The 71,757-nt window shown below is 43.2% G+C and overlaps 1 protein-coding gene across 1 annotated transcript; it reads left to right on the top strand.

The window, feature by feature from the left end:
• Positions 1-503: 503 nt before the first annotated feature.
• SUGT1 (SGT1 homolog, MIS12 kinetochore complex assembly cochaperone) lies at positions 504-35,360 on the top strand. Its single transcript, XM_070943395.1, has 13 exons — positions 504-578; positions 712-757; positions 4,005-4,095; positions 6,738-6,807; positions 9,822-9,892; positions 12,746-12,799; positions 17,015-17,037; positions 17,985-18,004; positions 23,663-23,759; positions 24,640-24,747; positions 31,373-31,460; positions 33,937-34,124; positions 34,833-35,360. Exons 1-13 carry the CDS (start codon positions 553-555, stop codon positions 34,932-34,934), a joined length of 984 nt encoding a protein of 327 aa, XP_070799496.1. The 5' UTR covers positions 504-552; the 3' UTR covers positions 34,935-35,360.
• Positions 35,361-71,757: the final 36,397 nt, after the last annotated feature.

The raw sequence follows: 71,757 nt of genomic DNA on the forward strand, positions 1-71,757 counted from the left end.
TATCTATCTCTTTCTCTCTCTCTTTCTCCCTCTCTCCCTACCCCACCCACCCACCCACTCATCCATTCCACTCCTCCGGGACAAAGTCCATCTGTGGGGCTTGCTGAAGAGTCACCCCGCTGCCCATCATCCGCATCCTCCTTCTCCTTCTGGAAGGCCTGCTCAAGGCCCCCCCCCCACCCTCCCCGCTTCCCCAAAGCCAAGGGAGAAGCAGAGGCAGGAGCGCAAACCAGCATCCCCAACGCCAGAGTCCTTAGCACGGGGGGGGGGGGGCGGGGGGGAGGGAGCCTCCAACCTTGGCAACTTGTGGACTTCAACTCCCAGAATTCCTCAGCCCCAGTTTTGCCTCTTTGCCGGCTGAGGAATTCTGGGAGTTGAAGTCCACAAGTTGCCAAGGGTTGGGAGAGCTCTGCCCTAGCAAGAGAAGAGATGGGCGTGGCCACTCCCTCCCTCCCTCCCTCCTTCCCGGGCTTCCTCGCGCCGCGCGGTGGGCGTTCCTCGGCGTGGCCACGCCCTCCTGGCGACGCTCCTCAGCCGCCATTTCGCGGCGGCATGGCGGCGGCGGCCTCCTCAGCGGGGTGAGCGGGCGCCCTTTTTTTTTCTTCCCCCCCTCCTTCCTTCCTTTCTTTCCTCCCTCCCTTCCCTTCCCTTCTTCTCCTCCTCCTCCTCCGCCGCCGCCTTCTCTAACGCTTCTTTTCCCCCCCCCCGCAGCCTCTCCGAGACCGACATCGAGCGGGACTCCGTGGCCGCAGTGCAGGTAAGCCGCTTCTGGCCTCGGTTTTGGGGGGCGCTTGGCTCCCCCCCACCCCCGGGGAAGGATGGGAAAGGAAGGAAGGAGCAGCCGTGGGAGGAAGGGGAAAAAAAGGCCCGAGGTTTTATTTTTGGGGGGTGGGTGGGTGGGAGGGGAAAGAATGCATTCCTGGGATCACTGTGTGGTCTCCTTTCCCAGACATGCGCAGTAGAGGCTAAGCCTGCCGAGAGGACCCTTGGAAGAGACCGATTCTTATTATATATTATTGTCGTTATGTTATTATTATATAGTTATAATATATTATATAAATATAGTTAATATATTTATTAATTATTTATTATCTTATTATTATTATTATTATTATTATTATTATTATTATTATTGGTTAATCTTTAGTGAGATTTATTTATTTATTTATTTATTTATTTATTTATTTATTTATTTATTTATTTTTCATATTTGTATACCGCCCTACTCCCGAAGGACTCAGGGCGGTGAACAGCCATAATAAATACAAATACATAGATTCACAGCCTATGAGGCTGGTTAATAGCTCAGCAGCTCGAGTCCTAACCTATTATTATTATTATTATTATTATTATTATTATTATTATTATTATTATCTCTTTCATTAATTAAATATGAAACCCAACTGATCATTTAAAAATGTGTCACAAATACCATTGACTGGTGCTAATAGTTGCCAAGGGTTGCTGTCAGTGTCCTAGGTATCAACAGGACGCTTTATTAATATTTATTATTTATTTATTATTTATTATTTCTTCTCCTCCTCCTCCTTATTACTATTATTATTATTTACTTTATTCATTAAACATGAAACTCAAGTCAACTGATCATTTAAAAATGTGTCACAAATATTATTAACTGGCACTGATGGTTGATACGGGTTGCTGCCAGCATCCTAGGTATCAAAAAAGTATTTTCTTAAAATTCTTAAAATTATTAAAAATTACAAAGGAAATATTAAATCCATTTTTTTAAAAAAAATTGATTTATATGCCGCCCTTTTCCGGAGACTCAGGGCGGCTTACAATGCGTTAAGCAATAAATCCATTTTCCATCCAGAGGTTTAAATTCTCTTCGCTTGCCCTGTTTAACAGCTGCGTCATTTGTCGTCGTTTCTGCTCGTGTCCAGGTAGTCCTCGATTTAGGACCACAATTGAGCCCCAAAATTTATGTTGCTAAGTGAGATATTGGTTAAGTGTGTTTTGCCCCATTTTACGACTTTCCCGGCCACATTGGTTAAGCGAATCATGGCAGTTGTTAAATTAGTCACGTGGTCATTAAATGAATCTGGCTTCCCCAATTGACTTTGCTTGTCACAAAAAGCAATCACATGACGCCTGGACACAGCAACGGTCATAAGTTTGATTGACCAAACTAAGTAATAATTTTAATTAGCAATTTTATGATGTTTGTGTGTCTATATTTTTCTTGACTGTACACCGCCTTGAGTCCTACGGGAGAAAGGCGGTATAGAAATATAATAAATAAATAAATAAATAAATAAATAAATAAATAAGTATGAATCAGTTGCCAAGCGTCTGAATTTTGATCAGGTGACCACGGGGATGCTGCAATGGTCATAAGTGTGGAAAAATGGTCATAAGTCAATTTTTCCAGTGATGTTGCAGCTTTGAATGGTCACTAAATAAACTGTTGTAAATCGAGGACTACTATATAAAAGAGGCATTTTACTAACTCAAATTTTTAAGTGTCTCAAGACTTGAGTTTAGGGTGCCATTAAAATGTACAACTTTGCATCTTAGCAAAGCTGTGCTGTGTTGTGAGACGTACTGTTGCTTGGAGAGTTGCAGGTTGTGCTGTAACGCAAAGGAGTTTTTTGGGGGAGGGGAAGGAATTGTGATAGAAATGGGTAAATTCAGTATATGCAGCAGATCCGATGCATTGAAGCTTGATTTTTCTGCTACCTTACGCAAAAGAAAACCCATTTTATCGGGTGCGATATTAACAGTTCAGCTTCTGGAGAACTGCTTCTGCACTTCAGATTAACACCAAGATGAAGCAGAATTTACATACATTGTAATAACTGAAGACATATAACAACTGATGGGCTTTACTGATCTCTCCAACATTTAAAAATCCCTACAGCCTTGACTAAATTGAATTATGATTATGATTAATTATAATTATAAATTATAATTATAAATTATGATTTTATTGTACTTGTGTCTTAACTTTTGTTCTCCGCCCTGAGTCCTTCGGGAGAATGGCGGCATATAAATTACATGTAATAAATAAATAAATAAATAAATAAATAAATAAATAAATAAATCAGAATAGAGCTGGAAGGGACCTCGGAGATCATCTAGTCCAGCTCCCTGCTCAAGCAGGAGACTCTATACCTGTGATGGTGAACTTATGGCACGCGTGCCCAAAGTGGCACACGAAGCCATGTCTCCTGGCACGTGTGGCCTTGCCTGTTTGTCTTCTGGGTTTTTGGCACACATGCGCGCATAAAGTTCAGCTGTCTTTCGCATACGCGGCAGTGCCAAAAACCAGTATGTGCATGTGCACCGGCCAGCTGATTGTCGGGTGCGCATGCATGCCAGAACCCGGAGGTTCGGCTTTTCCGGAGTGCAATCCCTTCGCGCGTGCGGCAGTGCCGAAAAGCGCCCTGCGCGTGCATGCAGCCAGCTGATCGTCGGGAGTAAATGTGCGCTACAACCCAGAAATTCGGCTTTTCTGGAGCGTGGCCCTGACGAGCGTGCACGACATTTCCGCACAATTTCGCCATCACTGCTCTATACCATTCCAGACAAGGGGTTGTCCAATCTCTTCTTAAGAACTTCTGCTGATGGAGCACCCACAACTTCTGGTGGCAAGCTGTTCCACTGGTTAATTGTTGTCACTGTTAGGAAGTTTCTCTTTAATTCCAGGTTGCTTCTCTCCTCGCTTAGTTTCTACCCATTGTTTCTTGTCTTGCCTTCTGGTGCTTTGGAGAATAAATTGACCCCCTCTTCTTTGTGGCAGCCCCTCAAATACTGGAATGCTCTTGACGGGCTCCGAGGGTGGTTTCCCCCCCCTTTTCCTGCCTTACAGATAGCTCTCCTCCCAGCTCGGAAACGTTGCTTCTGGGGGTAGTTTCTTTGCAAGTAGCATTTTGCTAATCAGTTCTGTGTGATTTGTCAAGCAAGAGATTTCACTGCGGGCTGTGTAAGGTTTTTGCAGGAAAGTTGTCAAGTTCATGTTTTTGTATTTGTCCTTGTAGACGCTGACAGCAGCCTTGGAACAGAAGCCGGAGCACGCAGAATATTACCGCCAAAGAGCTTATGCTTACATCCTTCTACGGAATTACCAAGGTAGCATTTGCTTGCCAGGTTTTTTCCTCTTAGTGAAAATTTTACATACATGCACAAGTGTGTGTATATATATATATATATATATATTTGTATATGTGTATGCATGTGTGTGTGTCGATAGATAGAAGTATATGTATATGTATGTGTGTAAATATATGTGTGTGTGTAGTCCTCCACTTACAGCAGTTCATTTAGTGTCCGTTCAAAGTTACAACAGCACTAAAAAAGGGACTTATGACAGGAGTGAAATCCAGCAGGTTCTGACAGGTTCTGGAGAACCAGTAGCGGACTTTTTGAGCAGTTCGGAGAACCGGTAGTGGAAATTTTGAGCAGTTCGGAGAACCGGCAAATGCCACCTCTGGCTGCCACCAGAGTGGGGTGGGAATGGGGATTTTGCAGTATCCTGCCACGCCCACCAAGCCACATCACGCCCACCAAGCCACGCCCACAGAACCGGTAGTAAAAATATTTGAATTATGACTTATGACCGTTTTTCACACTTACATCCATTGCAACATTCCCAGGGTCATGTGTTCAAAATTCAGACGCATGGCAAGTGGCTCATCTTTGTGACAGTTTCAGGGTGACGCGATCCCCTTTTATGGCCTTCTGACCAGCAAAATCAATGGGGAAGCCAGATTCACTTAACAACGAGGTTACTAACTGATCAAGAAAGGTCGTAAAACGGGACAGAACTCACTTAACAAAATGTCTCGCATAACGACAGAAATTTCGGGCTCAGTTGTGGTCCTTGAGGACTACCAATATTGCTTTTTTAAAAAAATGTTGCTGCATAGGTTAAATTCTTATCTTTCTCTTGTACTACATCATTTACATTTTTCTCAGAAATTATCCTTTCCGCTAAATTCTTAGGCCGCTATTTTGAAATAATTGTGGAGAAGTCCCTTGATGGTGCAGGAAAACTTTCAGGTTCTGGATTTGATGCATTAGATTTATCGTACAGTTGCAATTTGCATTATGGGTGCCGTTTGTGTACAATTACACAAACAAGAGAGATACATTATGTCCTTTTGACACCAATATGTTATATAAATGCTATAATTTGTGTTGTGTGAGGACTTTTGAGTTCAAAGCACTTTTACTGGCAACAAACCGAAAGCAACAAGTTTCAGGCAAGGTCTGAGCCACAGCGCGGGAAACGGCAAACTCAAACAAACTGTAGAGCCCAACCCCCTTGTAGCTAGGCAACCAGAGGGCTTCTGCATACCAATGCTGGAAGAAATGACCTTGGGGAGATAAGCAAAGCCCAGACCGGAGTTGCAAAACTGCAATGAAAAATTCCCCACTGACCCCTCCCCCCCCTTTACTATGGCAGCAAGCAGTGTAATTTCAGTCCTGCACATTTAAGATATCAGTTTGTCCTTCATTGATTTATGTAAACTTTTTTTCCCCTAATGCATGAAGATGAGCCTAGATTTTCCAGCATGACAAAATTCTCTTTGATGTGTTCAACTAAGGCAGAGGTGTCAAACTCAAGGCATGCGGGCCACATGCGGCCCGCGATGTGGTTGGATCCAGCCCACAGGGCTGTCTTGGAAAATGTAAGGGGCTGGCCTGTGTCGCTTCTGTTGTGACCCAGGTCCAAGTAGTTAGTATTAAATACAAACAGTTTGAAAACAAACAGACTTGATTAGAACAGCTGAGAATTAACTCATTCTCAGCGTAGTCCAAACTAATTCAAAACAAATTCTTCATAACACAATTCTTCAGCCTTATCCCCAACCTTGGTCTAATTAGGCAACTTGCCAAAGGCTTTTCTTGGCAAAAGTTCAGAAGCAGAAGACGCCGACAAGAAATAAATGTAGCAAGACAAGAAACAAATCTCTCAACGGTTGTTTTCTGGCAAAGAGCCCAAGAGCCGTTGCTGGTCTTTTAAGCCTTATGGGAGGGGCCAATCATCTCCTGGCCTTACTCCTGAGTCGTCCTCTCTGCTTTAGCTGCTCCTGCCTTCTGGCAACTCTTCTCATATATGCACTAGGAACAGGCTCCTCCTGTTCCTCTGCCTCTCTACTGTCACCCTCTGGAGGCTCCGGAGTCTGCACATCACTCCCCGATGGCCCTGGCCCCATCTCTGCCTCCGACGCAGAGCCCTCATCCGGCCTTCCCCAGCCTCCAGGACTGGCCCATGTTCTTCCTCAGCCTCATCGCTGTCCAGCTCTGCAAACAGCTGGCGGACCACAACAGCTTCGGCCCGGTCTACCCAATGCAAAAGAAACATGCCAGCAGTTTGGAGAGTGGGGTCAAGCTGGCCACGCCCGGCCAGTTGGCCACGCCCAGCCGGCCCCCCAGAGGTCAACCACAGCCCTGATGCGGCCCTCAATGAAATTGAGTTTGACACCCCTGAACCAAGATTTGGACTAGAAGCAGACGCTCACGGAAATCCACTCTGTGATTTAGGACTCTCTCCTTTCTTTCATCCCAGACTACCTCAGAAAGCGGTGATCGTGTGGAAAATGGGAGGGGAGTGGGCTATGCATCCTGCCTTAAGCCTGGAAAATAAAAATGGGTATAGATGTAATAAAATAATTAGTAGAGGCAAGGTAGAGATTCTGGCGTTTTGCATCTGTGTAATCAGTCATTTAAGAAATGCAACCTTTATTTTTTATTCTTTTTTTTTGCAGATGCAGTTGCTGATGCAAAGAAGGCTTTAGCACTCGAGCCTAATAATGCTGTAGCCTTTCTCAGGCAAGGGTAAGTGCCATTTTTTTCCCCTCTGGTCACATGCAATTGTGTTTATTTATTAATTTTTATTTATTTTATTAGTCATATTTCTATATCGCCCACTCTCCGAGGACTCTGGGCGGTTTACAACAATCAACAGTATACTAAATAGCATATTGCCCCCAACAATCTGGGTCCTCCAGATTGTTTAATTGTTTAATTCTCCTATTTAGTGAGGATAATGACTTTGTTTCGCGAGTTTGCTTGTGCGCATATAAATCACCTTCGTTCCTGCAGGATGCGTCGCCAGCTAATTTTTCCAAATCCTATCCTGTACGATAAGCGGCAGTTGGTTTAGGGTTTTTTTTTTTTAATGACCTTTCTGGCCACAGTTGTTAAGTGAACCACTGCAGCTGTTGAGTTCCATTACAGTGAGCCCAAAATACATGTTGCTAAGTGAAACGTTTGTGAAGTGACTCTTGCCCCATTCTACGACCTTTCAAGCCACGGCTGTTCAGTGAATCACCGTAGGGTGACATATAGAGGTAGTCCTCAGCTTATGACCATAAGTGAGCCCCAAATGTATGTCGTTAAGTGAGACATTTGTTAAGTGAGTTTTGCCCAATTTTACCACCTTCCTTACAGTTATTACGTGAATCACAGCAGTTGTTAAATTAGTACCTTGGTTGTTAAGTTGAAACCGCCTTCTCCATTGACTTTGCTTGTCAGATGGTCACAAAAGGGAATCACATGACCCCGGGACACAGCAAAGGTCATAAGTATGAGTCTGTTGCCAAGCATCTGAATTTCTGTCACATGACCATAGGGATGTTGCAAAGGTTGTAACGATGAAAATTGGACATAAGTCAATTTTTTTTTCAAAACCGTTGTAACTTTGGAACGGTTGCTAAATGAACTGTTGTAAGTTGAGGACTACCTTTAGAGGTTCCCATTCAATGGAATTTGGATGTACCCGAATTTGGATTTTGCCCCAAGTAATGGATAGGGTTCAATTTTGGGGGGAAGGCAGTGGCCGATGATATATGTGGGTCTTTCACTCGTGTACAGGAATATCGTGGTGGCATCTTTCATTGGCATCCTTCAGTCTCCAGAGACTGTGGTATCGTGCTCTGGAAAGAGGTCCTAAAACAGCATCTGGTGTGACTAAAAAGGGCAATTCGAGAGTGGCCATCCCTTCCACACTGAGGGCAGATACATTCCGTCCCCTGCCCAGCCCCCAGATTTCGCTCGTTCCGGGACTGCCTCTTTGCCTCAAGTGTCTCTTCGAATTGGAGGAGGCCATGGTGCGTCTTTAGCCTCCAAGCTGAACGATCGGAGGTCAAGGTTTCCCACTTGTTAATATCCATTCTCAAGGCCTTTAGGTCCCTCTTGCAGATATCCTTATATCGCAGCTGTGGTCTCCCTCTGAGGCGCTTTCCCTGCACTAGTTCTCCACACAGGAGATCTTCCGGAATCCGACCATCAGCCATTCTCACGACATGCCCCAGCCAGTGTAGACGTCGCTGTTTCAATAGTGTATATATGCTAGAAATTCCAGCACGTTCCAAGACTGCGCTATTTGGAACTTTGTCCTGCCAGGTGATGCCAAGAATACGTCGGAGACAGCGCATATGAGCCTAAGAATTCATGATTATTGTAGATCGACAGGTAGTTTTCGACTTACAGCAGTTCATTTAGTGACATTTCAAAATTATGACGGCCACTGAAAAAAGTGACTTGGGACCGTTTATCACACTTATGACCATTGCAGCATCCCCGTGGCCACGTGATCAAAATTCGGACGCATGGCGACTGACTCGTATTTATGACCGTGGCACTGTCCCAGATAACATGCGGTTCCCCTTTGCGACTTTCTGACCAGCAAAGTCAGAACTGTAACAACTGTATTACTAACTTAACGAACTGCAGTGATTCACTTAACAACCGTGGCAAGAAAGGTTGTAAAATTGTGGGGGGGAATTCAACTGTCTCACTTAGCCACAAAATAAAATTGGGCTCAATTGACGACTACCTGTATAGATGGCATAATGGCTTAAAGATGCTGAGCCTGTCAGATGGAAAGCTGACTGCCAAGATTTGAGACCCGAGTGCCACACAATGGGATGAGCTCCTGTGACTTACCCCAGCTCCTGCTCACCTAACAGGTCGAAAGCATGAAAATGTGAGTAGATCAATAGGTACCACTTCAGTGAGAAAGTAACAACGTTCCGTGCTTCCTTCGTTCCACCTTGGACCTTGGAAAATTTCTTTGAACAATTGCCTCGGCTAAAAGCCACACGAGTCAGTCAGACACAACTGGACAAGGGAAACCTTTACCTTTTTATTCGTATTACAAATGAACTTTTTTGAGATTGCCGTACTGTAATTAACCACCCAGGGCTTCCAAAGGGGAAAAAAAGAAGAAAAGTTTGATTGAAAAAAAAACTGTTAGAAAAACCCATTGGCCTTCAGTGGCTCTTCCCCTCTGAGTTAATAGCAAAAGCACTTAGACTTATATACCGCTTCATAGTGCTTTTACAACCCTCTCTAAGCGGTTTACAGAGTCAGCCTCTTGCCCCCAACAATCTGGGTCCTCATTTTACCCACCCCTGGAAGGACGGAAGGCTGAGTCAACCTTGAGACTGGTGAGATTCGAACTGCCAAACTGCTGGCAGCCGGTGATCGGCAGAAGTAACCTGCAGTACTGCACTGAAACCACTGTGCCACCGTGGCTTAATCCATTAAATCAGAGTTCCCCAACCTTTCCGGGTTGGTAGCCCAGAGCGGGGGGGGGGGGAGGGAGGATGGTTTTGAGGGAGGGGCAGGTGCGTGCGTACCTATGAGCACGCATTTGCCGGCCACGCGGCCCAGTTGCGAATAGGCTACAGACATTAAATGAAAGTTTTGCTGTATCCAGAGCCAAGAAACCCAAAAGAGACTATCTCAGCATTAGTTCGTTCTTCCTGCTAGGTAAAGTCAAAGATTTGGTACTCTGCTAATATAAGACAATTACTGACATGCTCTCCTTTTATCTCTTCCCTCAGAATCGGTGAATATTATATGAAAAATTATGATTCCGCCCTGAAGTCTTTCATTGAGGGACAAACACAGGATAGTAAGTATGTTTGTGCATGAATTTTAAACGGTAGACAGGCCATACAGTAGTTCATAGGAAATGGGTGCATAATTCTACTCAGGTGGTAACAGTCACATGCAGATAGTCCTTGCCTAACGACTAGCCGCTTAGTGACTGTTCAGAGTTACAACAGATGCTGCAAAAGCTACTTATGAACCAGTTCTGATAGCTGCACACACACAAACACACGCACACACTACTGTCACCTGACTGCATTTTGGGTGATTGGCAGCCGGCTTAAATGTATATGTTGTTGCAGTGTTCCGTGATCACATATCTGCGATTTATGTCCATATTTTTGCCAGTTTCCAGCAAAAAGTGATCCTAGGAACGTAACATTGATTGGCTTAACAACCGCAGCATTTGCTTAACAACCGTCGCAAAAACAATGTAAAATTGGGTCTGATCATGTCGAATCCTCGACTTAAAACTGCCATGATTTAACGACAGAAATTCTGGGCTCCATCGCAGTCGTAAGTCGAGTACACCTGTCCATTACAAAGACTCTCAGGCAACCTGTGCGGAAACACATTGGAAACACCTCATTGTTTCTGTCCTTGGTAAAAAAAAAAAAAACATTTTAATTGGAAAAGGATTAAGTCCCTTGGAAAATTAATTAGTCTTTCTCTGTGAGCTGGACCTTTCCAGCAGAGGTCATATAACGCTGTTCATAGAAATGTCAGTTGCTATTTTATCTGTCGGTGGTTGCGTTTCTTCGTTACGCTAAGCCAAAATTGTGAAGGTTTCTGGTTTACCCTGAGCAAATAGCCTTTGGCCGATCTCTGTTCCGTGACTGCCACTTGATTATTATTATTATTTTTTTCTGCAGTGGAAACAGCTAAACCAACAATTGAAGCTCCTTTCACGCTGACTTGCTGTAATGTAAAAACGACTTTGGCTTCTGTTTCCTAGGCAGGGCTAAGAAGCAGGAGCTGAGATCTGGTTTCCTGCTCTGCTCTATTAGAGAAAACAAGCCTAGAGTTTCTAGCAGGGTGGATTTGATTTGAATCCAGGCGATTTAAATCACTAGTAAAAAGACTCGATTTAAATCAACTCGATTTAAATCATAACTTTTAAAGAGCAACTGTCATCTCTGTCCCGCAGCGGCTCCTCCTCTGACCCGCTGTTGACTCACCGACAGTCCCATTCACTTTAATAGGATGGCTGGTGATGCGGCAGTGACACAAGACGGGGAGGGACGTGGGAGGCAGCAGGTGATTGGATGCCCGCTAACAGGCGCTGCCATGATGGATCTGAAATGACAGGCGCTCTTTAATATTATATTTATATGCTGCTTAAAAGGTTTCACTTTTATTTTTACTGCTTGCCCTTCCTCCTCACACTTAAGAGCCTGGTAGTACAGATGCATTTCTCTTCAAAGAATCATACAGTTTGTAGTGTACATTAGATTTGCAAAACAAATCTAATGTGGGATAAGAATATTCCTGAACTTTGTTTTATGACTTATCTGATGGCTTACTGTGAAATTGTGTGAATGCACCAATGCATGTTCTCTCAGCTGGCAGAGCTTGGATTCGTTGAATGAGTTTGCCAAAAATGTAAATATTGCAGAATATACAGCCTCATGCTACATAACTAAGCTCCCATTTCATGCTGAATAAACTAAATTATTAATGTATTTTAAATAAAATACTATCTCTAGATTGATTTTTACTCCAAAAGCATTTTATTAAAATAAATTCAATAAAAATAAAAATCCAATTTAAATTTTAAAAAATCCATTTTTTTAATTTTTTTTAAAAAATATCGATCTTTATCTGTCCTGGTTTCTAGTTAAAATGTTGTTCTAAAAAAGGAAGATGCAAAGTCTTTGTAATAGTTGGCTGATGTTGAACCGGTGTAGATTTTCCCTAGTGCAACATTTCTAGGGGGTGCCCTAGATTCCAGGGACTTTGTTTTAGGGAGAGAATAATTCCATGGCTAAACCCAGTAGTCTTCATTGTGTCTCCTGATATTTGGGTAAGATGCTTTTTTATCACTTTAGTCCAGACCTCTCCAAACTTGGCAACTTTTAAGACTTGTAGACTTCAACTCCCAAAATTCTTCATGCTGGCTGACAAATTCTGGGAGTTTGAAATCCACAAGTCTTAAAAGTTGGAAACCCCTGCATTTAGTCCAACTCCAAGTTAACTCAGAGTGATGATATGAGGGAATAGATGCGGTTTGTGTGTTCTAAAGGTGCTTTTTCAAGAGGCAAGTGGACTTCCTGGTTTTTCTTTGAAGACGTTTGGCTTCTCCGCCAAGAAGCTTCTTCAGCTCTGAAGCTTCTTGGATGAGAAGCGAAACGTGAGGGCAGGACAAGAAGCAATGGGTGGAAACTAACCAAGGAGAGAAGCAACTTAGAACTAAGGAGAAATTTCCTGACAAATAGAACAATTAATCAGTGGAACAACTTGCCTCCAGAAGTTGTGAATGCTCCAACAGTGGAAGTTTTTAAGAAGAGGTTGGTTAACCATTTGCCTGATTTGGTGTAGGGTTTCCTGCCTAAGCAGGGGGTTGGACTGGAAGACTCTGTTATTCTGTTCCATTCTTGAAGAAATGGCAGCACTCTAAAAAATTGTTTCTGCTAGTTTTTCTAATGCTTCTCATTATTCTCATATTCATGATGGTTAAGGGTCTACAGATGTGATGGAGAGCCACACGTTTCGCCTTTACCTATTTTTAACATATTTTTTTCAAAATTAAAAGGCTAGAAATCTGTCTTAAGGGTCAAAAGTTCCGAAGAACTTTCAGAGTAGAAGAAAATAGAAATAAGAGATGATCATGTTTTTGGCGGACGACATTGTTAACTCTGCCTCTTTCTATCTGTAGGTGCTGATTCCACCTTTCCTGTCTGGATTAAAAGATGTGAAGAGGCCCTCAGTGGTAAGCTCCACTTTGCGTCTCTAAACTTCCATGTTGTGGATAAAGGGGTCAGTTGTGCAGTGCCAATCCACCTTTTTCTTTCATGTTTGTGAAAATTTGTTAAAGACAGTTTGGTGTTTACCTTGAAGGATTTTCCTAGGAAGCGAAGTAGTTCCTGATTTTAAAGCATGAAGAGGTCTCCATAAAGGAGAATGTTTGTAGGTCAGGGTTGGTGGTTTTCTTATAGGCGTTTCATGACCCAACTAGAGAACATCATCAGTTGTAGAAAGGAGTGGGGTTTGCAGGGAGGAGGAGGAGGAGGTGATCCTTTGTTCTTTCTGAGCTTGCTTGTTTTCTTGCAGAGGTTTCATTACCCAACTAGGGAACATCACCAGTGCTTCTAGCTTACCAGCACTGATGGATGTTCTCTAGTTTGAGTCATGAAACTTCTGCAAGAAAACAAGCTCAGAGAGCATGAAGAGGGTTCAGGAGACCCCGTAGCATGTTTCACCATGTTGTTTTCAAAATGATTTAGGCATCTTTTTGGAAACTTCTTGAAAAGAGGAAGAATCTGAACCAGGGCCCCCGAATACATTGGGATGGATGGATGGAGGGACGGATAAATGGATGGAGTGGTGGTATTCAGCTGGTTCAGACTGGTTCAGGTGAACTAGTAGCTGAGATCGTGGGTGGGCCCCCACCCTCTGGCCCTGGTCCTCTGGCCCTGGTGCTATGCCGTCCTATTTAGCCATGTTTTCGAGGCTGGGCGCATGCATGGAAGGTGCGCGCGTGGGGCAAACCGGTGGTAAAAATATGTGAAACCTACCTCTGGGTGTGTGGGTGGATGGATGGATGGATGGATGGATGATAGAAAGATAGATAGATAGATAAGATAGATGAAATATACATAGATGTATCGATGTATGGATGTATGGATAGATAGATGATAAGATAGATAGATAGATAGATAGATAGATAGATAGATAGATAGATAGATAGATAGATAAATAGATAGATGTAATATACATGTAAAGATGGATGGATGGATGGATGGATAGATAAGATAGATGAAATATACATAGATGGATGGATGGATGGATAAGATAGATAGATAAAATAGATGAAATATACATAGATGTATGGATGTATGGATGTATGGATAGATAGATGATAAGATAGATAGAGATAGATAGATAAATAGATAGATGAAATATACATGTATATATGTATGGATGGATGGATAGATAGATGAAATGTACATGGATGGATGGATGGATAGATAGATAAGATAGATGAAATATACATAGATGTATGTATGTATATGTATGTATGTATGTATGTATGTATGTATGTATGTATGTATAGATAGATGATAAGATAGATGAAATATACATGTATGTATGTATGTATGTATGGATAGATAGATAAGATAGATGAAATGTACATGGATGGATGGATGGATAGATAGATAAGATAGATGAAATATACATGTATGTATGTATGGATGGATGGATGGATAGATAGATGAAATATACATGTATGTATGTATGTATGTATGGATAGATAAGATAGATGAAATGTACATGGATGGATGGATGGATGGATGGATAGATAAGATAGATGAAATATAGATGTATGGATGTATGTATGTATGGATAGATAGATAGATGATAAAATAGATTAAACGTATGTATGTATGTATGTATGTACAGATAGATAAGAGATGATAAAATAGATGAAATATACATGTATGTATGTATGTATGTATGGATAGATAAGAGATGAAATATAGATGTATGTATGTATGTATGGATGGATAGATAATAGATAGATAGATAGATAGATAGATAAATGTTAGAGATAAACAGAAAGAGATGAGAGAGATGGATATGATCTCTCATATCCATCCATACATAGATAGAAGTTAGCTAGCTAGTTACAATGATTTCAGAGTCCTGGGGTCACGTGGTCCCCTTTTGCGACCTTCTGACAAGCAAAATCCATGGGGAAGCCAGATTTACTTAACGACCGGGTTACTAATTTAAGAACTGCAGTGATTTGCTTAACAATCGTGGCAACAACTGCGGTTCAAAAACTCACCTAGCAACGGGTCTCACAGTAGCAACAGAAATTTTTGGCCGTACGTCGAGGACTCCCCGGTGCCCGTTCTGGAAAACGTAGTTCTGAGAACATGCAAAGCATTGGAGAAACCGTTTCTATAAAACCTCGCCACAGGGATGATGCAAAAGAACGATTTACCACAATTTTGCAATATTCAGCCTTTAGAGAGCCCGAAAGCTCTCGATGTGCATTATTACCTCACTCTAGCAGGCAAGTCATGTCAACAAATTATGCTGGCACCTCAATCTTACGGAGGAGGGGGAAAAAAACGTTGCTTCTGGCATCCATACGCAGGCATGGATTATTATTATTTTTTTTATGTCTTGTTTTCAATTTCAATTTCATACCAGTAGGAAATATTATTGCCTAACGTCTGTGAAAGATGACTGCATCTTTAAAGGTCGAAAAAAGGAGAGATTTAACTCTTCAGATATAGTGCATTTTTGAAGTCTTTTTTTTTTTTCTCTCTGCACCTCTGCAAATTTTGCAAGAATTAGCAGCTTTCTGCACATGACTTAAAAAAAAAGCAAGTTTAAGCTCCGTTAATTAAAATTAAAATTTGTTATAACCTGAACAAACTCACGGGTAAGATTTTCATCGTTACGTGGATCAAAATGCATGCTATATATTATGCAGGCAGTTCTTGATTTACGACCACAATGGAGCCCAAAATTTCTGCTCTTAAATGAGACATTTTTTAAGTGAGTTTTTGCCTGTTTTACAACCTTTCGTGCCAGAGTTGTTAAATGAATCACTGCCATTGGTAAGTTACTAAGATGGTCCTTAAGTGAATCTGCCTTCCCCATTGACTTTGCTTATCAGAAAGGTCACAAAAGGGGATCACGTCATCCCGGGGACATAGCAACCGTCATAAATACGAGTCAGTTGCCAAGCATCACAGGATCATGGAGCTGATGCACAGGTCGTAACTGAAAAACAATCATAAGTCCCTTATTTCAGTGCCGCTATAACTTTCAACAGTCACTAAACGAACTAGTAGATCTTGACTTACAAGCATTCTTTTAGTGACCGTTCACAGTTACAACGGTTACTGAGAATAATCACACTTATGATCATTCCAACATCCTGATCAAAATTCAGATGCTTGGCAACTCATACTTACGATGGTCGGAGTGTCCGAGGGGGTCACAGGATCCCCTTTTGCGGCCTTCCCACAAGAAAAATACACGGGGAAGCCAGATTCAATTAACAATTGTGTTCCTAACTTAACAACTGCAATGATTCGCTTAACAACAGTGGCAAGTGTCGTAAAATGGGACAAAACTCAGTTAACAAATGTCTCGCTTAGCAACAGAAATGTCGGGCTCAACTGTGGTCGTAAGTCGGGGACTAGCTGTAAAAACCTCTGTGCGAAAGGCCTTGAATCTAGTTTTACGATCTAAACATGATTAATGTTGGCTTGTGCTCTGTATTACCTGCAGTGAATATGTTTTCTAGTCAGTCTCTAAATTTCCGTATCCTTAAATATCCGTAACAACCTTTTCTAATGTCTTGTCTTAGAAGTCAACATACAGTATTAAGGAGAGCCAGCCTTCGGGTACCTATTTAATTTTATAGGATCTTCATTGGCAAAATGGGTGGGAGTGGGATGGAGATAGATAGATAGATAGATAGATAGATAGATAGATAGATAGATAGATAGATAGATATGCAAAATGTTACGCATATTGTGTAAAGTTGAAGTTCCTCGTTTTGATTTTGGAGTGTGAAACAATTCTATTTGGATTTATTTGAATCAATAAAGCCAATTCTGAATGGTTGGAAGATTTTATGTGATCATAACTGGTTGTATGGAAACACCTTTGATTAAAAGAAACGATGCGAGTTAATCAAAGCTGTTTCAATACTTGATCTGTCTCACCTACTTTTATTACCAAAACCTTTTCAAGCCAATGATGCAATCTATAATGTTTTATTTGAGAAGTCCCGCTTTCAGTTAAGTATTAAAACTCATTTGTTTAGTAAAAGTATTGATGAAAAAAGGAAAAATTGGAATTAGTGTGTTGTATGATTACTTTATATGTATCTTTAAAAACCATGGTTATGGCTTGTTAAGAGTTTTGTCTGAAAATCTGCATTGTTTTTCCTTTGCAGGGCCTGGATCACAAGTGGAAATGGTATGATTTTTCCTAATAATTAATTTTCAGATTAATTGATTAAAATGTAAATGTAGTTACCTATAAAATAGCTTTCCCTTGGTCCATGTGAAATTTGTCTTTTTTTTTTTAAAGGAAGATGTATCCTATAAGTTCTGTGACAGTGTGACAATAACTCTGTGTTATTTTTCAATGACACAATGAAAAATATTATGTGCAGTGCAAAACTGTAATATACGGAGAACCAGTTTTGTCTAGTAATTAAGGCACCATGCTAGAAATTAAGATTATAAACGCTAGACCCAAGCTGGGTGACACTGGGCCAATCACCAGGAGACTGTGAGTTCTAGTCCCGCCTTAGGCAGGAAAGCCGGCTGGGTGACACTGGGCCAATCACCAGGAGATTGTGAGTTCTAGTCCCACCTTAGGCAGGAAAGCCAGCCGGGTGACGTTGGGCCAATCACTATTTCTCAGCCGAACCCACCTCACAGGGTTGTTGTGGGGAAATAGGATGAGGAAAGGGTATTAGATATGTTCGCTGCCTTGAATAAAGGTTGAATAAAAATAAAGAAAAAAAATTAAATACAAAATACAAAAAGACTAGATAGGTAGGTAGGTAGGTAGATACAGTTTTTTTGTATTTAATTTTGTTTCTTTATATATATATATATATAATAAATATAATGGATGGAGTTCTTGAAATTCGTGGATGGAGGATGGCCAGGTCATCAGTTACTTGCTTTCCATTTTCATGGGTCTTTCTGGGTTTTTAAGTATTTTGTTTATACTTAGACTTTTTAATTAAATTCTATGATTGCTTTTCTTCCCTAAGAGATACTCTATGAATGTTCATCTGTCCTGCAATGTAAAAAAATATATAATTGCGCTTGGCTTAAAACTGACATTGTTTTTCACTGTTCGATGTCTTTTCCTTACTATGATGTCCCCTTGTGTTTCTGCAACCTCAGGCGTGGCCATCTAAGATCAAGTAAGTTTTGTGGTTAATGATCTCAGTATTGATAAAAAAATATGTGAACATTTTTCATGGTGTCTGTAACTCACTCGTAGGTGCCTGTCGGTGAATGGTACTCAACCAACCATGAACATACAGATTTAAATCTAGAAATATTTCTGTTGGGTATCATACCAGAAAAATATAACAAAGGGAATATGTACTTAATATTTATTTATTTTATTTATTTTATTTTATTTTTGAATTTGTATACCGCCCTTCTCCCTGAGGACTCAGGGCGGTGAACAGCCAGATAAAAACATCAAATACAAATATTAAAACACATTTAAAAATATATATAGATTTGGCCCCATTAATTATAGTATGTAGTACCAAGAGCCTTGGTACTACAGTGGTTTAAAGCACCCTGTTATTAACACAGCTGCCTGCAATTTACTGCTGGTTCGAATCTCTCCAAGGCTCAAGGTTGACTCAGCCTTCCATCCTTTCTAAGGTAGGTTAAATGAGGACCCAGTTTGTGGGGGCAATAAGCTGACTTTGTATAAATATACAAAAGTATGAAGGCTATTGCTTAACGCACTGTAAGCCGCCCTGAGTCTCCGGAGAAGGGCGGCATATAAATCAAATTAAAAAAAAAAAAAAAATTAAAACGATAAGCAAAACAGAACAATTAAAAAACCCTTAAAAAGAAATTAAGCCAGCCCGGCTTGTTGAAAAAAGAAAGTTTTAAGGGCACGGCGGAAGGCACTGAGGTCATGGATTCTCCTTATCTCTGGGGGCAACTGATTCCAGAGGGTAGGTGCCCCCACAGAGAAGGCCCTCCCCCTGGGGGTCACCAGCCTGCATTTTTTGGCTGATGGCACCCCGAGGAGGCCCTCTCTGTGGGAGCGCACGGGTCGGTGGGAGGTCGTCGGTGGCAGTAGGCGGTCTCGAAGATAGCTAGGCCCTATGCCATGGAGCGCTTTAAAGGTGATAACCAACACCTTGAATTGCATGTATTAACAGCGGTTAGAATTATATTTGCACAACATTGGAAGAGTGTGGAGATCCCTACAGAAGAGAAGATAATAATAATAAAAAAATACTAGAATGTGCAGAAATGGACAGGTTAACACTTGAAATTAAAGAGAAGGAAGCCACTGAATATTTTGAAATATGGGACTTGTTTTATCAATGGCTAACTTAATAGAAACCGAAGTTAGAACTTTCAAAACCATAAGAGAAGGATTAATTTTATTATGATGGTTTATTACTATATCATTATTAATGTTAATCAGTATTAGTAATCAGTATTAATGTTATGATGAGAAATCACTGTCATTATATGATTACTACTAACGAATATTATGATGATAATGATGATTATTGCTTAAACAAATTGTAACCAGACAACACACTGTTTATATAAACATTGAAATTGTTGCTCTTTCTACCAATAGTAAAAAACAAAACCAAACCGTATCATTCTCAGCCAGTTGAAGGATATATATATTGACATCCCTCCTAAAGATCTACCTACAGTATTCCACACTGCCTTTGACTTTAACTCTTCCTTCAAACCCTAGTTACGCTCAACTAAATATGGTGAATTTCCCTCCCCTCTTTTGTTCTTCCTTGTTTACTGTCTATTTGGGATGGTAAGATCCAGATTCCATCCCAGCTGCCTGTGAAGTTTTAACATATATGCTTTAAATTACAATAATCCTTACAACAATCCTGAAGTTAATCAAGTAGTACTATAATTCTCTCCTCAACAATTGAAGGACCGAGGCTAAGATACTGAATTTGCAACCTAACAGCAACCAGAAAAAACCTTGAAACAATTTAATTTTATGTACAGCTATTCCTCAACTGAACAATAGTACATTTAGTGACTTGTGTGTTCATTGAAAACTCAAGGTCTGGTGTATAAAAATTGTGTTCCGTTCACTGGCTTGAAAATAAATGCCAATAAATTGCCAATCTCGGTGTCTCTCATGGAAGCTTATGCATCATAGACAATTTTGTTGCTCCCCCCCCCCCCCATAAACAGAAAGCCTGGCCTTTGCAACTCAAAGAATAGATCCCGAGTATCCTGAGATACTTTTAAGTCCTTGCAATACATCAGTGAGGAAGTTTCCCCCACTTTTCCCTGTTGTCTGGATAGACTTTATTTTTAATGCATGTGGTGGTGTCTGATCACAGCTCCTTTTGGGGGTCTCAAAAGATTTGACAAGCTGGGCCCCATCTTTTTCCTTGAGCACCATGTAAGATCCTGAAGATAGCTTTCTGTAATGCCTGTCAGTCACGCTAGGGCAGGGGTCTGCAACCTTAAATACTCAAAGAGCCATTTGGACTTGTTTCCCACAGAAAAGAAAACTCAGGGAGCCACAAAACCTTGGTGGGTGTGACCAACTCGATGTCACTCACTTCCACCAGTCTGTTGTGGCTCCATTGCCTGAGCCTGGGCTATCGACAGATGCAGACTCTGAGAGTGAGGGAGAGGAGTTGGCAAGGTCTCCGTCTCCAGGACCCTCCTCTCTGGCAATGCCTCTGGAGGACACCGAAGGCCAAGAGATAGGCCCAGAGCCAAGCACGGCCCCCCAGCCACAGGTGGACAGCGATGAGAGAGATAAGTGCTGGCTGGACCCTCGGCAGAGACACAGGGAGAAGCGTGCGCAGCAGAGGGGAAGGCGTGCCAGAGATTAGTTGAGTCACTGGACCACACCCCACAGGGTATAAATGTGGGTGTGGTGGCCGGTTCAGTTTGTGACGAGCAAAAACTAGGAATAATCCATGATCTCTGTGTTACTGGACTTCTGCCTGCCTTGTCGGACTGTATTTGGACTAATCCTTGTATTGCGGAAACTTTGCCTGCTTTATCGGAATGCTTGCAGTCTAATCTTTGTTTTGTGTGAGTAAAGTCTGAATTGGCAGCTAGCCACTGGGTTGTTGCCAGCTTTATCTTCAAAGATTTTGTCGTGTGGCTTATTAACTCCGGGCCGTCCGTGGGGGTGCGTGTGTGGGACGGGGACAGAACACAGTCACATGACCCCCCAGCCACACCTACCCAGCCGGTCATTAGGGCAGAGAACCCGTTGTTAAAAAACACCGGGAACCACAAAATCCTTTTGACATTTCTCTCTCTCCCCTTTCTCCCTCTCTCCCTGTATCTCTCTATCTCTCTCTCTCTCTCTCCCCCTCTCTGTATCTCCCTGTCTGCCCTGGCCGCTTCTCCATCCCCCCCCACCCCCCCCGGTCATCCTTACTTTCTTAGGCCAGGCAAGGAGTGACTAGGAGGGGAGGGCGAGGGATGGGGCTAGCCAGTGGTGGGATCACCTGACAGAGAGCCACAGCAGAGGGCCCAAAGAGCCACATGCGGCTCCAGAGCCGCAGGTTGCTGACCCCTGTGCTAGGGAGATCCTGCAATCCACAGACCTTTTTTTGAGTTTGCTTTGTTTTTATTTTAACGCAAGTGGGATTCTCCAGGGCAGGGATTAACGACACCGATACAAGGTATTTCTACCTTTTAATGCGTGGCTAATTTGCCGGATAATACGCACTCAATTTGGAAGCCACAAAGGAGCCTGAATTCATTACTATTAACCTTTGGGGTCAGCCTGGCTAATGTAGCCTTGATTCCATTTATTTCTCATCCAATCTCAGTTCAGTATTGTTCTATTAGTGCAGGGATGCGTCTAGTTAAAAATAGTCCTTAAATCATTCCTAAAATAATTGCTCTGTGGAGTTAAAAGAATTCACTCTTCCTTGCCTTTTTTTTTCTCCCCATAAGAGCTGAACAACCGTTAACCCTACGTGTTTGCATGAACTTTGATGGTGTCTTAAAATGTCACTGAAGAATAAGATCAATACCAGGCGGGTACCAAGTATTCCAGCAACTTTACTTCTTATTGGAGAAGAAAAACCACTGTATTTTTTCGGAGTATAAGATGCACTCCTCCCCCCCCCCCTCCAAAGAGGGTGAAAATTTGGATGCGTCTTATGCACCGAATGTAGCCCCCCCTGCTCCCTCCTCCAATGGGATGCGCAGAGGGGGCAATAGGCTATGGGAATCCCTGCAGCCTGAAACAGCTGATCTTCAGGGGCCAGATCCAACTGACAATCAGCTGCTTGTGCTAATCAGGCTGTGCTGAAGCTGAAACGGGCTGTTTGCTGTAAGGAGGCCAATTGTTGGGAAGCAGAGGCAGATTTTTTTCTTCTGCTAATCAGGCTGTGCTGAAAATGAAACTGACTGTTTGCTGCAAGGAGGCAAATTGCTGGGAGGCAGATTTTTTTTTTCCTTGTTTTCCTCCCCAAAAATGGTAGGTGCGTCTTATAGTCCGGAGCATTTTATACTCCCAAAAATACGGTACTTCTTGCTCGGAACAGAAAGAACAGAGTTGGAAGGTACCTTGGAGGTCTTCTAGTCGAACCCTCTGCTCAAGCAGGAGACCCTGGTTGTCTAATCTCTTCTTGAAAACCTCCAATGATGGAGGACCCAGCCTGGTTGATTGTTCTCCCTGCCAGGAAATTTCTCCTCATTTCTAGGTTGCTTCTCTCCTTGATTAGTCTCCATCCATTGCTTCTTGTTCTGTTTTCAGGTGCTTTGGAAAATAAGTTGACCCCTTTTTCTTTGTGGCAGCCCCTCATATATTGCAATACTGGCATCATGTCAATTCCCAAAGATTCCACAGAATCCTGTGGCTGCATTCAGACATAAAACTTAACTGGGATTTCACGTTGCAGTAAAGTCAGCCTTCTAAACTTTGGTTTACGCATGCTGACCCCTTCCATCTTTCTGGAGGCTGGCAGAGGAAATTGAAAATTTCTGCATTAACATATCAGCACTGTGTGAATCTGGACATGCTACAGCTAGTTAAGTCGTAGCTAGTGTATTCTGCATTCCACTTTGAAAATAACTGCTCGTTGGCATAATACAAGTTGACTATAAATGTAACCTTTAAAAAAGGTTTATATGGATCAAATCAGTGGTGAAATCTAAAATTTGTTATACAGGTTCTGTGGGCGTGGCTTGATGGGGGGGGTAATGTGACTGGGTGGGCATGGCCATTAAAAAAAACTTTTAAAACCATTTTTTCTACAACCTCTCTGGCGAAGAGGTTGTAAAAAAATGCTTTTAAAAGTAAAAAAAAAGCCTCTGATGATTGTGAGGCTCAGCTGGGTAGGGAGGGATTCTTTTTTTTTTTAATTTGATTTATATGCCGCCCTTCTCCAGAGACTCAGGGTGGCTTACAATGTGCTAAGCAATAGCCTTCATCCTTTTGTATATTTATACAAAGTCAGCTTATTGCCCCCACAAACTGGGTCCTCATTTCACCTACCTTAGAAAGGATGGAAGGCTGAGTCAACCTTGAGCCTTGGAGAGATTCGAACCAGCAGAAATTGCAGGCAGCTGTGTTAATAACAGGGTGCATTAACCACTGTACCATCAAAGCTCATTTTTGCTACCGGTTCTCTGAACCACCAGCCGCCATTGCTACTGGATCAGGTGATCCGGTCCAAACCGAGAGCATTTCACCCCTGGATCAAATCCAAAACTTTGTAGCACGGAGAGCTATTAAGAGGGCTTACTTGAGTCAGAGTTTTTACTTCTCAGGTGTCAAAACGGGAGGGCGAAATCAGCATCCAATGTTCGTGTAACAAATCTTTTTTTTTTCCCTCCCCTCCCTAAAGGTATGACTGGTACCAAACTGATTCTCATGTCATTGTAACAATCATGATCAAACATGCGAAGGAAGATGATGTAAACATAACATTCTCGGAGAAAGAGGTAATATAGGCACCCAATTTTGAGGTTCAGAACTGAACCAAAAGTTGTTTTTGCAGGCTAGGATAGGAGGAAAGGATGCTTTAGATGTTGCTGTGATATTCTGTGGTTCTCTGCCAGTATTTAATTGCAAAAAAAAAGTAGCTTTCATTACTGATATTGTATATTTTGAAGGTTCTACAAGTTGCTTAGTTACAAGTTGCTTAGGGACGCGGTGGCTCAGTGGCTAAGACGCTGAGCTTGTTGATCGAAAGGTCGGCAGTTCAGCGGTTCGAATCCCCAGTGCCGTGTAATGGGGTGAGCTCCTATTACTTGTCCCAACCTAGCAATTCGAAAGCACGTAAAAAAAGGCAAGTAGAAAAATAGGGACCACCTTTGGTGGGAAAGGAACAGCGTTCTGTGCACCTTTGGTGTTGAGTCATACCGGCCACATGACCACGGAGACGTCTTTGGACAGAGCTGGCTCTTCGGTTTTGAAATGGAGATGACCACCGCCCCCCAGAGTCGGGAACGCTAGCACATATGTGCGAGGGGAACCTTTACCTTATTTTATATAACTTGAAGGAATGAAAACATAACACTGGAAAAAGAAACTGCATCGTTTCTCAGTTTACTTATTTATAACTTTGGATCAGTTGCTACATTTTAATCTAAAATATATCTAAACATTTCCTAACAATCTGACATATAACTTTCTGATGCCTAAGAATATAAATCTTCGGTTGATTTCTGGTCTGCTTTCTTTTCAAATTCTTATGCCTGAGTACATTAAAAGTTTCCAGGGAAGATTATTTGAATTCATTGTTTCTGAATAGGTAAAATGAAGATTAGGAGATCCGCTTTACTAATTGCTAGATTGTGATATGTTGTCTTGTCTCAACAGCTAAATGTATCACTGAAGCTTTCCTCTGAGGAGAACTACAAGCTAAAACTTCATCTTCTTCATTCCATAGTCCCAGAGCAAAGTTTATTTAAAGTTCTTTCAACCAAGGTAATTTTTTCTCTCTTCAAAAATAATCCATTCTCATTAAAGAGAAGGAAAACGTGTCAAATTTTATATCCATCCAAAGGAACGGTAATTCCAAAGCAATCAATAGGTGCTATAATCCATTAACGGGTCTTCCTTTTGTTAGTTGTTTTAAATCCTTTGCCCAAGTAGTTCTTAGCCGCTATAAAGGCTAGGGCACACTTATTGATGACCATTATTTAAAGGCTGTTCCCGCCGGGGTAGATCCCACTCACCCGGCTTTCAAACGCTTTCCTCCTGCTTCTCCTCCTGCACTTCGCTTATCCCGGATGCTGCAGCCTTGAGGCAGCTGCTATGGCTGCCGCTCCCGCTGGCGGCGGCGCAGAGGGCAATCCTCTGGCCCCGAGGAACCTGCCCGTTCCTCTCGGCCATCCGAGGGGTCCCTCTCTAACCCCCTGTCCCTGTGGACAGGGTAGGTCCACAGACCTGCCGGCGATGGCTTGACAGACGGGGTTTTCGCAGGGCTCCTAGGAGCCCCGCTATTTCCTCGTCTGGATCGCCGCAACAGTCCATGTCTTGTCATTCTTGTCCTTGTCTAGGTAAGCACATGTTCAACCAAGTGGCCAACATTACTTGTTATTTTCTAAGAAAATTTGGTTCTTGGGCATTTTTGGAAATAAGGAACACTCTAGAGCAGGTGTTGGCAACCCGCAGCTCCAGAGCTGCATGTGGCTCTTTGACCCCTCTCCTGCGGCTCCCTGCCGATTTGGTTGCGCAACCTGCTCTCCGCCCTAAGACACTGGCCCAACCCGGCCATGGCCGATGCCAACCTCGCTAACATGAGGGCTGGCGGGGTGAGAATGGGATCCGGGAGGAGGGTACGACAGAAAGGAGGACAGGCCCACAGCTGAGGAGCGCGCACCAGTTGCCGCGGTGACTTCCCCGGAGATGATCCGCCTCCTTATGTGACCCTCTGGCCAGCTGTTGCAGGGCCGGGAGGGGGCGCACAAGTGGCTGGGCTGGGCTAAAGCATAGCAAAGGCACGCAGTGCAGGCAGGTTGACCGGCTGACAGGCGAGCGTCTTTGGTGAGGGCGCTCCGCCTTTCTCCGACCCTGATCCCCGGGGTGGGCATGAGAGGTTCGGCGGGGCCAGCCCCCTTTTCCCACTACCCTGAGCTTTACTCCTCCAGCTGAGCGGTGCTGATGGTGGCATTGTTTTGTTTTGTTTTGTTTTTATTGAATTTATATACCGCCCTACTCCCGAAGGACTCAGGCGGTGAACAGCCATAGAATAAAACATATAAATACAAAATTTAAAATAAAATAAAACGAATTAAATAATTTGGCTGAACAAATTTAAAACCCCAATAATTTAAAAACAAATTTAAAATTTCCATTTAAAAAGGGGAAAGCATCCTCTGGGCGGCGAAAGAAGAGAAAGAAAGGAGAAGGGAGAGAGAAAAATGAGAGAGAGAAAAGGGGAAAAAACAGAGAGAGAGAGAGAGAGAAATGAGAAAATGATGGAGGGAGAGAATGAGAGAGAGGAAAGAGAGAGACATGAGAGAAAAAAGGAGAGGGAGGGGGAAAGAAATGAGAGAGCTGGAGGGAGAGAGGGAAAAGAGAGGTAAAATGAGAAAGAAAGAAAAAGAGAGAGAAAGAGAGAAAGAAAGAAAAGAGAGGGAGAGGGAGAGGAAATGAGAGAGAGAAATGAGAGAGAGAAAGAGGGAGAGACCCATTTCCCATAGAAAACACTGGGAGCCACAAAATCTGGGTAGGCGTGGCTGGGGGGGGATGTCATTTGACTGGGTGGGAATGACATTGAGTCGGCCTAGCCCACCCAGGTTTTGTGATTCCTGTGTTTTCTGTGGGAAACGGGTCCAAATGGCTCTTTGAGTGTTTAAGGTTGCCGAAACCTGCCCTAGAGTTTCGAGCTTTGCTTTATAGCAGCCCATCCTTCCAAGTCTGAACAGCATGGAAGTAATTCCAATAATATAATTCCAGAGGTTTGGTTTTGCTGGCACAGAAAAGTTGAGTCTCGCAGTAATTGAAGTGGCAGCTGCCCATCCCAGCAGGTCCTTGAGAAGGACTTGATAACTTTGATATGGCCCTAGGGCTAATCAATCAATCAATCAATCAATCAATCAATCAATCTAAATAATTTGAAATGCCAGATCCAGTGTGAACATCCGGCTGACTGTGCAACGAAGCATAATAAGTAGCTTTTTTTGAAGACTGTCCTTTGAAGAGCATTAAATGATAGTTTGCAAATTTGGGATTACCTATATAGAACCCTGTCATAAGTTACAGGTAGTCCTTGATTTACAACTGTTCGTTTAGTGACTGTTCCAAGTTATGACATCGCTGGAAAAAAGTGACTTATGAACATTTTTCACACTTAGGACCATTGCAGTATCCCCATAGTCACGTGATTTATATTCGAATGCTTAACAAGCAGTTCATATTTATGACAGTTGAGGGTCACGTGTTCCCTTTTTGCAACCTTCTGACAAGCAAAGTCAACGAGAAAAACCAGATTCACTTAACAACCGGGTTACTAATTAAACAACTACAGTGATTCACTTAACAAAACGTGGCAAGAAAATTTGTAAAAAGGGGCACAAGTCACTTAACAAATTTCTCACTTAGCAAACATCAATTTTGGGCTCAGTTGCCGTAAATTGAGGACTACCCAAGCGCTTATTTCGGGGTTCAAAAAAATATAAGAAAGGGTCTTATTTTTGGGGAAACACGGTACCTGTAGAACTGGGTCATATCCCTTTCTCAGGAACTCGTCATGTTTAAAGAGCAGTGGTTTATTTTTAAAATTAAAAAAATATATATTTTAAACTCGTGTGCTATAATTCATTAACTTTGAACCTGTGAAAATGACAAGTTTTCATATTGTCATTTTTTTTTTCCAGCGACAGTTCTTAGGAAGATTGGGAGAGACGTTTATAGAATTAAAAGAAATAATAATCATGCTCTGTTCTTTAATTGGTCAAAATGAATATGCTGCATTGTTTTGTTTTCAACAAACAATTTCCAAGGTGTAAAATCTGCAGCATGGAGGTTCAGCAGGATTGTTTGCTAATCTGGTTGGGGGGAAAAAATAGTATTTACCTTTGTGGAGTCAGTTTTGCTTTCTCTCTTTTTTTTAAATAAGTGAGAAAACAGATATATGATATCACAACTGGGATATCACAAATGATAATAAGATTATATTAAGTCTTAATGAGCACAGGAGGTTTTTTTTTTTGCTTGTTTGTTGCGAGAGGATCTAATTGGCGATGAAAAATGCGAGCGTTTTGTCTGCTGTCACAATAAACAATTTACTTGCTGTTTTTAATATTGCCAAGAGCGTAATGGATTAGGGATAGCTTCTGAAAACCTCAGTTTGCTTCCATGGGGAGGGGAATCTGGTTAGAAGACGGGCTTTATTTTATTCTCTTTTTAATTGGAGCTCTTTCAAAGCTTGAGAAAATGTTTAGATGCAGCTTTTTCCCTTTTTTCATCGGTATCTATGCCCAAGACATATTTCTTCTTTCTGAGCAACAACTCAAAAAATAACCCAAGAACGAATGAGAGACTGGCTACATTATTGTAGGGTTCTTGATAGAATTTAATAACCACTAATTTTCAGATTTATGCTTTAAGTTTCTATTGTGTATTGTAATCCTGGTGGATTTATGATTATGTTACTTTAGTGGAGAAGGAAAAAAGGTTTCAGTGAAGCTGAAGAAGCTTTTTGGATGAGAGGCAAAACATCTTCAACCCCCCCCCCCCCGAAAGTCCAGTTGCCTCTTGAAAAGGCACTTTTGGGACAATTATGACCTGGATGACTGAGAATCTCCAGAGACATTTAGCTGTACAAGAACTGAAGAAGCTTCTTGGATGAGAAGCGAAACGTCTTCAAAGAAAAAACAAAGTCCAGGTACCTCTTGAAAAAGCACCTTTAGGATTCAGTGAAGGATTTTTAAATTGTGAACTAAATGTCTTCCTCTAGATGGGGGGGGGCAAACTTTTCAGTTCATTGACCTCTTCCATGAAGTTTCAGATAGTTCATTGACCCCAAACACGAAAATAATTTAATGAAGATCACATTGATAGTTCTCCAAATAATAAGGTCGTACTAATAGTAATGGGTGCCTTGGATGCAATTCCCAAACAACTGGAGCACTCTTTAAAACACCATGGGCATTGACAAATTCACCATCAGTCAGTTGCAAAAGGCAGCTTGACTCGGGAAGAGCTTACATCCTAAGAGGAGATCTTTAACACCATTAAACATCAACGTGAAAAGGACTCGGTAGGCAGACAAAGGTGTCAAATCCAACCTGAACATCTGGCTAATTGTGCAACGAATCATCAAAATAATGCTGACCTCTTGGATAGTCTCTTGTCAATCTTAAGGGTTGATATTGACCACTTTGGAGAAGATTTTTCTGTAGCTAAAGGATCGATATTGTCATCCACACATTTTGTGTCCTTCATTGATTTTTTTCTTCTTCTTCTTTTCAGTACGTTGCTGTTAAGATAGAACAGGCACAATGATGCTGGTTTAGGCAAAAAGAAATTCCAGCTTATATCGGAGATAAAACTCAGAACATTGGTACGTGGTTAGCTAAAACTGGCCTAAGAAACTGAGCACATCGTAGTGTTTGATTTTAAAGAGCATAGTTTTTTTAAAAAAAATCACCCTTTTTATTCTTTCCAACTCAATGGAACGATGCAAAGTTTGATGTTGCTGTAGGAGAGAAGCCAAGTAGCAAGAAATCAACTGGCCTGATCAGGCTGGAATTTGCAAAGAAAACTGGGGAGAAAAAACATTTGAACACTGGTGGAATGAAGCTAACTGTTCATTCTGATTTGAAGCAAGGCATCCACGTAGCTTGTTGGAAAAGCTGCTTTAATAATTAGCATTTACTGAGATACTCTTGTTTCTGGAGTTGCAAGAATCTTTGGGTCATTTTTGGAACAAAGGAGAACTACTGGCTTCTTCCAGAACCAGCTAGTCTTGTCGGCTGAGCAAACAATATATTTCAATATTCTCCCCTATCCTGTATTCCCTTGAACGAAAAACATTGTTTTTAATTGCAAGGCGGATTTAAAAATACATTCACGTTTGAATATTTTACTTTAAGGGTAGGAGAATTGTGTTGGAATCTCTGTTGCTACAGGCACAAATTAAAAGGCTCCATGCTGTATATCGTTTTTTGATAATTACAGAAACTTGGAACTCTGATTTTGTCACATGCAAGCCTTTTCAAGTTGATTCTTAAATTGCAAAGCGCAGATTTAAATCTCACTACATTTTCTTGACTGTCCCTGAGCTCTCCTTTTCTAGATGTACCGAAAACGTTTCATACCTCATCTTAACTCTTTTCATCGAGCTGTGCTTTTTCAGCTTTCCATTCATCACAAAAGGAGCTTAAAAAGACGCAGACCCAGTTTTGAAAGGCGTTGGCAGCAAGTAAAATTGTTTGCATGCAGCAAATAGTTCATAAAAGAATAACTTGCTGTAGGCTATAAGAGTGTCTGGGTATTTGAAGATGTTCACCCAGTGTATTCCTTCCTGTTCGAGGGATCCATCATTAGTATAACCTTGAAGTTTGTCCGTAACTTAAGTTCTTACAGTGAGTAGGTTTTTAAACTGAAGCAGTTTTAAATTTTCTGATCAGCTGTCTAGGGAAGTTTGATAAAATATTCAGCGCAGCGTTCATTTGCTTGGTGGACTCCTGGGTGCATTGGATTGTTTTAGAGCTACTGTTGCTGTGCTATCTAATAAAGGATTCTCAGGTAGCTAGCCAAACCAAATTTATTTATTCTTTTTAACTACAGGATAAAACAGTTCATTTAGTGACAGTTCAAAGTTACAAGGCCACTGAAAAAAGGTGACTTATGACCCTTATTCACAGTTACGAACATTGCAACATCTCCATGATCATGTGATCAAAATTCAGATGCTTGGCCACTGGCATGAATTTATGACAGTTGTAGTGACCTTCCGACAAGTGAAGTCAATGGGGAAGCCAGGTTCATTTAACGACCAGGTTACTAATTTATCAACAGCAATGATTCACGTAACAACTGTGTTAAGGAAGGTGGTAAAAGTCACTTAACAAATGTCTCACTTAACCACAGAAATGTGGGGCTCAATTATGGTCATAAGCTGAGGACTACCTCTATATGTCAGTCATCTCGCTATCCAGAGTTTCAGCCACATGGAAACCCGCCAGTTGCTTGTCAAGATCTTGATGGATTATTTGAGGGTTCTTTGTATACATCATCCTCAAATCCAAAGTTACAAGCATCCTGTATTTTTAAAAAATCAGGATGCTTAACTGCTCAAATGGGAGAAATCCTGAGATTTTCCTGTACTTAAAGCGTGAACGGAGGTCTAATTCAGGCTATTTTCTGAAAGGCGGACTAGGACACACAATGTTATTGTGATAAGAATGTTATCACAATCTTACTGTATTCCTATTTTCTTTTTAAAGTTAAAAGAGAAAATTGGCCAAACTGCATTTAAAAAAACCGAAACACCTCAAATGTTCTGGCTGATCGAAATTTCCCTTCGTATTTGTCACAAACACTGATCTTCTCAAAAGGGTTAATCTATTAAATGCTTCTTCTTCTTCTTCTTCTACAGATTGAGATAAAAATGAAGAAACCAGAAATTATACGATGGGAGAAATTAGAAGGACAAGAGAATTCTGATACACAAACAGGTGTACCAGGTTTGTGTTAGCATGTTGACTAACAAATAATCTTAGATTGAAAGGTGGCACCAGGAGAGAGTTGGGTAGATTTACAGACTGATCTGAAGGAACCATCTAGAAATAGAAATAGAATAACAGAGTTGCAAGGGACCTTGGAGGTCTTCTAGTCCAACCCCCTGCCCAGGCAGGAAACCTTACACCACCTCAGACAAATGGTTATCCAACATCTTCTTAAAAACCTCCAGTGTTGAAGCATTCACAGCTTCTGCAGGCAAGTTGTTCCACTGATTAATTGTTCTCACTGTCATGAAATTTCTCCTTAGTTCTAAGTTGCTTCTCTCCTTGATGAGTTTCCACCTGTCGCTTCTTGTCCTGCCCTCAGGTGCTTTGGAGAATAGCTTGACTCCCTCTTCTTTGGGGCAGCCCCTGAGATATTGGAACACTGCTATCATGTCTCCCATAGACCTTTTTTTCATTAAACTAGACATACCGAATCCCTGCAACTGTTCTTCATATGTTTTAGCCTCCAGTCCCCTAATCCTCTTTGTTGCTCTTCGCTGCACTCTTTCTAGAGTCTCCACATCTTTTTTACATTGTGGCGACCAAACTGGATGCAATATTCCAAGTGTGGCCTTACCAAGACCTTATAAAATGGCATTAATACTTCACGTGATCTTGATTCTATCCCTCTGTTTATGCAGCCCAGAACTGTGTTGGCTTCTTTTGGCCGCTGCTGCACACGGCTGGCTCCTATCTAAATGGTTGTCCATTAGGACTCCAAGATCCCTCTCACAGTTACTACTATTGAGCAAGGTACCACATATACGGTACCTGTGCATTTTGTTTTTCTAGTCTCCTTCCACGTTTAAATTTCCTTCCTATGTTTCCTTTTGCATGGGTCAGGATTCTTCATTAAAACCAATTCACAAAGTCACGATTGCCTCTCTCATTAAGCAAAGCTGGTCATAGATCTACAGTTCTCGGAGGCATTGTTAAAAGTTGGATTTTAGTGCTCTGAATAATAATAATAATAATAATAATAATAATAATAATAATAATAATAATAATAATAATAATAATAATAATAATAATAATAGTAGTAGTAGTAGTAGTAGTAGTAGTAGTAGTAATAATAATAATAATAATAATAATAATAATATGTTGTAGAAAAACAGAATGGAGAACACTATAAAAAGAGCAATGCTTCCTTGAATCCTGATTTATCCAAGCAATAAGTCTGATTAGAGGGAAAGAAACTTCAGAAAGGAAGATCAGCTGTCTTGGGTATTCAGGGGTATTCATTTTATGTTCAAATATTGTTGTGGCCTGTTGGCCGCTGGCCCCTCCAGCAGCCGAATCAGATGAGGAGGAGGTGTAGGAGTCAGGGTCAGCATGAAGGCAGCCTGAGAGCTCCGAGGGGGAGGAGGGAATGGAGCTGGCAGAGAGAGGGGGGGGGGGGGCAGAGCCTGGGCCATCCGTCAGGCCTCAGAGGGAGAGTCAACAGCTCCCAGGTCTGGAGGTGGCTGATGAGGAAGAGGAGGAACAGCTGGGTCCAGTGCCTGATCCGTAGATGCTCAGAAGGCAGAGGAGAGGAGAGCAGGGGAAATCTATGGGCCGGTCCTTGGAAGGAAGAGCCACCGCTGCTAGCGAAGCCCCTCCCTAACTCTGGGATAAAAGGCAGGGGGCAGAGATGAATAGGTGTGGCAGACAACCATTCATCTTCCGGCTGGCTGGACTTGTTAGCAGAGAGAGAGAGAGGCAGAGGCAGAGCCTGGGCCATCCGTCAGCCCTCAGATGGAGAGTCAACAGCCCCCAGGTCTGGAGGTGGCTGATGAGGAAGAGGAGGAACAGCTGGGTCCAGTGCCTGATGTGCGGATGCGCAGAAGGCAAAGGAGAGGAGAGCAGGGGAAATCTATGGGCTGGTCCTTGGAAGGAAGAGTCACAGTGCTAGCGAAGCCCCACCCTAGCTCTGGAGATAAAAGGAAGGGGGCGGAGATGAACAGATGTGACAGACAACTATTCATCTTCTGGACGGATGGACTTGTTAGCCTGCTGTGAGAGAGACTTTTTGCCGGGGCTGCAAGCACTCCTAATAAAGGAATCTTTGAATTAACTTAAGAGGGTTTATCGTGTTTGGAGAGCTGGGTCAGAACAAATATCTAGGCTAAGCTTTCCCAGCCAGAATTCTGGGAGTTGAAGTCCACAGGTCTTAAAGTTGCCAATTTTGGAGGCCCCTTTTCTATCCACAAGCAAAGAACATGTAATTTATAGCTTCAAAGCAAGATATACAAGGCAGAGTGATAGAAAAAAGGCACCTGTTGGAACTTAAACTTGCAAAGTTAAAAAAAAAAACGGATCCAATTTTTCCCCACTTAACCGCTAAATTGATTATTGCTAAAGAGAAATATCTCCGTGGATCAATACCGGATACAATACTTTATCCATAAAAGTTGAGACACGGGGTTGATATTCCCTGCTTTAATTTGTTTTGCAGCTTCAAACCCCACGCATCACTATCCGTCATCTTCACAGAACACGAAGAACTGGGATAAATTAGTGGTGGAAATCAAGGAAGAAGAGAAGAATGAAAAATTGGAAGGCGACGCGGCTTTGAACAAACTTTTCCAACAAATCTATTCGGACGGCACAGATGAAGTCAAACGGGCCATGAACAAATCATTTGTAAGATATATTTTTTTTCCCTTCTTCATTCTTTTCTTTTTGCCCTGTGAATTTCGAGTTGGGTTTAGAACTTTTTTTTTTTTTAATTTGATTTATATGCCGCCCTTCTCCGGAGACTCAGGGCGGCTTATAATGCGTTAAGCAATAGCCTTCATACTTTTGTATATTTATACAAAGTCAGTTTATTGCCCCCACAAACTGGGTCCTCATTTCACCTACCTTAGAAAGGATGGAAGGCTGAGTCAACCTTGAGCCTTGGCAAGATTCGAACCTGCAGTAATTGCAGGCAGCTGGTCTTAATAACAGGGTGCTTTAGACCACTGTACTTCCAAGGCTCTGTAACATTGCAAATATAAACTGATTTTAGCATTTGAGAGAGAAACAACCTGTGGCAAAGCTATCTTTCTGTAAGGAAAAGACAGACTTCGTTTTCACTCATCAAACACAGACAGAAGGGACTTTGGAGGTCATCTAGTCCAACCCCCTGCTTAAGCAGGAGAGTACATTTTTCTTCTGTATTATTCCTTTCTTTCCTCCATCAATTAGATATTTTCTGAACTGACTACAATTGTGGTGGGAATTATTGGAGTATTGTCCAAAATGCCTTCCTCCTGTCTTCAGAAATCGATTGCTGATGTTGTAAAACCTCAGCAAAAAGTAAAAACTTTCGATCACTGAAGGCTCATACATTATTTAATTCTTTTGCAGATGGAATCGGGCGGGACGGTGTTGAGCACAAATTGGTCTGACGTAGGTAAAAGAAAAGTAGAAGTCAATCCCCCGGAAGACATGGAATGGAAGAAGTTCTGATCGTGGTTCGTGGAACCCTGTTATATGCGGACAGAGAAGTCTTGAGGATGAAACCCTGAATGCTGGTTCAGAAGATGATTCCCGTTTTCGTGTCTTGACCTCCTGCAGCCAGACCTCTTCATGAAGATAACTTAAGAGCTGTAATCAGGAATGAGAGCTCTTGCTGCTGTTCCCATGAAGGTGTTTTTTAAAAAGAAGGATTCGAACCCAGTCCTTGGCTCTCTTGGTGATGCATTTGGAGAATTAAGAAGGCGTTTAATTGGACTATTTAGGATTATTGCCTTATTAAATAACACTCGATCCCTTTAATTTATTTGCTCTAGATATATTGGGGTGAACACACGTTTTTGGCTGTAGTGTTAAAGATTGTTTGGCTTAACTTTGCTTCCAAATAAAATTGTAAATATATAACTTTTACTTAAAGAAGTCGGGCTCCTTTTGTCTGTTGAGCAGTTGCCAAGTGCAAGTTGTCATTGTGAGATTTAATGAGCTGTGTAGCCCATAAGGATGCTTCTGCATGATAAAATTAAGATTCACGGTACACTTTTCTATTAATAATAAAAAAAATGCTATTTTTTAATGCTGTGTAAGCATTATAATACTTAACTGAGAACGGTGTTACAATTCGATGCCGTAAAATCAGGGTAACAGATTGGTTAAAGCATACACACATCATCACACAAGGTGGAATACTCATTTACTGACAGTAATTAGCACTGGGAACTCTTGTTGTTAAGCAATGCGGTTAAAAAGAGCACAGTGGCTCGAGTGGTTGGAGCGCTTGGCAGGAGGTTAGCAAGCCCGCGTTCGAGACCCAGAGCTGCCATGGGGCATGGTTGAGCTCCTGTCCATGGCTCAAACTCCTGTCGAGGACATAAAAGGACCCTTCAATTCGGCGTCCCCAGAGCAAGGGTGATGTCACTGGCTAATCCTTTCAACCCAGAAGTGCCTCAGTGCTTCTTATACATGTTAAGCAAGGACTTCACATGACCACAACTTCCAGATTCCTGCCATTAATTTCGCTTGTGTGAAACATAAAGGAACGTCCCAAGCCACGATGAAAGTCAGAAAGGCAGGATGTTGTGTGACTTTGTAATTGCCAGCAAGGTGCCAAACGCCCAGGGCACAATTGCACAAATCCAGCAACATTGCACTGACCATAAGCATGAGATCCAGTTATAACAACTGTCAGGGTTCAATCATGAGCCTCGAGCCAAGCTTCAAAAGAAATTCAGTTATTTGGCACGTACCCAAATGAAGCCAACTCTGACCCCACGTAATTTACGGCCCTAATCATGACCCTGTTTCCCCCCTTCCCCCCAGGGTGTGTCATCAATCACATTCGCCAACGGAGCAATATCACGGGTTGTAGAGATCACTCCTCTCCGGCTGCTGTGGGTAACCCTGGGAGACAGCCTTGAGAAAGATAAGTCTGGAATATGCTCCTGTCTTGGGCTGCTGTGTTGCTTCATTGGTTTCCCATCCCCCTTGCCTATGGAAACTCGAAAGCAGGCCAGGGAAGCTTTGCGAGCTGACGACAATGCTGAACAAGCGGTCGTTGAATGAGGACCATCTGTATTTCCATGTTGCTTGAAGTCTACGCCTCACCCGTACAATTAAAAGAATCTTGGTACTTGTTACCTCTCCTTCCTTCCCTAAATGAAATGTGAAACCATTCTAACCAGCCTGAATAATCAGAATTATCAATTATCAATCAAATGCAATTAACAAATTATCTTTATTTCTAGAGAGAGTTAAGAGTCCCAACCCCACTGAACAGCGAAATTCCTGCAGTGACACAGATTATCATTTTTGTAATACCTCGCTGAATCTTCTTTTTTTAAAAAAAAAAGAAATCTCCCTTGTCATTTAAGGCTCATTTTGCAGAGCTCAAGAGAAAAATTCGGAGGAGTCCTGAGCCTTTAGTTCACGTTGGGCTAATTCTCTCCACACCGATGGCTGCTTGATATCTTTTCTCATGGGAAGACTTTGTAGATTTGTTCAGATGTGAAATGCCTATTAAGAGGCCCTTTTGCGCTTTCATTAAAGGTACCATGTATCCCATTCAGATAACCAGGCAAAGATTTCATTGGGGTTTTTTTTTTGGGCCTCCTCGAGACAAAAAAAAGTGGCTGAATCTTTCAAAACGATTCCTTGTTTTTTTAAAATTTCAACCTGAACTGAACGAGGCAGCGGAGAGGCCGAATCAGGAATTAAATGAGAGAGAGGCCTGTGAAAATTGTCTTCTGTTTTAAGTATATTTTGTTTAATCATAAGAGGTAAAATAGGAAAGAAAAACGAAAAAAAAAAAAATCTAGCGCTAGCAACAAAAAGGAAAAAAACAAGTTGGTGAACAAAAGAAGAAAAATGATCCAAATGCCAAATAAATTTAATAGAATCCACCTCACCTGGACGCCAAAAAAAGGAAGAAACATTAAATTCTCCCCTTTTACAAATATATAGATGTTTGTGTGTGTCTGTATACACAGTCAGAACTGATGAAGCTGCTTGGATTAGAAGTCAAATATTTTCAAGTAAAGGAAAAAAAAAATAACCGAAGAAAATCCAATTGTCTTTTGGAAAAAAATCTTTTCGGATATTCTCTGTTAACGAATTCGCAGAGTAACCCTTGAATAGCAAGGGTGTGTACATGAAAGCGATTGAGAGTAGGTACGAATAAGCACAGTCAACACACAGATACACTGAGTTGTGTTTACTTTCAGGAAATAGTAAGGCACAGTCCAATAAACAGTCCAGGTCATACATATATAAAGCAGGAGATAGCAAAACGACAGTCCAGGGATAATCCAATAACAAAGTCTTCTTACCAGTCGTCGTAGTCATTCACAAGAAACAGTTCTTCTGGATTTGCAAATAGTAGCATACAGAGATATCAGAACAAGAACAGCAAGTGTTTGTTTCTAGCTCCCTCTTAAGGAGATTGGCTACAGAGCTAACCAATCAGGACACAGTATGATGCAATACAGCAGTCTTAAAGCTACATTGATGGTTTATATATTGCCAAACCAACAAGGTAGGTAATACTCATTTCCTAACATTCTTCATGTAAAATTTTACTCAGAGTAACTGTTAGCTAATAGCTGTTTCTAAAGACTGCAAGGAAGCTTGCAAAAACCAGGGATAGTCCTTGATTTACGGCCACAATTGAGTCCAAAATTTATGTTGCTAAGCTAGACGGTTGTTAAATGAAATTTTCCCCACTTTATGACCTTTCTTGCCACAGTTGTTAAGTGACTCACCATGGTTGCTAAATTAGTAACACGGTTGTTAAGCGAATCTGGCTTTCCTGTTGACTTTCCTTGTTAGAAGGTTGCCAAAGGGGATCACATGACCCCAGGAGACTGCAACCGTCATAAGTACATGCCAGTTGCCAAGCATTCTGAATTTGGATCACGTGAGCTGCAACAGTCGTAAGTGTGAAAAACGATCACAAGTCACTGTTTTCCAGCGACCTTCTAACTTCGGTCACTAAATGAACTGTTATAAGTCAAGGATTACCAGTACTTGTTTTTACATAATTTTTTTTTTCAAAATTAAACGCTAGAAATCTGTCTTGGGCCATGGAGACATAGAATGAATGGTGCTGAAATTTCAAAACTTGCATTTTGTTGTGCAGGGGTTTAAGAGAGAAGGGGGGAATTCCTCCTACGTAAAATGAAATAAGACAGCTATTTCACTCGTTTTTTTTTTTTTAAAATAATCTTTTAAATCAGGCTGATCCTTCCTTCCTTCCTTCCTTCCTTCCTTCCTTCCTTCCTTCCTTCCTTCCTTCCTTCCTTTATTTCTTCTTTTCCTTCCTTCCTTCCGTTCATTCTTCTGTTCTTTCTTTTCTTCCTCCCTCCCTCCCTCCCTCTCTCTCTCTTTCTTTCTTTCTTTCTTTCTTTCTTTCTTTCTTTCTTTCTTTCTTTCTTTCTTTCTTTCTTTCCTTCCTTCCTTCCTTCCTTCCTTCCTTCCTTCCTTCCTTCCTTTTCTTTCTTCCGTTCTTTCTTCCATTCTTTCTTTTCTTCCTCCCTCCCTCCCTCTTTCCTTCCTTCTTTCTGTCTTCCGTTCTTTCTTTTCTTCCTCCCTTCCTCCCTCCCTTTCTTTCTTTCTCTCCCTCCCTCCCTCCCTTCTTTTTTTCTTTCTCTTTCTTTCTCTTTCTTTCTTCCTTCCGTTCTTTCTTCCATTTTTTCTTTTCTTCCTCTTTCTTTCTTTCTTTCTTTCTTTCTTTCTTTCTTTCTCTTTTCTTTCTTTCTTTCTCTTTCCCTCCCTCCCTCCCTCCCTCCCTCCCTGCTTTCTTTCTTTCTTTCTTTCTTTCTTTCTTTCTTTCTTTCTTTCTTTCTTTCTTTCTTTCTTTCTTTCTTTCTTTCTTTTTCAAAGTCAGTATTTTGAAGGTTTGGTCTCCATGCCGTTGCAAGAAACGCAAGGAAACTGCATTCAACACCCCCTTCTCCGGTGCCTCTGCTTGCCCTTGGTAATAAAATAATGCTGTATTTTCTCAGCAGCAGTAGAGGGAGCTGAGCCCTAAATCAAAATCTGGCTGTACGGCCGCCAGTGAAAAACTCCCATTTTCCTTTGACAAAAGACGAGAAATTAAATGTAAAAATCAAAGCAGAACTAAAGCTCATTCTGCGTTGGAGAAGCTTTTTCATAACCATAAAAAAAACCCCAGCGCAATCTTTGCTAAGATGCAACTCCGGCTATCAACCCTTATGCTAAACCCTCATATATATATTTTGGGTCATAGAATACAGCAAAATCAAGATATTGGTGGCAGTGGCAGCTTTCCCAAAGAGGGATTTTAATGGCTTTTGCTGATCCCATAACCCCATTTTTAATTTTCAGTGCTTTGCTTTCGTCCTTTCATTTCTGGCAGCCGTTCAAAGAGAAAAGGAATAGGGAAATTAGTTCCTTTCCAGCTTTGTAATGATCCGGTCCTATCTGAATAAGACCAGAAAGGAGTTTTTTCTTCAGTTTTAATTCATCCCTCTCTATATCGTGGGGGAAAAAAAATAGTCTCAGGGAACTAACAATCTGAACAGGAGCAAATGTTCACGCTTGTTTTGTTCAGCTAAGGGTGTGTAACAGGCTGAATTTCACTTAAGAAGGAATTTGTGTGTTGGAAAATTTATGTGGCTCAGAAGCAATACTTAAGGTAGCCAGAGGAATAGAATCAACATCACATGAAGGGTTAATACCACTTTATTTATTTATTTATTTATTTATTTATTTATTTATTTATTTATTTATTTATTGGTTCGATTTATATGCCGCCCTTCTCCGGAGACTCAGGGCGGCTTACAATGCTTTTAAGGAATAGCCTTCATACTTTTGTATACACCTGCTTAGTAGGGCTCATTTTACCTACCTCGAAAGGATGGAAGGCTGAGTCAACCTTTATAAGGTTTTTTATAAGGCCTTGCGAAGGCCACACTTGGAATACTGCATCTAGTTTTGGTTGCCACAATGTAAAAATGATATAGAGACTCTAGAAAGAGTGCAGAGAAGAGCAACAAAGAGGATTAGGGACTGTGGTGGCGCAGTGGTTAGAATGCAGTACTGCAGGCTACTTCTGCTGACTGCCGGCTACCTACAATTTGGCAGTTCGAATCTTACCAGGCTCAAGATTGACTCAGCTTTCCCTCCTTCTGAGGTCGGTAAAACGAGGACCCAGATTGTTGGGGGCAAGATGCTGACTCTGTCAACCGCTTAGAGATGGGGCTGTAAAGCACTGTGAAGCGGTATATAAGTCTAAGTGCTATTGCTATTAGAGGACTGGAGGCTAAAATATATGAGGAACGGTTGCTGGAATTGGGTAGGTCTAGTTTAATAAAAAGAAGGACTAAGTGTGACATGATAGCAGTCTTTCAATATCTCAGGGGCTGCCACAAAGAAGAGGCAGTCAAGCTATTCTCCAAAGTACCTGAAGGCAGGACAAGAAGCAATGGATGGAAACTAACCAAAGAGAGAAGCAACCTGGAACTAAGGAGAAACTTCCTAACAGTGAGGACAATTAACCAGTGGAACAGCTTGCCACCAGAAGTTGTGAATGCTCCAACACTGGACGTTTTTATGAAGAGATTGGAGAACGAATTGTCTAAAATAGTATAGGGTTTCCTGCCTAAGTAGAGGGTTGGACTAGAAGACCTCCAAAGTCCCTTTCAACCTATTCTATTCTATTCTATTCTATTCTATTCTATTCTATTCTATTCTATTCTATTCTATTCTATTCTATTCTACTCCACTCTACTCTACTCTACACTACTCTACTCTACTCTACTCCACTCCACTCCACTCCACTCCACTCCATTCCACTCCATTCCACTCCATTCCATTCCATATTTTCTATTCTATTCCATTTTCATTCTCATTCCATTCCCTATTCTATTTTATTCACTTCACTCTTCTCTTCTCTTCTCTTCTCTTCTCTTCTCTTCTCTTCTCTTCTCTTCTCTTCTCTTCTCTTCTCTTCTCTTCTCTTCTCTTCTCTTCCCTTCCCTTCCCTTCCCTTCCCTTCCCTTCCTATTCCTATTCCTATTCCTATTCCTATTCCTATTCCTATTCCTATTCCTATTCCTATTCCTATTCCTATTCTAGAATAGAATAGAATTTTTTTTAAATAGAATTTTTTATTGGCCAAGTGTGATTGGATATACAAGGAATTTGTCTTGGTGCATACAGTATGCTCTCAGTGTACATAAAATAAAAGATACGTTCATCAAGAATCATAAACTACTATGTACTCTGGAATAGAATAGAATAGAATAGAATAGAATAGAATAGAATAGAATAGAATAGAATAGAATAGTATATGGAATGGAATGGAATGGAATAGAATAGAATAGAATAGAATAGTATATGGAATGGAATGGAATGGAATGGAATGGAATGGAATAGAATAGAATAGAATAGAATAGAATAGAATAGAATAGAATAGAATAGAATAGAATAGAATAGAATTCTTTATTAGCCAAGTGTGATTGGACACACAAGGAATTTATCTCTGGTGCATAAGCTCTCAGTTTACATTACTCTACTCTACTCTACTCTCTGCTCTATTCTGTTGTATTCTATTCTACCGTACCCTACCTACACTATCCTAATTTTGAGACATAAATTGATTTTCTTTTTACAAAATTGCCCTTCTTTGCGGTGTTTAGAGGCGTCTGCTAAGTTACAGCTTTTCATTTATGTAGTGCATAAAATATTAACGCAAGGGTTCTGTTTTATTTATGTCTGCAGCAGGTGATGGCATTTTCTTTTGTTTTTGAAAGTGCTTTCACCTCCGCATAAACTCAGAGTTGTAATTGTTTGGTTCGGGACTCCGGGATGTATTTGCACATCTAGTCTGCAATCTAGGATTGTTTCCTTTTGTTCTCCCCTCCGCACAACACCCAGGATACAAGCCACCCACCAATTGGAAGGCAAGATAAACCAGCAACAGACCGACATCCCTGGAAATGGCCATGCAGAACTGCCCAGGAGAGGCTCACTTGTCCGTCGGTGATGGGTGTAGCTCCTGGTAGACCCAACGCAGTAGATCTCTTCATGATCCAGCTGTGGCTCGGAGCTGATCTCTCCCCCCCTTCCAGCTGCTGAAAAGGAAAGCAACAAGCCCAGCCTGGAATGTCTGCCAACACACCTCTGGCTTTTGGTCTCTTTCATGATTTTGAAAAGGAAAAAACAAATGCCACAATGCCATAGGAGGACTCCGTGTTTTTCAACCGTGGCCACTTTAAGATTGGTGGACTTCAATGCCCAGAATTCCCCAGCCAGCCATGGGAAGGGAGGGAGGGAAGGAAGGAAGGAAAGGGGAAAGGGGGAGGGAGGGAGGTAAAGAAGGAGAAGAGGGAGGGAAGGAAGGAAAGGAAGGAAGGAAAGGGAGGGAAGAAAGGAAGGAAGGAAGGAAAGGAAGAAAAGAAAGGGAGGGAGGAAAGGAAGGAAGGAAGGAAGGAAGGGAGAAAGGGGGAGGGATGGAGAGTGGTAAAGAAAGAAAAGAGGGATAGAAGGAAGGGAGAAAGGGAGGAAAGGGGGGATGTAAAGAAGGAAAGAATGGAGGGAAGGAAGGAAAGGAAGAAAGGAAGAAAAGGGAGGGAGGGAAGGAAAGGAAGGGAGGAAGGGAAGGAAGGAGGGAAAGAAGGATGGAGGGAAAGGAAAGGAAAGAAAGGAGGGAGGGAAGGAAGGAAAGAAAGGAGGGAGGGAAGGAGGAAAGGGGGAGGGAGGAAGGGAGGTAAAGAAGGAGAAGAGGGAGGGAAGGAAGGAAGGAAAGGAGAAATAGAAGGAGAAATAGAATGAGTGAGTCTTTAACCCCCACAGAGAGGGCCCGCAATCTGGGTGTCCTGGATGCACAGCTGTCTTTAGAAGAACATATGACGGCTGTGGCCTTTTATCAGGTTTGACTGATCCACCAGTTGTGGCCCTTTCTGGACCGCGATGCCTTGCGCACGGTCACTCACGCCCTTGTCACCTCCCGACTGGACTACTGCAATGCTCTCTACATGGGGCTCCCCTTGAAGAGCACTCGGAGGCTCCAACTGGTCCAGAATGCGGCCGCGCGGGTGGTTATGGGCGCAACTCGTTGTGCCCACGTGACACCCCTCCTGCGCGAGCTGCACTGGCTCCCAGTGGTCTTCCGGGTGCGATTCAAGGTGTTGGTTACCACCTTTAAAGCGCTCCATGGCTTAGGACCTGGGTACCTTCGAGACCGTCTTCTGCCACCAGTAGCCTCCCACCGGCCAGTCCGCTCCCACAGAGAGGGTCTCCTCAGGCTGCCATCGGCCAAATTATGTCGGCTGGCGACCCCCAGGGGGAGGGCCTTCTCTGTGGGAGCCCCAGCCCTGTGGAATGAACTGCCCCCGGAAATTCGTAAAATCTCTGATCTCCGTGTATTTCACTGTGCCCTCAAAACCATGTTGTTCTGCCAGGCTGGGCTATCAATGTAAAGATTTTAATTGGTTTTAAATGGGATTTTAAATTTGGGGTTTTATAAATTGGGCCTATTATTTAATAATTTTAATTATTTTTAAATTTTGTCTGTCTTTGTGTTTTTAATTAGGCTGTACACCGCCCTGAGTCCTTCGGGGGAGAAGGGCGGTATAGAAATAAAATAAATAACTAAATAACTAAATAACTAAATAAATAAGAAAGGAGGAGGAAAGGAGGGAGAGAGGTAAAGAAGGAAAGGATGGAGGAAAGGAAGAAAGGAAAGGGGGGAGGGAAGGAAAGGAAGGGAGGAAGGGAAGGAAGGAGGGAAAGAAGGAGGGAGGGAAGAGGGAGGGAAGGAAGGAAAGAGAAGGAAGGAAGGAGGAAAGGGGGAGGGAGGGAGGTAAAGAAGGAGAAGAGGGAGGGAGGGAAGGAAGGAAGAAAAGGAGAAAAGGGAAGGAAAGGAGGGAGTGAGGTAAAGAAGGAAAGGATGGAGGAAAGGAAGAAAGGAAAGGGAGGGAAGGGAGGGAGGGAGGAAGGGAAGGAAGCATTGAAAGAAGGAGGGAGGGAAGGAAGGAAGGAAAGAGGGACTGTGATCTGTGTTGGGTACAAATGAACAATGAAATTCAAAAAACAAAAGGACCATGTTATTATGCTACTTTCTTTGGAGCGCACCCTTGTCCAGGACCCCATCTCAGGATCTCATTTCTGTGGACTGGAAAGGCCGAAGAATATTGACGGGATTTATTTAGCTGGAGTTCATGGGCTACGCAAACAAGATTACATTAAAAGAAAGTCTCAATTGAGCAGGCAGCAGCCTTTGTTCAAATCCACAGAGACTCCAGTAAGGAGATAATAAAATGAGGGAGGAAAAAGGCCTCCGAAGACCAAGCAGCGCCAGGAGACTCCGAAAGAGACGGGAAGGAGCTCTAGCAGCGACAGCCCCTTCGCTCGGGGGAAAAAAAATCTAATTCTGCAGGAAGTGGAAAGTAGATGCAGAGATTTCAGCAGAGGGCTGGACTAGAAGACCTCCAAGGTCCCTTCCGGCTCATTCCTGTTCTATTCTATTCTATTCTATTCTGTTCTGTTCTGTTCTGTTCTGTTCTGTTCTGTTCTGTTCTATTCTATTCTATTCTATTCTATTCTATTCTATTCTATTCTATTCTATTCTATTCTATTCTATTCTACTCCATTATTTAATTTCTGTCCTGTCCTGTCCTGTCCTGTCCTACTCTACTCTACTCCATTATTTAATTTCTATTCTGTTCTGTTCTGTTCTGTTCTGTTCTGTCCTGTCCTGTCCTATCCTATCCTATCCTATCCTATCCTATCCTATTCTATTCTACCCTACCCTACCCTACCCTACCCTACTCTTCTCTACTCCATTATTTAATTTCTATTCTGTTCTGTTCTGTTCTGTTCTGTCCTGTCCTGTCCTGTCCTATCCTATCCTATCCTATCCTATCCTATCCTATCCTATCCTATCCTATCCTATCCTATCCTATCCTATCCTTTAATTCCTATCCTATCCTATCCTATCCTATCCTATCCTATCCTATCCTATCCTATCCTATCCTATCCTATCCTATCCTATCCTATCCTATCCTATCCTATTCTTTAATTCCTATCCTATCCTATCCTATCCTATCCTATCCTATCCTATCCTATCCTATCCTATCCTATCCTATCCTATTCTTTAATTCCTATTCTTTCCTGTTAGTTTTATTTTGAAGGGGCTTCACACATTCCCCCCTTCTCAACATACAGCTCACACACAGAAACCCAGAGGAGAGGTTAAAATGTAGGATTTTTTTTTTTTTTTTTAAATCTCCTTGGCTAAAAGACAGCCAGAAACAAAATCAATACAGTTACAATCTGCAAACAACTTGGACAGATAAAATTGATCTAGGGAGATAGCAAAAGGCGATCTGGAAGAAAAAAAAAACCCACTTCATTAGAGGACATTCACAATTTTAGCTGTAGGATCCATATACCACGCTGGTGATTTGGGCCTCTCCCCCCTCCTCCGTTCCTGCTTCCATGGGGAAGAAGAGCAGGCCATTGTGCCAAAATAACAGTTGGATTTTTTAAAGTTTCTAGTTCAATCCTGTGTTATTTCCCTACATTGCTTTGAAGATGACAATGAATAAACCTTCCGGGTGCACTTCAAAAGGACAGCTTTTTCTCAACGCCTACGTCAAACTCTTGGTCAATATAATTGCTTTTACCAAACAAGACTTTTAATCAGAGCCTTTCTATTAACGGGGAAATCTCGAAGCTCTTCCTTTGCAAGCTGACTCTTTGGGGTAATACAAATTCTTGGACAAGGAGGGTTAAAATGTAAAGTGTTTCTAACTGGTGTTTACCCCCTATAATTTAAAGAAATCATTAACAGTGCTCCCATCGTCTTTTTGGTTGGCAAGAAACAACTATTTTTATTTTTATTATTATTTTTTTTTTATTGTCTGCAATGCAGGCTTTTTACAATATCAGCTCTCTCTTGTTTTCCAGGCTTTCTGTTAGAGAATGACATAACCCGTTTCATTTCTTTTCATTTCCTCTGGTGTAGATGCCTTGGACTCTCATTTGTTTTATTTTTTGTGTGTTCCTTTTCAATGTTTTTCCTCCCTTGGGGAGCGGGGAGGGGAAATAATGCCCAGCCTAGACTGACCATAATAACCTGGTTTCTTGGCATTGCCAGTTGAGAGTGCCTGGGGGTTCAATCCCCTTTCGTGCAGCATCCTAAGAATAAGGAGAGCGCCATCCAAGGAGGTAGAGTTGGGAAGAGAAAGAGGAATATTTTCCCACAAAATGCAAAATCAAAGTAGCTCGTTGGGTAAAACTAGATTGAAGCTGCCATCCCTAAAGATAGAATAGAATAGAATAGAATAGAATAGAATAGAATAGAATAGAATAGAATAGAATAGAATAGAATAGAATAGAATAGAATAGAATAGAATAGAGTGGGGTGGGGTGGGGTGGGGTGGGGTAGAGTAGAGTACGGTAGGGTAGGGTAGGGGTAGGGTAGGACAGGGTAGTGTAGGGTATAGTAGAGTAGAGTACAGTAGGGTAGGGTAGAGTAAGATAGGGTAAGGTAGGGTAGGGTAGAGTTGAGTTGAGTCGAGTAGAGTAGACTAGGGTAGGGTTGGGTGGGGTAGAATAGAATAGAATAGAATAGAATAGAATAGAATAGAATAGAATAGAATAGAATAGAATAGAATAGAATAGAATAGAATTAGATTGACCCCCTCTTCTTTGTGGCAGCCCCTCCCCCCAAATAGTGGAATACTGCTATATGTCACCCCTATTTATTTATTCACAGAATTCAAAAAAAAAAAAATGAATTTCCCCTTCTATTCTCCCAAGACGTCTGAAAGATCAATCAGACCCAGAAGAGGTGACAGTTTAAGTCCCAGTGGAGATTTTATTCCATGGCAAAGCTTCTCTTCAAAGCAAGCTGGAGCGTAAATTCAGTTCTGGCCCCGTGGTTTATTCAAATAGTCGGAACCCAGCTCGGAAATTCTCCCTCGGAATCCAATTTACAGCATTGCAAAGGGCCCAGCAACCTTTGAACAACGCATGCCCCGGACCGAGGATGGGTTGATTAAAAGATCAGATCCTTAAATTCCTAAACACGTACAACTGACTGTATTCGTAATATTTCTCCTTTTGCTGTTAGGTAGATGATACGAGGCATATTTATATTTATAGCTATCTTATCGGGCGGCGAGGATTTAATATCCGCAGAGGTTTAAAAGATGGACGGTTTCAGCTCCAGACGAAAGGAGCCCCACGTTCGTTTTAGAGAAATGAGCAGTACGATTTAGTGATGACTTATTAAAGTGACTTCATTAGGGCTGAAATGGGATTTATACTGAATTCCTTTCCTGGTTGGTTGCTGCATAATTGTTTTTTCCCCAGATATTTCTGCCCATGAAAATGGAAACATTTAGATCAACCTTGGCAACTTAAGACCCACGGACTTCAAGTCCTTGGGAAATTCTGGGAGTTGAAGTCCACAAGTAAGTCCTTCTTTCCTTCCTTCCTTCCTTATACTTCCTTCCTTCCTTCCTTCCTTCCTTCCTTCCTTCCTTCCTTCCTTCACTCCCTCCCTCCCTCCCTCCCTCCTTCCCTCTTTCTTTATCTTCCTTCCTTCCTTCAATCCATTCATCCATTCCTCTTTATCTTCCTTCCTTCCTATCTTCCTCCTTCCTTTCATCTTTCTTTACCTTCCTTCCTTCCCTCCCTTGCTTTCTTCCTTGCTTCCTTCCATCCATCCATCCATCCATCCATCCTTCCTTCCTTCCTGATCCTTCCTTCCTTCCATCCATCCATCCATCCATCCATCCATCCATCCATCCATTCTTCTTTATCTTCCTTCCTTCCTTCCTGATCCTTCCCTCCTTCATTCCTTCCTTCTTTCCTTCCTATCTTCCTCCTTCCTTTCATCTTTCTTTACCTTCCTTCCTTCCCTCCCTCCCTCCCTTCCTTTCATCCATCCTTTCATCTTTCTTTATCTTCCTTCCTTCCTTCCTTTCCTTCCTTCCTTCCTTCCTTCCTTCCTTCCTTCCTTCCTTCCATCCATCCATCCATCCATCCATCCATCCTTTCATCTTTCTTTATCTTCCTTCCTTCCTTCCTTCCTTTTCTCCCTCCCTTTCCTTTAAATCAATTTATCCTAAGTGCATTTCTCAATACTGCAGATGATTGATGTGGTGGCAGAGAACATTGGTATTCTGTTTCCAGAAATATTATTCTGGGGTCCTCCTAAGGCAGCATCTCTCCGTTCTCCCTCCCCTCCGCTCCCTCTCCTCCCCTCCCCTCCCCTCCCCTCCCCTCCTAGCATCATTTCCACTTTTATTTTTAGGTAATATACAGCGCGCTCACATATCCTCTTCCCCCGTCCCCTCCCGCCTCCCCAAAGCCATACATTCAAGGCAAGCAATTTTCAGTACAGCTTCCATAATTATTGCTGTTTGATTCAATTTTCTTCAGGGGAAAAAAAGAAAGGAAAGTGAATCAGATTTCATAACTTTGCTTTATGGATGCTGCCTGCAGGAAACGAGCTGAATGCTTCTTAAGAACGGAGGGTTCTTTTCCCCTGCCAAACATCCTGTGTTTTCTTTCAAACACACACAGACACACACACTGTCCGAGATGGCTTTTAAAGTCCATTTTAGCTCTTTTGAGCGGCTGAGAAATTATGGGTGCAGTCACATCCTCTGCCTGCTCTTACAAAGCTCATCCTTGCACCCAGGACTGCCCCCCCTCCCCCCCTTTTCCTGGCATCGATCCTGGGAAGGGCTGGGCTGAGTGAACCCTTCCTGGGTCCGGGTGGATTTGAACCTGGCTCTCCCTCTTTCCAGATAGGGAGGAAAGGAGGGAGGGAGAGAAGGAAGGAGGGAGGGAGGGAGGGAGGAAAGAAGGGAAGAAGGAAGGTAGGTAGGTAGGTGATGGAATGGATGGATGGATAAATGGAAGGAAGGAAGGTTGTGGAAGGAAGAAGGACAAGGAAGGAAGGAAAGAAGGAAGGAAGACAGAAATAAGGGAAGAAGGAAGGAAGACAGGAAATGAGGGAGGAAGGAAGAAAGGAAGGGAGGAAAAAGGAAGGAAGGGAAGGCAATAGATGGATGGAAGGAAAATGTCATGGAAGGAAGGATAGGGAAGGAAGGATAGGAGGGAGGGGGGAAGAAAGGAAGAAGGGATGGAGGAAGGATAAGGAAAGAAGAAAGGATAAGGAAGGAAGGAAAGAAGGAAAGAAGGAAGGAAGAAAAGAAGGAAGGAAGGAAAGAAGGAAGGAAGGAAAAAGGAAGGAAGGAAGGAATAAAAGAAGGAATGAATGAATGAACAAAGGAAGGAAAGAAGGAAGGAAGGAAGACAGGAAATGAGGGAGGAAGGAAGAAAGGAAGGGAGGAAAAAGGAAGGAAGGGAAGGCAATGGATGGATGGAAGGAAGGAATGTTATGAAAGGAAGGATAGGGAAGGAAGGAAAGGAGGGAGGAAGAAAAGAAGATGGAGGAAGGATAAGGAAAGAAGAAAGGATAAGGAAAGAAGAAAGGAAAGAAGGAAGGAAGGAAAGAAAGAAGGAAAAAAGGAAAGAAGGAAGAAAGGAAGGAAGGAAGGAAGGAAGGAAGGAAGGAAAATCCCCTTTCAGCTCCTAGTCTGACCCCTTCTCTGCTGACCTGTCCCAGGTGTTTGGTGTGACAGCCCAAGTCACCTGCCTGCAGAGCCCTCCCTCCAAGACCAGGTGATTCCAAAGGAAGAGAATCAGGCTTGAACGGTGGTGTCCTTGATGCTCTCTGAAGCCGAAAAGAGCTCCCAAGAAGGGAAGCCACACCCTGAGCAGCATGGGCGGGGCAAGCTACCGCATATAAACAGGGAGCAAACACCCCACTCGCTAGCACTGAGGTTGTTCTCTAGTCAGGTCATGAAACGTCTACAACCAAACAGCCAAGCTCAGAGAGCACCAAGGACTCCAAGGCACTAATAACAGAATAAGAGAGTTGGAAGGGAACTCCGAGGTCTTCTAGTCCAACCCGTTCTCAAGCAGGGAACCTTGTGCCATTTCAGACAAATGTTTCTTTTTTTAAAAAAAAAAACTCCACTGATGGAGCACCCACAACTTCTGGTGGCAAGCAGTTCCACTGGTCCTTCTTTTCACTAGACTAGACCTACCTAATCCCTGCAACCATTCTTTGTATGTTTTTGTCTTCCAGGCCTTTAATCATCCTAGTTGCTCTTCTCTGCACTCTTTCCAAAATCTTAACATCTTTCTAATTTCTTATTAGAATGCAAATTTTTGTTTTGCTTGTTTTTATTACCTTAAAGCTCTCCACACATTTTTGTGTTCTCTTATTTCGTGTGAAATGTAGGCAGAATTAAAACAAAAACACACCATCCAGTTGTTTAATTATAGATGCTATCATGAATGTAATGCTAACCAGATTTTATAATGCGGTTTTTTTCCCCCTTTTCTTTTCTTTCCTTTTTTTTTTTGCAAAGTCGGGATATTTCTGTCCAGGAAAATATTGGACGGTGGCCACGTTCCCCCCCATTACTTCTTCCTCTGCTGGTTGAGCTAGAAGTGAAAACCAGAAGTTAAAAATGGAAAGTGGATCTTAGGATTTGTGCATTCCACCTAACCAGAAGGTCTGGATTGAGGGAGGAACCCATAGGGTGACAACAAGATTTCATCAAACGATTTTTGCCAAAGTTTGTTTGCCTAAGTGACTTCAGCCTTCATTACCTTTCTAGTCTGGGACGGTGGCTTCTGGCCAAGGAAGTCCTTCAGGTTTGAGAACTTGCATTTTGGTGGCAGAAAACGAGACAGACTTCATTGCCTGCATTATCTTTCTTTCTTTCTTTCTTTCTTTCTTTCTTTCTTTCTTTCTTTCTTTCTTTCTTTCTTTCTTTCTTTCTTTCTTTCTTTCTCTCTCTCTCCTTCCTTCCTTCCTTCCTTCCTTCCTTCCTTCCTTCCTTCCTTCTTTTATTCTCTCTCTCTCTTTCTTTCTTTCTTTCCTTCCTTCTTTCTCTCTCTCTCTCTCTCCCTCTTTTCTCCCTCTCTCTTTCTTTCTCTCTTTCTCGCTCTCTGTTTCTCTTTCCGTTTATCTCTCTCAATCTTTCTCTTTTTTCCTCTTTCCCTCCTCCTCTCTTTCTTGCTCTCTGTTTCTCTCTGTGTGTTTCTCTGTGTGTGTGTTTCTCTCTCTATCTTTCTCTCCCTCTTCTCTCCCTCTCTCTTTCTTTCTTGCTCTCTGTTTCTTTTTCTGTTTCTCTCTGTCTCTCTTTCTTTTTCCCTCTCTCCTCCTCCTCTGTTTCTCTCTCTCTCTCTCTCTCTGTTTTTCTCTCTCTGTTTCTCTTTTTTCCTCTTTCCCTCCTCCTCTCTTTCTCGCTTTGTTTCTCTCTCTCTCTCTTTCTTTCTCCCCTCTCTCCCTCCTCCTCTCTTTCTTGCTCTCTGTTTCTCTGTTTCTCTGTCTCTCTCTGTCTCTCTGTCTCTTTCTCTCTCTGTTTCTCTTCCCCTCCACCCCATGCCTGTCTCTCATATTCCTCTCTGTTCTGCAAGGATTGCGTTGGGGGGCAATTTTCATTCATCACCAAAGATCAAAGGCAATCCCATGACGGTTACATTCCATTAGAACTGTGGTCTTACAGAAGTGATCTGCCTGTGCATTTGTTGGTTGATCTTCTTTCTTCTTCCCTCCCTTTGACTCTGATTAGCCTTTGATCCTTCATCTGTCTGAGTTCCTGCTCTCTTATTTATTTCCTAGCTTTAGCTAATCGCAGTAAGACAGACTGTGGTTTTGTTTACTTCTAGCTTAGCGTTGCCTGCGAAGAGCCGTTGATCTTGCAAACTATGGTTTGTGATGTAGGAAACACTGTCGGAACGCAAGAAATTGGAAACGTTGGGGCTTCAAGAGAAAAGGGATATCTCCGTTAGCTGCTGCTCCTACTGACTTTTCCATGTCATTTTCTCAATTTTCTTGGCAGTGTAGAAAGTTAGCACCAAAGAAAAATATTTTGAGAAATATTAAAAAGGCAGCATATTATATTTCCCTGAAAATTAGAGGCAGGAAGCAGACTCACTCTTAATAGCCCCCGCCTTTCTGAATTGCCCTCAGCAGATGTCAGCACTTAAGAGATAAAGAGATAGCTGGCTCTATTCATAAGCAAATTCCCTGTAGCAAGGTCTGACCAAAGGTAGGGTTAACCCACAGCCACAATAGGAATTGCCCAACAAGCCCCTTCATTGCATCCAAACTTAAACCAAACTTAGCTCAGACCCAGCTATGACCCCTGCAACAGCCAATAGAATACATGTTCTTGCACAGAAACAGGAAGCTCAAGTGCAAAGCCCAAAAGAAGGTATAAATACCCCCCACTCTCAACTCCGTGTGGTCAGCTGTCCGGAACCACTCATGCGCTTCTGCTTCATCAATAAATGGACTCTCTTTCCAATCAGCCTCCAGCCTCCATTTTGTCTCCAGTGCTTTTCTCCCGGCTTGGAACTGAACCAGATGGATATTTCTTCCAACAGCAGCAATAGGCTGACTTCGAGCAAAAGGCGTTGCAATTTCCCAGCCTAGTCTCTACTCCTGGGATTGCATGGTGGTCTCCCATCCAAACATCTAACCAGATTCGTCTTTTGTTTAGCATCTCAGCCCAGACAAGGATGATTGGGTGTTAGCCACATGGTTAAACGCGAGCACCATGTGTGAACCAGGGCAACGGAGACTCAAAATCTAGTGAATGAATTCACAACTAAATTTGCAACTAATTTAATTTTGTTTCTGCTGCACCCAAGCCAGACTTTTCTTCGCCAGTTGGTGGTTATCCCTCCAATGGCATAAGGATCATCCATGATTATCTCGTTTGTAAGCATGAGCCTCTGTAAGTTTCCATGAGATTCCACGTTCGTCATATCATCAAGAAGCAAAAAAACCCCAACCATTTATATGATAATGTCACAGCACACGTATCATTGTCTCAGCCTATCATGGACCACTCTGGTTGTTTATATTTTCCCTTTAGAAATTCCAAGTTGGGGTTTTAAAGTCTTCTTAGCGGCCCTAGGAAAATTTGGGAGACTGAGATGCAGATTATAAATACATAAAAGCAATAAAGAGGTTGTACGTATTTGGTTTGGAGAAATGGCTGGACCAGTCCATGACCTTCAACATCAAGAAGGTTAAACCAAGACAGACGGGGACAAATCCACAGTGGATATTTTGGATAGTGACCAGCTTGGAGTGAAAGCATTGGGTAGCAGATACAGATACCAATTAACAGAGTTGGAAGGGACCTTGTGGGTCATCTAATCCAACCCCCTGCCCAAGCAGGAGACCTTATGCCATTTCTGACAAATGGCAGTTCAGTCTCTTAACAGATTAACAGATTAACAGTGATGTTAATCCGGTGATGAAGCTCCCACAACTTCTGAAGGCAACTTCTGTTCCATGGGTTGATTGCTCTCACTGTCAGAAAATTTCTCCTTATTTCCAGATTGAATCTTCCCTTGATCAGTTTCCGCCCATTATTCCTTGTCTGGCCTTCGGGTGCTTTGGGAAACAGGTTGATCCCCTCCTCTCTGGCAGCCCCTCAAATATTGGAAGATGCTATCATGTCTCCCCTGGTCCTTCTCTTCACTAGACTAGCCAGGCCTGGTTCTTGTAACCATTAATTGTATGTTTTAGTCTCCAGTCCCCTCATCATCTTGGTTGCTCTTCTTTGAACTCTTTATCTAGATCCTGGAGGTTGAATGAACCAATTGTTGATGTGGATGCTTTTTTAAAAAAACAACAGCAACAGCTAGCACTTATGAAACCTTTCTGCAATCAAACCTGGTCTTGGAGGGCAGGTAGGTGACTTGGGCTGTCACACCAAACACCTGGGGCAGGTCAGCAGAGAAGGGATCAGACTAGGAGCTGAAATGGCATCTTCCTTCCTTCCTTCCTTCCTTCCTTCCTTCCTTCCTTCCTTCCTTCCTTCCTTCCTTCCTTCCTTCCTTCCTTCTTTCCTCCCTCTTTCTTTCTTTCCTTCCTTCCTTCTCTTGGAATTACCTGGTCTTGGAGGGCAGGCATGTCACAAGAAGCAACGGATTGAAACTATTCAAGGAGAGAAGCAATTTAGAACTAAGGAGGAATTTCTTGACAAGTGAGAACAATCAACCAGTGGGATGATTTGCCTCCAGAAGTTGTGAATGCTCCAACACTGGAAGCTTTTAAGAAGAGATTGGACAACCATTTGTCTGAAGTGGTTGTAGGGTTTCCTGCCTAAGCAGGGGGTTGGACTAGAAGACCTCCAAGGTCCCTTCCGACTCTGTTACTCTGTTCAGCATGGATGCCTGCAGTTCCTCTCTCCATCTCCGAAGCCGTTAGCACTTCAGATGTCAGGGAAAAAGAGCCCAATTAAAGATGTCAACTTATCTATTATGTATTCCCAGTCAAAGTTAAATGAAAGATTCATGCTGAAAAAAGAGGTCATTTCCTTTTCGCCCAGAGCTCCTATAATGCCTTTTTTTCTTTTATGTTGGTTTTGATAAAAAAAAAAAAAAAAGGAGAGAATTTGTCTTGGAATGTTCTGAGCTACGAATTCCCGCTTTTGCAAACAAGCCTTTTCAAATGGCATAAGAAAACAGATGTTCAGCCATGGGCCTTTGAGGATGGGGTATTTTTCCCCCCCTCCTTCTTATGCAACTAGTTAAGTCCTTTCTCCGCAAAGATTTGCCTTTGAAATATTTATAGAGCTCCTCATCACTAATGTATTTGGGATGTATAAATCCCCGAATAAAAGTAACCATCATCGCCGCTTTATTCTATCGAGGTCTCCGATTGTTGCAGGGGGAAGGGGGGAGAAATAGATAGTCTTATCACTTTCTTCGCTTGCTAATCACAGCTTGTTTTTCTTTTTTTGGGGAGGGGGGAATGGGCGAAGGGCTCCCGTTTCCATCGTGAACAATCAAACAACTGGGAGGATCTTAACGAGCGCAGATGTTGCCCAAAAACACAATGCAATCACCGTTCGTTAGATCAGAAGCCCAGCATGCCACGTAGCTGTCTAATTGGCTTGTCCCTTAGGAGCTGAAGGACGGTGTGTCGTGGTTCATTTCTAACGATAAGTCTTGTGATCTTCTTCATTAGCGAGCAATTTGCTGTCCTCCCAGAAGAGGATGAGTCAGGTGTGAAATCCAGCAGGTTCTGACAGGTTCTGGAAAACCAGTAATGGAAATTTTGAGTAGTTTGGAGAACCGGCAAATGCCACCTCTGGCTGGTCCCAGAGTGTGGTGGGAATGGGGATTTTGCAGTACGCTTCCCCCTGGAGTGGGGAGGGAATGGGGATTTTGCAGTATCCTTCCCCCAGGAATGGGAAGGGAATGGAGATTTTGCAATATCCTTCCCCTGGAGTGGGGAGGGGATGGAGATTTTGCAGTATCCTTTCCCCTGGAGTGGGGAGGGAATGGAGATTTTGCAGTATCCTTCCCCCAGGAATGGGAAGGGAATGGAGATTTTGCAATATCCTTCCCCTGGAGTGGGGAGGGAATGGGCATTTTGCAGTATCCTTCCCCTGGAGTGGAAAGGGAATGGGGATTTTGCAGTATTCTTCCCCCTGGAATGGGGAGGGAATGGAGATTTTGCAATATCCTTCCCCTGGAGTGGGGAGGGAATGGGCATTTTGCAGTATCCTTCCCCTGGAGTGGAAAGGGAATGGGGATTTTGCAGTATTCTTCCCCCTGGAGTGGGGAGGGAATGGAGATTTTGCAGTATCCTTCCCCCTGGAGTGGGGAGGGAATGGGGATTTTGCAGTATCCTTCCCCTGGAGTGGGGAGGGAATGGGCATTTTGCAGTATCCTTCCCCTGGAGTGGAAAGGGAATGGGGATTTTGCAGTATTCTTCCCCCTGGAATGGGGAGGGAATGGGGATTTTGCAATATCCTTCCTCCTGGAGTGGGGAGGGAATGGGGATTTTGCAATATCCTTCCTCCTGGAATGGGAAGGGAATGGAGATTTTGCAGTATCCTTCCCCTGGAGTGGAAAGGGAATGGGGATTTTGCAGTATTCTTCCCCCTGGAATGGGGAGGGAATGGAGATTTTGCAGTATCCTTCCCCTGGAGTGGGGAGGGAATGGAGATTTTGCAGTATCCTTCCCCCTGGAGTGGGGAGGGAATGGGGATTTTGCAGTATCCTTCCCCTGGAGTGGGGAGGGAATGGGGATTTTGCAGTATCCTTCCCCTGGAGTGGAAAGGGAATGGGGATTTTGCAGTATTCTTCCCCCTGGAATGGGGAGGGAATGGGGATTTTGCAATATCCTTCCTCCTGGAGTGGGGAGGGAATGGGGATTTTGCAATATCCTTCCTCCTGGAGTGGGAAGGGAATGGAGATTTTGCAGTATCCTTCCCCCTGGAGTGGGGAGGGAATGGAGATTTTGCAATATCCTTCTCCCAGGAAAGGGAAGGGAATGGGGATTTTGCAGTATCCTTCCCCTGGAGTGGGGAGGGAATGGGGATTTTGCAGTATTCTTCCCCCTGGAATGGGGAGGGAATGGAGATTTTGCAGTATCCTTCCCCTGGAGTGGGGAGGGGATGGAAATTTTGCAATATCCTTCCTCCTGGAGTGGGAAGGGAATGGAGATTTTGCAGTATCCTTCCCCTGGAGTGGGGAGGGGATGGAAATTTTGCAATATCCTTCCCCTGCCATGCCCACCAAGCCACACCACACCCACCAAGCCATGCCCACAGAACCGGTTCTAAAAAATTTGAATTTCACCACTGGGATGAATGCTTGTAGGCAACATCTGAGCTAACCAAGGTAGACTAGCCGACACATTGAATGCAGCTGGTGCTCTTTGACTTTTGTTGGGAGAAATGTCCATCTGGGTTCAGTTCCAAGTGGCAGAAAAAGACACTGGATTCATGGAAGTTGCTTGGAAAGAAAGTTTATTGATGAACAGGATCACATGGCTTGGAGATCCTGGGCAAAAAAAGGGCAGAGATGCTAAGAGTGCCTTGGTTTTATGCTTTGAATTTGAACTTGTGTTCTGATTGGTTATCAGAGTCCTGTGGGGTCATGCAGGGGTAACTTTGTAGGTTGTCTTTTGACTCCCAGGCTTGGTTGAGCCTTGTTGGGTGATTCAATCTCCCCAGGTGCCGGGTGGTGAGTTCTGTTGCTAGATGGGTAGAAGGCTAATCCTACCTTTGTTGGATCTTGGGTGAGGGCATTTGCTTATGAATAGACCTAACTATAATAGACCTAAGAGCCTTGGTACTACAGTGGTTTAAAGCACCCTGTTATTAACACAGCTGCCTGCAATTTACTGCTGGTTCGAATCTCTCCAAGGCTCAAGGTTGACTCAGCCTTCCATCCTTTCTAAGGTAGGTTAAATGAGGACCCAGTTTGTGGGGGCAATAAGCTGACTTTGTATAAAATATACAAAAGTATGAAGGCTATTGCTGAGCACATTGTAAGCCGCCCTGAGTCTCCGGAGAAGGGCGGCATATAAATCAAATTAAAAAAAAAAAAACAAAAAAAAAACTATCTCTTTATCTCTTAAGTGCTGACATCTGCTGTGGATTATTGAGGAGGGTGGGGGCTATTAAGAGTGTATCTGCTTCCTGCCTCTAAAAAAACATGTTTCTCCATTTCTCATCCAGGGAGGTATAATATTCTGCCTTTTTAAATATTTCCTAGAATATTTCATTCTTCTAGGAGAGGGGTGACTGCTAACTTCCTACAACTGAACGCCAGTGCTGGGAAGAGAGGGCAAGATGGTTATGACCCAGGTGGTCAAGGATTTAGAGCAGGAGTATCAAACTCAAGGCCCGGATCCATGGATCCAGCCTACGATGTGGTCGGATCCAGCCTGCGGGGTTGTTCTGGTCTACCCAGTATGAAGAGGAAAGATTGGGCCAGCTTGGCTTCGGCTTGGTCTACCCAATGCAAAAAGAAAATGTGCCAGCAGTTTGGGGAGTAGCATCAAACTAGCCACGCCCACCCAGTCAGCCACACCCACCCAGTCGGCCCCTCCCCTCCCCCCCGAGGTTAACCACAGCCCTGATGTGGCCCTCAACGAAATTGAGTTTGACACCCCTGCTTTAGAGTTTCCTTTATTGTCCTCAAGAAATGGCTCTCCTACAACCAGGGTCTACCCCATGCTACTCTGAAGGCAGCCACCCTCTGTCCCCCAAACGACAGCCTTTCAAGGCACGTGTGCCATAGATTCGCCATCATGGCCTTATCAGTTCCTTGGGATACTTTCCAGGCAGGGAGCTTCCAGTCGCAAAGCTGTAAATTAATTCCTGGCAAGCAGTCTCTGAGGCATGAACCACGATAAACAAATCTTCCAAAAGAAATACGAACAGTTGTCTCCTGCAACCACCACTTGCCTTTCTTCCTATTTATTCCCAAGCCAGGGAGGGGCCATTCAGCATCCACAGTGTGCCTTTCTTCCTGAGTCAGCTCCTTGTCCTCCGTTGTTCTCCTCTCCTATTTGCTCTGTGCATACGTGCATCTGGAACAGGCCCCAGCTGTCCTTCCTCCTCACTCATCTCAGCCTCCAAAGGCAGCTGCCTCTCCAATGGCTGGGAAATGCTGGACGGCCCTGGCTCTCTCTGTGTGTCCAACACAGAGTATCCATCAGAGCCTTCCCCAGACTCCAGGAGCGGCTCAAGTTCCTCCCCAACCTCCTCATCGTCTGAGTCTATCTCCAGCTCTGCTGGCAGCTCCTGGGCCACAACACTTATGTGCGCTGGAAGACCACTGGAAAAACCCTTAGCAAGTAATAAAATCTGCAAGATAGTTACAGCAAGCTACTTCTGTACTGCTGATTTTTTTTAAAACCCTTAACAGATCCGTTCATCAAATCAGCGGGCGCCAAACGATTTCTTTTCTCTTTATGAATAAATACAGACTTAGAGAAGGGGCGAGGTCAATAGAGGTAGAAGGAAGCTTTCAAAAATCAGAATCAAGACGCCGACAGAGGCTCTGGAGTTGCAGGACGAGGTTAGAGCTGGTTCAAAAATCCTCTGCAGGAATTTAGCTTCCTCCATTGTAAAGGCAACCTTTCTCCACATGCTTTGATGAATGGCTTTTCTTCGTGGAAACCTCTCCAGCGGTGAAACGCGTGTATTTAGCAATAGCAATAGCACTTAGACATTATCCACCTCGAAAGGATGGGAGGCTGAGTCAACCTTGAGCCAGTCAGGATTGAACTGCTGGCTGTTGGCGGAGTTAGCCTGCAATACTGCATTCTAACCACTGTGTCATCATGTCAATAGAATAGAATAGAATAGAATAGAATTAGAAATAGAATAGAATAGAATAGAATAGAATGCAGAATAGAATAGAATAGAATAGAATAGAATAGAATAGAATAGAATTAGAAATAGAATAGGATAGGATAGAATAAAATAGAATAGAATAGAATGCAGAATAGAATAGAATGCAGAATAGAATAGAATAGAATAGAATGCAGAATAGAATAGAATGCAGAATAGAATAGAATAGCATAGCATAGCATAGCATAGCATAGAAATAGAATAGAATAGAATAGAATGCAGAATAGAATAGAATAGAATGCAGAACAGAATAGAATGCAGAATAGAATAGAATAGAATAGCATAGCATAGAATTAGAAATAGAATAGAATAAAATAGAATGCAGAATAGAATAGAATAGAATAGAATAGAATAGAATAGAATAGAATAGAATAGAATAGAATAGAATAGAATAGAATAGAATAGCACTTAGACTTACATAACGCTTCACAGTGTTTTACAGCCCTCTCTTCGTGGTTTACAGAGTCACCATATTGTCCCCAACAATCTGGGTCCTTATTTTACCCACCTCAGAAGGATGGAAGGCTGAGTCAACCTTGAGCCAGTCAGGATTGAACTGCTGGCAGTCGGCAGAAGTAGCCTGCAGTACTTCCTTCTAACCACTGTGCCACCACAGCTTTTATTTACCTGAGGAAGCAAGTTTTTTCCGACGTCCAATGTTGCATCTCAAATTCTGGAAAGCTTTACAATGCAGGTCCTGATATCAGAAGCCAATCCCCAAAACTCGCCTCTGAAAGAGGACTTGGTCTCGATTTCAGTTGGAGTGGCTGTTTCAGGCTGCCAGCTTCCCCCCCCATTCCCCCTCCCCCAAAAAAAGATCAGTGTCCCGGCAACCTCTTTCAAAGACAGCATTCATCACCAACAGGGGTGGTATTTACTTACTTTCCCTACCGGTTCGCAAATGTGAGCGCCTGTGCGTGCTCGGTTTGCTTATACAAGCCACTTCCGTGCATGCTCACGGCCTTCTGTGCATGTGCTTTGCTCACAAGTGTGCCTTCCGTGCATGTGCTCAGCCTCAAAAACATGCCTAAATAAGACAGCATAGAGCCGGGGCAGGTGGGTGGGCAGGTGGGCGGACGGCAGTGGTGGGTTCCTCCTGGTTTAGTCCGGTTCGGCCGAGCCGGTAGCGGTGACGATATGACATCACCGAACCGGTTCTCCCCCCCGCCCTCCCTCCCCCCCACCCACCCACGTTATTCTTACCTTTTATTTGGTCCCACCCCCAATCTATTGCTGCCTCCTGAGTCCCAGCTGATGACTAGAGGGAAAAAAACTGTTTAAACTCTTGCCGCGGGGCTTCAAAGGGCCGTCCTACAGCTGATCAGTATTAAAAGCAAACAAATGAGTCAGGTCGTAAGTGCGAGGACTGGTCGTAAGTGCAAGGACCTTCCAGAAATGACTGACCAGCTAGCCACGCCCACCTAGTCACATGACCTCCAAGCCACACCCACAAAATAAGCCACGCCCACAGAACCGGTAGTAAAAAAAATTAGAACCCACCCCTGGCGGACGGCCCCGTCTGCGATTTCCGTTATCGTTTCACTCGAACCGATCCGAACCGGCTGAATGCCACCTTTGATTACCAAGGGCAGAAAGGAAAACAGGAGGTTTTACCTCAGAGTTTCAGGAGAAAGTACAATATCGTTGAACAAGGAGCTTTGATTTTTCTCCCAAAATCTGGGGCTGCTTTCTCTCTCTCTCCCAATTCTATTTTTTTCCCTCTACATTTCCGTAGATGAAGATGAGTGTACATTATAATCCAGAAACAGCTGTGGCAATGTCATTTATTTCGGAATCCGTTAATGAATTGAGAGGCAGATACGGCAATTAGTTTCCTGAAATGGAGTGCTGTTAAATTTGTTCTCCAATTGCAAATCGCGCTCTTGATTTTACTCGAGGGAAAACGTTCAGGTGCAGAAATTCAGAGCAGGCGTTGCCCTTGATCCCAATGATATTATCTCAGCTCCTGGCTCCTCACCTTGTCTGAGTTTAACAAGTCAAGCAGGGTCTCTATGGAGATCCTCCGTCATCCATTGTCCCAACGGGACAATGGGACAATTGGACTTTCAATTGGCAATGGGACTTTCTTGGTTTTTCTTGAAGAGGTTTCACTTCTCTTCCAAGAAGCTTCTTCAGTTCTGACTAAATGGTGGAGGATGGAAGGATTTATGTTCCTTACAGTCATCTGGTCATTGGTGCTCCCTCTGAGAGTTGTTGAGGCCACATGGAGGCTTATCTATGGCTTCAGTGTCCACATTCTGGACAGAGAATGTCTATGGAGATTCTCCATCATCCAGGTCATGGTTGTCCCAAAGGTGCTTTTTCAAGAGGCAACTGGACTTTCTTGGTTTTTCTTTGAAGATGTTTCACTTCTCTTCCAAGAAGCTTCTTCAGTTCTTGCCTAGCTAAATGTCTATGGAGATTCTTAGTCACCCAGGTCATGGTTGCCTCAAAGGTGCTTTTTTCAAGAGGCAACTGGACTTTCTGGTTTTTCGTCGAAAATGTTCCGATTCTCATTCAAGACGCTTCTTCAGCTCTGACTGAAGAGCTGAAGAAGCTTCTTGGATGAGAAGTGAAATGTCTTCAAAGAAAAACCAAAAAGTCCAATTGCCTCTTGAAAAAAGCACCTTTGGGAAAAGTCAAGCAGAGATGGGGCTTGTGGATGGATGGAATCTAAGAACCATAACCTGAACTGGAAAGTCTAAAATTATCCTGGAAAAATATGATGGAAAACCGGCTCTGATAAAATGATTGGTCCATGAAGTCTCTAGGTGTTGTGGCCTGCCAGCGGCCTGCACAGATTGTGGCTGATCCCGACGACAAGGAGGCTGGTGTGGGGTTGCGCCAGCAGCCTGCGCAGCCAGCGCTCGCGTTGGACAGTGAGGAGGCTGAAGAGGATGTGGTACCAGAGGTAGAGATTCAGCCAGGGCCTTCAGTACCTCCAGAGGCTCCTTCAAGTGGAGAGAGTGAAGTGGAGGAGCCTCTCCTCAATGCTCGGGCATGCAGGGCTGCCAAAAGGCAGGAGTGGCTACTCAGGAGGAGAAGGTCTACTCGAGAGTAGGGCTTGAGGATAATTGCCCACTCCCTTAGCCTATTTAAGTCGCATGCAGCTAGTGCGTTCTTCCTGGAAACAACTCGTATTATTATCAGAGTATTTTGGTTTATCATATCTTTTTTTCTGGGCTGGTTGCCAACCTTTGCCGGTCTTGTTTATTCTTGCTACTTAATAAATTTGATAAGGACCGTTGGTGTGTGTCAATATCCTCGGAAATCCGGAGCTGGGGCAGAACACTAGGACTTGTATTCCGAATTGCAGCTTCTTTACCTTTTAATGATTATATCTAAATTGTGCTGGTTTACAATCTCTGGAACAATAGTAGTTACATTGTAGGAGACGAGAAGGCTGAGACTGAGGGTGGGGTCAAATGCATCATCAGTTTGGCATCTCTACTTGCTCGTAAGAGACCTACATCCAACACAGGGGTCGTATTCACTTACTTTCCCTACCGGTTTGTAAATGGGAACGCACATACTTTGCTGATGGATGCACCTTCCACGCATGTGCCCCACCTCAAAAATGTGCCTAAATAAGATGGCATAGAGCCGGGGTAGGTGGGCAGGCCGACCTGTGATTTCCGCTACCGGTTCGGGCGAATCGGTCTGAACCAGCTGAATACCATCTCTGATCCAACTCCTCTTGATGTCCGAGACATCACAGACTCTTATCTGGCACCAATTTGCCTTGACCGTTAGTAATTCAGAGTCTTGTGTATAGGTAGCATGGAATAAACTCGTGGTACTTTTGAACCTTATTTATTTATTTATTTATTTATTTATTTATTTATTTATTTATTTATTTATTTTAATTTGTATACCGCCCTTCTCCAACAGGACTCAGGGCGGTGAACAGCCAGAATAAAACAGAACATACAAAATTTAAAAACAGTTTAAAAATAGTTAAATATTTTTGGCCACAATTTAAAACAACCCAATTAAAATCAATTAAATTTAACCAAAAACTGTGGGATCAAGCCAGCCCGGCTAGGTGAAATAAATAAGTTTTCAGGGCCCGACGAAAAGTCCGGAGGTCTGGTATCGTGCGTATCTCTGGGGGGAGGTTGTTCCAGAGGGCGGGCGCCGCCACAGAGAAGGCTCTCCCCCTGGGGGTCGCCAGCCGACACTGTCTGGCAGACGGCACCCTGAGGAGGCCCTCTCTGTGCGAGCAAACTGGCCAGTGGGAGGTTATTGGTGGCAAAAGGTGGTCTCGTAAATACCCCGGCCCTAAGCCATGGAGCACTTTAAAGGTGGTCACCAACACTTTGAAGCGCACCCGGAAGACCACCGGGAGCCAGTGCAGCTCGCGCAGGAGCTGCACTGACATACACCTGACATACATTTATGTGTTCTTGTTGGACTTCAGTTGTCAGACATAGGTAATGCCCAATCAATAACTCATTTATCTTCTTTCATTCATCCATTTCAGTGCAAGAATATTATCCTGACCAACACACCCTTAATCTGAACCATCCAATAACTGTTGGGGAAATTAGCCTGGTTTCAAATGATCACAGATCAACTTGGCAGGTTTTTGCTTTTGAGTACGTGAGCATTTCTGGTTGCAACTCCATCAACCGATTTCCGTCCTCAACCTCCTTTGATGGAAGGCTCAGCAAGATGAATGCTCTTCTGTAGGACTGTTTATCTTACTGCAAGCTTTAAAGGAGCCTTAATTTAGTACCTTATTGACTTCTTTCGAGCTACCATGCTTTAATTTTTAAGAGTACTTCCAAATGGAGAATTGCTTGAGTTAACATTTAGGAGAGATTATTATTATTACAGACCAGGGGTGAAATCCAGCAGGTTCGGACCAGTTCTGGAGAACCGGTAGCAGAAATTTTGAGTAGTTCAGAGAACTGGCAAATACCATCTCTGGCTGGCCCCAGAGTGGGGTGGGAATGGGGATTTTGCAGTATCCTTCCTCCAGGAGTGGGGAGGGAATGGGGATTTTGCAGTATCCTTCCCCTGCCATGCCCACCAAGCCACGCCCACCAAGCCACGCCCACAGAACCGGTAGTAAAAAAAATTGGATTTCACCACTGTTACAGACTATAGTCTCTCTTTAATTCTAGATTTTGTCCTTCTTAAAAGAAAAAGATTGATGGGAAAACTTAGTAGGTGGGCCAATACAAGCGAAATATGTTTAGTCTCTTTACAAGATCTTGTGAAGGAGAAAATGATGTTTGGACAGGATGATTGGGTGGTGGAACCGTTCTATCGCTGAGCTGAAGAAGCTTCTTGGACGAGAAGCGAAACATCTTCAAAGAAAAACCAAGGAAGTCCAGTTGCCTCTTGAAAAAAGCACCTTTGGGACAACTGTGACCTGGATGACAGAGAATCTGTCTTTAAAACCATCTGTCTGCTGGTTTTAAGACCAGATGCCTGCAATTTACTGCTGGTTCGAATCTCTCCAAGGCTCAAGGTTGACTCAGCCTTCCATCCTTTCTAAGGTAGGTAAAATGAGGACCCAGTTTGTGGGGGCAATAAGCTGACTTTGTATAAAATATACAAAAGTATGAAGGCTATTGCTTAGCGCATTGTAAGCCGCCCTGAGTCTCCGGAGAAGGGCGGCATATAAATCAAATTAAAAAAAAAAATCTCCATAGACACTCTATCGCTGGTTATGGTGACAGGTTAACCCACGATTACACATGATAAGGGAGTTGAAGTTCACCAGGTTGAGAGTTGAGGAGTCGCTCCTTTCTTCTGATCAGAATAAATAAGAGAAGAACCAAAGCGTTGGAAGGGACCTTGGAGGTCATCTAGTCCAATCCCCCGCCCAAGCAGGAGACCCTATACCATTGCAGACAAATGGCTGTCCAATCTCTTCTTGAAAGCCTCCAGTGATGGAGCATTCACAACTTCCGGTGGCAAGCAGTTCCACTGGTTAATTGTTCTCACTGTCTGGAAGTTTCTCCTTAATTCCAGGTTGCTTCTCTCCTAGATTAGTTTCCATCCATTGATCAAGAAAAAGTGGTTTTCCAAGCCTAGGGGTATTCTCTTGAAACAGATTGAATGGAATTTCTCAGGTGTATGCATGGACTATGACCGTGTTGACGAACCTATAAAACGCATGCTGGAAGCGGCATGCAGGGCCATCCCGCGTGGGTCTCGCGGCCTTGCTGGCTCCTCTTCCTCTGCACACATGTGCGTCGGTCAGCTGGCCTTCGTGCGCACGGGAGTGTCGAAACCCAGAAAAGCAGCGTGTCATCGTGCATGCGCGCGCCGGTACCTGAACTTCCGGGTTTCCATCGTGCACATGCGTGACGGCCATCTGTTTGTCGGGCATGCCTCCACGCCGGAAACCAGAAATTCGGGTGCTGGCGCATGCATACACAACAGAACGCTGCACTCCCACGCCCGCGAAGGCCAGTGAGGCCGCGTGGTCCAGGCGGGATGGTTTTGCTTGCCATTTCTGGCACGCAGATCAGCACGCGGTGACGTAAAAGGTTAGCCATCACTGGAGTATCAACTCCAGTGACTGGAAGGGAGACTTCTTGTTCCTTGGGCTGGAAAAGATAAAATTTAGGTACCCTCAAGGCAGGGGTGAAATCCCGCAGGTACCTGACAGGTTCTGGAGAACCAGTAGCGGAAATTTTGAGCAGTTCGGAGAATCGGTAGGGGAAATTTTGAGTAGTTTGGAGAACCGGCAAATATCACCTCTGGCTGGCCCCAGAGTCGGGTGGGAATGGAGATTTTGCAGTATCCTTCCCCTGGAGTGGGGTTGGAATGGGGATTTTGCAATATCCTTCCCCCGCGGAGTGGGGAGGGAATGGGGATTTTGCAATATCCTTCCCCCTGGAGAGGAGAGGGAATGGAGATTTTGCAATATCCTTCCCCTGCCATGCCCACCAAGCCATGCCCCCAGAACCTGTAGTAAAAAAAATTTGGATTTCACCACTGCCTCAAAGGGGGTTTTTTTAGTCCTTCCTGTCTTTGGTAGCTTAACTGGATTCTTTTTTGTTTTTTTTGAACTCGGAGAAAATAGTTGATGGAAACTCTTATTCGATTTCATTCCGGCCTTGACAATATAGTGTGTTGTTTGCTGAATAGCCTCTTAGTTCCGTGTCCTCCTTAACCTACACAGACCTTTGTGTTTTGGAAGTTGTTATCATCCCCAATATCTCTTTGCATTGGCTTCTCTCTCTCTCTCTCTCTCTCCCTCCCTCTCTCTCTCTCTCTTCTCTCTTACTAAGTGCTCTACGCTTTGATGTTTCATAAATCTTCTTTTTCTCCTTGGTTGTGACACAAATAGTATCCAGCAGCTCTCTTCTATCAGTCCATCAGCTGAATTATTATTTTCTTCAGCTGCTAAGTGTATTTCTACTCCGTTAGGAAGCTTTCTGGGTAACACCAAGCCGTCCTTTTCCCATAACCTACCTTTCTTCTTCTTCTTCTTCTTCTTCTTCTTCTTCTTCTTCTTCTTCTTCTTCTTCTTCTTCTTCTTCTTCTTCTTCTTCTTCTTCTTCTCCTTCTTCTCCTCCTCCTCCTCCTCCTCCTCCTCCTCCTCCTCCTCCTCCTCCTCCTCCTCCTCCTCCTCCTCCTCCTCCTCCTCCTCCTCTATTTCTCTCCCCATCCCGTGGGGGGTAGTTAAAAGATCTAGACGAAAGAAAGAGAAGAATGCATAAGGAGATCAGGACGGTAGGTATACAGGAAGTCCTCGAATTACGGCAGTTCGTTTAGTGACAAAGTTACAATGGCACTGAAAAAAAAACCCTGACTTCTGACCGTTTTTCACTCTTAAGACCTTGGTAGCATCCCCCATGGTCAAGCGATCAAAATTTAGACTGCTTCGTATGACAGACTTCTATCCCCGTTAGTTGCATCTTTAGCTAGGCTCAGGGGCTGTTTGTAAGTTGGACAAAAAGGAGTAGCTAGCTTGGTGACTGAGAATCAACAGCCCCCCCCCAACAATTCTCCATCCTTCCCTCTCCCTCTCTTCTCCTTTCCTCCCTCCCTTTCTCCCCCTCACCCTTGGCCTCTCCCTTACTTTTCTCTCCCCCTTCCTTTCTCTCTCTCTCTCTACTGAACTGTCTCTCCCTTACTCTCTTCCTCTCTTTCTCCCTCTCTCCCTCTCTTTCTCTCCCTCAATCCTGCTCTCCCCTTCCTCTCTCTTTTCCTCTTTCCCTTTCTCCCTCTCTTTCTCTCTTTCTCCCTCTCTCTTTCTCCCTCTCTCCCTTGGTCTCTCCCTTACTCTTCTCTCCCCCTTCCTTTCTCTCTCTCTCTCTCTCTCTCTCCTGCACTGTCTCTCCCTTCCTCTCTTTCTCCCACCCTCTCTCCCTCTCCCTTCCTCTCCCTCAATTCTGCTCTCCCCTTCCTCTCTCTCCCTCTTCCCTTTCCTCTTTCCTTTTCCCCCTCCCTCTCTCCCTCTCTCCCTTGGTCTCTTCCTCTCTTTCCCTCTCTCCTCCTTCCTTACTCTTTCTCTCTCTCCCATGCAACCTCTCCCTCACTCTCTCTTTCTCTTCCCCCTCCCTTCTTTTCTCTTCCTTTTTTCTCTTCCCCCTCTCTCCCTTTTTCTCCCTTCCTCTCCCTCTTCTTCTCTCCCCTCTCTCAATCCCCTTCTCCCCTTCCTTTCTCTCCCCCCTCTCTTTCTCCTTCCCCCTTCCCCCCCTTCCCCTTATCTCCCTTTCTTCCTCTGTCTTTCTTCCCAGACGCTGCATTTATATCACGAGCAATAACCAAAGCCATTTCTAAAAGCCGGCAAATTGGAGGAATGGCTCCCCAAATAGCACAAAACACTGGGCTTGATATGAGGAGAAAAAAAAAGAGAGAGAGAGAGAGAAACTCGAGAAATATCAAAGGAAACGAAATGCATTTTACGCTCCAGATTCAGCCAATGTGTTTTAAGGCTCAATTACAGCCTACCGATGTTATTTTCGAAGAACATCCTGAGCAGAGAATTAGTTTTAAAAAAATAAAACCCAGAAGGGACACTGAAATCTGCTATGACCTGGATAAGGGTTTGTCTCAATCAATATGCTTTTCTCGACTCCTCGGAATTCCAAAAGTCAAAATTATTCCTTTGGCTGCTTTATTGACATTTTGCATCTCTGTCTGCAAGAACTCCTGGCAAATAGATGGGAAAGAAATGGAGGTAGTGACAGATTTTATTTTATTTTCCTGGGGATTGCAGCCAAGAAATTAAAAGGCGCTTGCTCCTGGGGAGGAAAGCCATGGCAAATCTAGGCAGCATTCTAAAAAGCAGAGACATCACCCTGCCAACAAAAGTGCATATAGTCAAGGCGATGGTTTTCCCAGTTGCAATGTATGGTTGAGAAAGTTGGACCATAAGAAAGGTTGGGCGCTAAAGAATGGAGGCCTTTGAACTCTGGTGCTGGAGAAGACTCCTGCGAGTCCCTTGGACTGCAAAGTGATCCAACCAGTCAGTCCTAGAGGAGATCAACCTGATTGCTCTTTAGAAGGCCAGATCCTGAAGATGAAACTCAAATACTTTGGCCACCTAATGAGAAGGAAGGACTCCCTGGAGAAGAGCCTCATGCTGGGAACGATGGAGGGCAAAAGAAGAAGGGGACGGCAGAGAACGAGGTGGCTGGATGGAGTCACTGAAGCAGTCGGCGTGAGCTTCAATAGACTCCAGAGGATGGTAGAGGACAGAAAGGCCTGGAGGAACGTTGTCCATGGGGTCGCGATGGGTCTGATACGACTTCGTAACTAACAACAACAATAACTGCAAGAACAGCCTGCAAAACCACAGAGGAGTAGCATACACGTGTGCCTTTGTGTGTGAGTGTCTTTTGTTATTTATTTTTTGCCCCAAAGCCTGGCTTTATTTCCCTTATTTGCAGCGGGAGAGATAATTTGACATCCAACCAGCTTCCAAATGGAACGAAGGCCTTGGCACTGAAACGCTGGTGAAATTGCCTTGGGATTCTTTCTTTGTCGTGTTCCTTTTCCTTTGATTAACGAAGTTGCAGCGACACCGATAATTGAAAAGGATATAAAACCCCATGTCAGAATACCAGAATCGATACTCCATCCTCCCGTTCAGCCTTCCGTTGTCTAAAGGTAACCGCTGGATCCAAGCTATTGTGAATGGCGCCCCGCCAAACTGTTTGCCTCCGTCCCCCAAATAAACAAACATCACTCCTCCCAAAATGCAGATAATTTGGAGGTTTTACAAGCCAACATGCGGTTTGATTAAAAATGACTGTGGGCTAATCATTATTATTAATTTTTTTGTGCCAGCTTGATGATCCAAATGGCCCAGGTCCTTTTTTGTTTTGGGCACGCTCTCTTCTCCTCCTATTCCCCATAAAAATGAGAAGAAAAGAAAGCTGGGTGCTTGATAATCTGAATCAACATATTTGAAATATATATATATATATATTTCCCCCCTCTTTGCCTTGGGTGCCAAAAAGAAAAAGGAAAAAGAGCCTTGATAGTACAGGGGTTTAGTGCACCCTGTTATTAAGACCAGCTGCCTGCAATTTCTGCTGGTTCGAATCTCTCCAAGGCTCAAGGTTGACTCAGCCTTCCATCCTTTCTAAGGTAGGTGAAATGAGGACCCAGTTTGTGGGGGCAATAAGCTGACTTTGTATAAAAATATACAAAAGTATGAGGGCTATTGCTTAACGCATTGTAAGCTGCCCTGAGTCTCCGGAGAAGGGCGGCATATAAATCAAATTAAAAAAAAAAAAACAGCCAAGGGATTTATTTATTTATTTATTTATTTATTTATTTATTTATTTATTTATTTATTTAATTTGTATACCGCCCTTCTCCAACAGGACTCAGGGCAGTGAACAGCCATGGTAAAACATAACATATAAAATTTAAAAACAGTTTAAAAAACATTAAATAATTTTGGCTATCCATTTAAAACAACCCGAATGTGTGTCCCCCCTACCCTTTCTTCTCCATTTGCTTAGCTTCTGAATGGAGCTGTCTATATTTGTGCCTGAGCGGGGGGGGGGGAAGATAGACATATACGCAGGGAGTCCTCGGCTTACAACAGTCCATTTAGTGACCGTTCAAAGTTACAACTGAACAAAGCTACTTTTGACCATTTTTTTCACACTTACAACTTTTGCAGCATCCCCATGATCACGTGATCAAAATATGGACACTTGGCAATTGGTTCATACTTACGACCGTCGCTGTGTCCCAAGGTCACGTGATCCCCTTTTGTGACCGTCTGATGAGCAAAGTCAATGAGGAAGCAAGAATCTAGTCAACTAAACTTCATTACTCATTTGCCACCTGATAAGGGCCGACAGAATTCAAGAGGAGCTGGACTTAAGCCATTCATGGGAATGTAACGATTCTAGACTAATGGCTCACTTAACTCCGCCAATCTCAGCTCTGCCTGCTCTTCTTCTACAGGAGTTCAGCTCAGCTGAACTGCAAAACCAATGTTGGCCTTGTGATGTAGTCCAGACAAAGAACTCACCCAGATGAACCAATTCTACTTTGTTGCAAAATTAAAGTCGATTGGCTGAAAAAGGGGAAAGCCACACTGCTGGAATTCATTGCTGGAATCAGAGGTAGGCTTCAGCTGGTTCGCACCGGTTCAGGCGAAACGCTTGTTAACGTTTTGCGTAGTTCAGAGAACCAGCTAATCCCACCACTGGCTGGCCCCGCCCTGCCCTGCTCCTCCCCTCCCCACCCCTCCCAGGAGTCCCAGCCACTCCTTATCTCGCCTTGCCTACCTTGGCCATGGCATAGCTGCTGCTGCTCTCTGAATCCCTTGCTCGCTAGCTCGCTTGCCTTGACCACGAGGCCCCCGCAGCCCACTTGCCTGCCTTCGTCCCAGGCTCCCACGCAGCCCAGTTCCCTTCGGAGCCTTCCTTCCTTCACCATTCTCCACTGCCTGCCAAGTGGCCCACCTCCCTGCCTGCTTGGTGAGCCTTCCTTCGCCTCTCTGCTGGCACGAATAGCCTGCTGCCACAGCCATTGCTGCCACCTCTTTGCTGGCCCGAACTGCTGCCACGTCTTTGCCAGCCCAAGCCACCGCTGCCTCTTTTCTGGTTTTAGCCGCCACTGCCACCTCTTTGCCAGCCCGA

Source organism: Pituophis catenifer, unplaced genomic scaffold, assembly GCF_029215685.1.
Source record: "Pituophis catenifer annectens isolate HBS135680 unplaced genomic scaffold, rPitCat1.0.hap2 SCAF_4, whole genome shotgun sequence".
In the NCBI taxonomy this organism is placed as follows: domain Eukaryota; kingdom Metazoa; phylum Chordata; class Lepidosauria; order Squamata; family Colubridae; genus Pituophis; species Pituophis catenifer.

What these genes read in the sequence shown, in the direction of transcription:
- SUGT1 (XM_070943395.1), top strand. Translation starts at nt 553, where the DNA reads ATGGCGGCGGCGGCCTCCTCAGCGGG. An exon ending in ATGTGAAGAGGCCCTCAGTG is followed by an intron (nt 12,800 to 17,014) that starts GTAAGCTCCACT and finishes TTTCCTTTGCAG; the next exon opens with GGCCTGGATCACAAGTGGAA. An exon ending in CTGGATCACAAGTGGAAATG is followed by an intron (nt 17,038 to 17,984) that starts GTATGATTTTTC and finishes CTGCAACCTCAG; the next exon opens with GCGTGGCCATCTAAGATCAA.